Source organism: Rhamphochromis sp. 'chilingali' (assembly GCF_963969265.1).
Source record: "Rhamphochromis sp. 'chilingali' genome assembly, chromosome: 16".
Lineage (NCBI taxonomy): Eukaryota > Metazoa > Chordata > Actinopteri > Cichliformes > Cichlidae > Rhamphochromis > Rhamphochromis sp. 'chilingali'.
This window is the reverse complement of record NC_137943.1, coordinates 35,259,297-35,330,565: the sequence shown is the minus strand read 5'-3', so window position 1 is coordinate 35,330,565 and position 71,269 is coordinate 35,259,297. Positions and strand designations below refer to the sequence as shown.

Below are 71,269 nucleotides of genomic sequence, written 5' to 3'. Positions count from 1 at the left end.
GGCTATCTCATCTCATCTCAATGGCTGTATCCCAATTCAGGTTCAGGCCGCATTTTTTTTTTTTTTTTTTTTTTTTTTTTTTTTATTGCTACTGCTGTTCAAAATCCCATAAGGCTGGCTGACATGATAGACGATGGGCAGGGCTGTGAGTACTCAGACTGTGTTTTGATAAGATCTTGGAGAAGAACAACGGGAATTGAGATAATTGGTGACCAGTGACGGACATTAGACCAACTGTAAAAATTGGATGCAGTTGTTCGCACTAAACCCAAACATTCACCATCTTCACTCATGCAGCTATCCCACTGGCGCCAAGGTCGAAGCTGACTGGAACAACAAATTGTTCCCATGATTACAGGATTGTTGTCAGAACTCTTTGTCCCTCCTTCAAGGCCACCTGCGTCCACTGGAGACTGTTGACCTTTGCTTAACCGGGCGTGGTGACACTTTCTCTCAGCTGAACACGGGATACACATGCACACGCACGAAACATGTACACTGATACTGATGCGCCCTCACTATCACCCTCCCTCCCCTGAATCCAACGCCTCCCATCCAATGTGGACGGATCAGCTGGAGGCGCAGGCGAAGATTGTCCCAGATCAGCTGTACACACTGGAATACTCTCCCATGTTGCTTGTCTGTGTTTTATTGTGTTATGGTGTGCTGATATTCCTGTATTATCCTTTTGTGTTACACATTTCACTGTTGTTTTTTTGTTTTTTGTTTTTTTTTTTCCTCACTACCTAGCCTGACCATCCCCAATGTGATATTTGTATTGTATGTACTCTCTCTCTCTCTGTCTCTCTCTGTCTCTCTGTCTGTCTCTCTCTGTCTCTCATAATCTCATTAGTTGTCTTTTTTTTTCCCCTCCAGACGTCCCACAGCAGCCTGTCTGTAAGGAGGAGGAGGTTCTCCTTGAGCTGCAGCTCTGTGACCAGGAGGAACCAGAACCTCCACAGATTAAAGAGGAGCAGGAGGAACTGTGCAGCAGTCAGGAGGGAGAGCAGCTGGGACTGAAGGAGGAGACGGATACCTTCATGGTGACTTCTGCTGAGGAAGGAGAGCACAGTGAACCAGATAATGATCGTCTCATCACTAATAACGCCCCTCTTGCTGAGAGCCAAGATCAGGGAAGAAGCAGGAGTGCAGATCCAGGATCATCGAGAAATCCAAACAGTAAAAATGCAGAAAGCTCTGAAGGACTGAAGGAGGAGACGGATACCTTCATGGTGACTGCTGCTGAGGAAGGAGAGCACAGTGAACCAGATAATGATCGTCTCATCACTAATAACGCCCCTCTTGCTGAGAGCCAAGATCAGGGAAGAAGCAGGAGTGCAGATCCAGGATCATCGAGAAATCCAAACAGTAAAAATGCAGAAAGCTCTCGTTCGTGCAAAAATCTCTGTAAGACTTGTGGTAAAATGTTTTCTAGGCCATCAGTACTTAGAAGGCATACACAGATCCACACAGGTGAGAAGCCATATTCCTGTAAAACATGTGGGAAAAAGTTTCGTCGAACTTGTCATTTGACCGTCCACATGAGATATCACACAGGTGAGAAACCGTACTCTTGTCAAACATGTAGTAAACAGTTTTCTGCGTCATCGTCACTTAAAGAACACGCAAGGCTTCACACAGGTGAGAAGCCGTACTCTTGTCAAACATGCGGTAAATTGTTTTCCAGGTCATCGTCATTTAAAGACCATGTACGGCTGCACACAGGTGAGAAGCCGTACTCTTGTCAAACATGCGGTAAAAGGTTTCCCAGGTCATCGTCACTTAAACAACACGCACGACTTCACTCAGGTGAGAAGCCGTACTCTTGCAAAACATGCGGGAAAGGTTTTTATCACAATAAAAGTTTGTCTTTCCACATAAGAACTCACACAGTTGAGAGGTCACATGTTGGTAACACCTCCAGTAAAAAGTTTTCAAATTCAACATCACTTAAAAAACACACAGAAATTCATTCAGGTAAATAGCTGCATTCCTGCAAAGCGTGGGGAAAGTTGAAATCCTCATTTGACTGGCCACGTAAATGTTGAACATCAGCTGTTTCCTCCTGCTGAGAGCTCACACAGGTGAGAAGCTGTAGTCTTAACATATTTTTAGAAAAGGTCAAATATTTGGAGCTAAGTTTGACACAAATGTACAAATTCATGCTGGTTCAAATGTTTTTGCTTTTGGCTTGAAAACCTATTCAGACAATGATCGTTTGACTGTATTACATGTCGCAATGTGTGAACTAAATCTGATGATACCTATCATGTTGAAGCTTTTTCATTCGTCAGGGAAAATATGATAAATCTTTTTTTTGAAATTGATGGCAGCACCAGGTCTCAAAAAAGGTTTGATAGAGGATTCTAGAGGCTCAGCAGTCCCCCGGCTCTTTGTTGTGTTTTTGATTTTCTGATGCTCCAGAGGTTTCAATTTGTCTTTGATTAGTCAACGATTATTTCAATAAATCTTGTCTCCGCTTCCTGTGGGAAGACTTCCTGTTCTAGGCTTTAGTACCTCACCTGCTCAGGTCTGCCCACCTGTGAGTATCACCCTCTCGTCTCGTCCCACAGAAAATTAAAACAATGACCCAGGAGACATGAATTTGAAAATAATGTATTTTTAACATCAATACTTAAATATTTAGTCCTATTTTACTCAATAAGACTGTCCAAATAAAAATGAAATAAATACAAATATTAAGTAATATGAATTAAATTCTAGTAGTATTTGAACCAAAAATTCAGCTTTAAAGTAAATAAAAAAAGATTTTGTTTTCCAGTCCAAAATAACAAGTTTCCAAAGTTTACAGATGATGCTGTTTTGCTGTTCCACTGCATTCTTCGTCAGTGTTGAGTGCAGTGTTGGCAGACAACATACAGTGGGGCAAAAAAGTATTTAGTCAGCCACCGATTGTGCAAGTTCCCCCACCTAAAATGATGACAGAGGTCAGTAATTTGCACCAGAGGTACACTTCAACTGTGAGAGACAGAATGTGAAAAAAAAAATCCATGAATCCACATGGTAGGATTTGTAAAGAATTTATTCGTAAATCAGGGTGGAAAATAAGTATTTGGTCAATAACAAAAATACAACTCAATACTTTGTAACTAGGGCTGAACGATATATCGCATTTGCGATAATATCGCGACATGATCAAGTGCAATTTTCTAACCGCAAAGGCTGCGATTATACTCTGGACATGTCCAAATTCATGGGCTGCATCCTTCTGAGGCCGCATTTGTAGACCGATTACGTCACAGCGACGCGCCGAAGGCTGTCCAAATTACTACCATATCCCAGAATTCATAGCGCGGCCCAGCCAAACTCCAGTTTCCAACAATGGCGGCCGCTACTAAGTTTTAAAATTACTCATACTAATCTTTCTGGGTCACAAAATAAACTTTTAAAATATTTTCAGGCGAGAAAGTAGTTGTGTAAACATCAAATATCTGCTCGGTTTATCAAGATATCCCATATTTGCAAAAGTGCTTCGACGTTTTCAGAGGCGTCTGCTACCCACCAGCTCGACAGCTAGCCGGGAGCTCGAGGGTTACTGATGCGGCCGAGAACGGCACAACTCCCGGCACATCATTTTCAGATCACCGCGGAGTTTCGCTGCTCGGGTTAAACGTAATATATAAGTCACTTAGAAATAAATAAAAATGTTATTGTTGGGCTTTTTTCAGTGTTTTGTTTGTTCGTGAGTAAATCGGTTTGGCTGAGATTAAAGTTATTAGATTAGATAAAATAAAACTTTATTAATCCCCCGGGTGGGTTCCTCCTTGGTTTTCACACAGCTGACTAAACGTCAAACAGAAAACTTATTAAACAGAAGTATGAGACAGTCGAGAATTTACACCAGTGTCTGGTTATATTTTAGATAGCAAGAAGCAGACGGCCGAGTTTATTAAACTCCACCGAGACAGCGGTGACGCTAATCAGAACTAGACCGTCCAATTTCACCCCTTTAAATTTTAAAGGCGTGTTTGTGTGTGTGTTTATACAATTGCTATTATGTTTGCACTTTATGTGTAATGTTACTGACTGCAGAGATCAGTAAGATGTGTGTATTTTTTATTTATTAGTTTTATTTATTTAATATTATTTTTTAATTGAATGACTGTCTAGTAGTTCACAGATGTCGAAAAACTGAGTGTGGTAAAGCCACTGATTTTGTTTATGTATATTTCTGCAATCTGCACATTGTACTGACTTTCATTTTAATGTTTACACCAGGGTTCCTTGTCAGCACTTTATGCTCAGATGTTTGTAAGCTAAAAATAAACTATTGTGTATGTTCAAATATACTGTTGTGATTGAAGAAGTTAAATAAAAATGTCAGTCATCAATTCATGCATCACCTCATGTCATCATAACAGAGGTCTGTCTTCCAGGAAAGAACAGTTTAAAATTAATGTAATATAGTATTGGCCATACTATATGATGTATTGCTTGTCTTTGTTTAATAATACAGAAGACAAAGACCTTAAAAAATAATCGCATATCGCATCGCAATCGCAATATTGGGGCAAAAAATCGCAATTAGATTATTTTCCATAATCGTTCAGCCCTATTTGTAACATAACCTTTGTTGGCAATAACAGAGGTCAAACGTTTACTATAGGTCTTTACCAGGTTTGCACACACAGTAGCTGGTATTTTGGCCCATTCCTCCATGCAGATCTTCTCGAGAGCAGTGATGTTTTGGGGCTGTCGCCGAGCAACACGGACTTTCAACTCCCGCCACAGATTTTCTATGGGGTTGAGGTCTGGAGACTGGCTAGGCCACTCCAGGGGCCCGTTCTTTGTACGTCGCTCACTACATCCAAGATCAAACCATCGCGCTAACCGTGAGCTCGCTAATCCGGTTCCCCGAACACACCTGCTGTTGACGATTAGTACAGCTGGACGCAGTAATGTGACATCACTGGGTGTCGTAAAAGGGGCTACGCATCGATAGTGGAAACATTGATCGGCAACCCTCTGATTGGTCGGCGAAAATGTCGACGGAGCGCGCTCGGCTCGGTATTTTTCGGCAGCAGAGCAAGAACTCCTGAGTGAGGGATTTCAGGAGTTTCAGAGTTTAATCAGAACGCAAGGGAACACTGCAAAGGCTGCAAAAGCAAGGAGAGAGGGCTGGCAGGAAGTTGCTGACAAATTAAACTCGTAAGTAATTTAATAATAACAATAATAATGGAGTGGATTGATATAGCGCTTTTCAAGGCACCCAAAGCGCTTTACAATGCCACTATTCAGTCACTCTCACATTCACACACTGGTGGAGGCAGCTACGGTTGTAGCCACAGCTGCCCTGGGGCAGACTGACAGAAGCCAGGCTGCCATATCGCGCCATCGGCCCCTCTGGCCAACACCAGTAGGCGGTAGGGTAGATTTATTATATTATATTATATTATATTATGTTATATTATATCCCCTTTCACATTAGAGCCACAACAGGACCCACAAGAACATGGGAACAGGTAAAAGTGAAATATAAGAATATTCTACAGAATGGTAATATTTATCACTTATATTGCTTTTAGTCTCTTGGAAAGAGACCCTGGAATAATCTGTTTGTTTGTTTATAACAGCAACCAAGAAAAGGGCAGAGCAAAAAAAGACAGGTGGTGGTCCTGCACCCCGTCGTCAACAAGTCGGTTAAGTAAATAATACCCTCACGGGAAAATCGATATCTCTCTATGAGCACACTGTCGCGCTGAGCTAAAGGATCCTGTCTATCCCGCAATATACGCTGAATTCTGAGGACTCTCCTTATCAATCTTGCACCTTCCGCAATGGGTGGCTCGCGTATACGGACAGGACATGGCTGCGACAGACTTCCCAAATCCACCTTCGCTTTTATAGCCGTGGTCTCTCATCTTGATTACACAAAGTAATTTGCAATTGCTACTCTGAAATATGAATTACATCTGTAATAATCACATACATGTAATAGAATGTTAATAGTACATTTCCCTTTTTTAGGAAATGACCTGTATGTATCTGTGTGACATCAATAAATGGATCAGGTGCTGCATTATCTTTAGTTACATTGATGTTATTTATTTATGGTGAAACAGTGGTGGAATATCGCTGTTGCTTTCGTATGAATGAAGCGGACATACCTGCGTGGCCGCGATCTAATCCTGTTTACATAAAGTAAGCCTGCTCCCGAGCAGGTTTACGCTTACGGCTCTGTTGCTATGACAGCAAGTCCCGGATGATCTTCGGGGAACCGAACGATCCAAGATCACGCGAAATCGTCAACAATCTAATCCAGCTAACTTACTTAGCGAGGTACGAAGAACGGGCCCCTGGACTTTCAAATGCTTCTTACGGAGCCACTCCTTTGTTGCCCGGGCGGTGTGTTTTGGATCATTGTCATGTTGGAAGACCCAGCCTCGTTTCATCTTCAAAGTTCTCACTGATGGAAGGAGGTTTTGGCTCAAAATCTCACGATACATGGCCCCATTCATTCTGTCCTTAACACGGATCAGTCGTCCTGTCCCCTTGGCAGAAAAACAGCCCCATAGCATGATGTTTCCACCCCCATGCTTCACAGTAGGTATGGTGTTCTTGGGATGCAACTCAGTATTCTTCTTCCTCCAAACACGACGAGTTGAGTTTATACCAAAAAGTTCTACTTTGGTTTCATCTGACCACATGACATTCTCCCAATCCTCTGCTGTATCATCCATGTGCTCTCTGGCAAACTTCAGACGGGCCTGGACATGCACTGGCTTCAGCAGTGGAACACGTCTGGCACTGCGGGATTTGATTCCCTGCCGTTGTAGTGTGTTACTGATGGTGACCTTTGTTACTTTGGTCCCAGCTCTCTGCAGGTCATTCACCAGGTCCCCCCGTGTGGTTCTGGGATCTTTGCTCACCGTTCTCATGATCATTTTGACCCCACGGGATGAGATCTTGCGTGGAGCCCCAGATCGAGGGAGATTATCAGTGGTCTTGTATGTCTTCCATTTTCTGATGATTGCTCCCACAGTTGATTTTTTCACACCAAGCTGCTTGCCTATTGTAGATTCACTCTTCCCAGTCTGGTGCAGGTCTACAATACTTTTCCTGGTGTCCTTCGAAAGCTCTTTGGTCTTGGCCATGGCGGAGTTTGGAGTCTGACTGTTTGAGGCTGTGGACAGGTGTCTTTTATACAGATGATGAGTTCAAACAGGTGCCATTCATACAGGTAACGAGTGGGGGACAGAAAAGCTTCTTACAGAAGACGTTACAGGTCTGTGAGAGCCAGAGATTTTCCTTGTTTGAGGTGACCAAATACTTATTTTCCACCCTGATTTACCAATAAATTCTTTACAAATCCTACCATGTGAATTCATGGATTTTTTTTTCACATTCTGTCTCTCACGGTTGAAGTGTACCTCTGGTGCAAATTACTGACCTCTGTCATCATTTTCAGTGGGGGAACTTGCACAATCGGTGGCTGACTAAATACTTTTTTGCCCCACTGTAGGTGATACTGCCCCCACAGCTTCCTGTAGTGTGTTTTAGTTTAAATAAAAACAAAAAAAACATTTATGTGGTTTTAAGATGTGACAAGAAATTTCTATGTCGTGTGATCGATTATGTCGACGAATCATTGTAGCCCTACAAATGAACCTTACAGTTTTCAAAATGCTCCTCCACCTGTTTTCTTTAGCACCACTTAATTCTCCAGCCTTTGTTGTTCCATCGTGAAACATGTCGCTGCATTAAAGTCAAAACAAGTTCATAGTTTTCTTAAAATTGTAGTTTTTTCCACATTTTGTTTTTTCTGTCCTATTTTGAATAAAACGTGTTTCTGAGATGTGCATTCTGTTTTTATTTCCATTTTACACAAAGTCCCAACTTTTTTGGAATTGGGTTTGTATAACTGCTGAAGGACAACATTCAATTGTTGAGAACATGGTTCGATCCTGGATTGTAGTCCAGGAAAAGACAAACAGTTTCCTCTGTGTCTGCCTTAGTGTCCTGAGATAAAATCATGCAGTGAATTTAGTTTTTCCTTTATATTGCTGTAATAAAAGTTTGTTTACTTATAATTTTGTATTTTTTATGTCTTCGTGTCTGAACGTTCCTGCAGTTGGTTTGTGGTTGATGTGGATTTGCTGCTCATGTGAATCCTCCCACAGTGTTTCATTAGCAGCTGTAACCACAGTGACTCTGATAAAACAGGAATTAGCAGAATCCATCTGATATGAAGCTGTGCTTTGAATACCACTTCCCTCCTCTTTGAAGAGTAGTCAGATATCTGTGTTCAGGTTTTTGTACAGCCTCTTCTACACTTTGTATCACTGTGTTTCTAGAGCACAGTAGTAGAGAGCTGTGTCTGCCAGGGTTAGGGCTGCTATGGTCAGATTAGTTGTTATACGTGATGTTTTTGATTCATATCGATTATCAGGAATATATTCATTGCCACTCCATGATCTTGCTCCTTTCCAGAGTATAAACTGAGGAGCCTGAAGGTCAGAATCATGTCTGTACCAGTGAAGTAGAAGACTGCTTTCACTCGTCTCATAGCTACATGTGAGTTTGACAGATTCTCCTTCTGTTTCAGTGACTTCAGGTTGTTGAGGAGTGATTGAGTCTCCAGCTGTTAGTCCTGGAAAAAGAAAGAAGAAAAGTAGTGAAATGCAGTCTGTATATCTGCTTAATGCAGCAGCTTCAACTAAACTTTAATCCCTGTTCTTAAACTCACCTATAATGTGAGATAGAAGCAAAAAGAGGTGCAGCAACATGTCTTTGGAGTTATTAAAGCCAGACAGACAGCACATGAACAATGTTCTTCCACTGCAGCACAATGACCAACAAATAATGTCATTGGATGAGCTCAACTTCAGTGGGCGGGGCCAGTGTAATAGCTGAGCCAATCAAACAGTTCTGTGCTTCCACAGCAGCTCTGTCTCTGTCTCTGATCTTTACTGCTTCATTTCTCTGTTGTCTTTGTCATCAGTCCAATGACACAAGAATCAGAGGTTTACCAGTGTGTGGCTCCCTCTAGTGGATGTTGTGGAGTATTCTGTTGTCTTTGCTCCAAAGGTTTTTGTACAGAGTTTTGCTGTTTCCTGTCACTGTGGGCTGCAGAGCACAGTAGTACACAGCAGAGTCTGTCACTGCAGCAGAGGAGATCTCCAGATGAAACTCCTGTTTTTCTTTGTCATGTATAAACTTCAGCTTTTCTGTTTGCTTTGAATAGTAGGCGATGAGAAAGTCTGGATGTGAATTAGGTTTCTGTTTGTACCAAAAGAAGTAAGTTTCAGAGCCTGAATAGTTGCAGGAGAGAGTCACAGTGCCTCCTTCCAAACTCATCACTACATCTTTAGATGGTGTCAGTAAATCCTCAGAGGATCCTGAAAACAACAAAGACATATTTCACCATCATGTTTCTGCATCTTTAAACTTAGTTTATAAAAAGTGAATCAATTCAAACAACATCCAGATATTTTCATGTCCATCATCTCCTTTTACATCTCACTCCATCTTTTGATGACTCACCAGTCTGAAAGGAGACTATCATCATCCAAATGAAAAGCAGCAACATGATTTTCTCTTGGACTGAATGAACAATAGAGAGAACACAGCAGCTCTTCAGCTCCTAAATGAAGCCTTTCATGTTCACTGCTGTAGCTCCTCCTCTTGCTGAGCTCTGTTTCCATTCAGGCTGATGAAGCTTTGACAGTGATGCTGCAGTCATCATCATCATCATTATCATCAAGAAGGTCAGACTGAAGGAGGAGCCTGCAGAGCTCCGACTGCATCCTGCACACATGGTCTAACTGAAACATGTTCGAGCAACAAAAAGAAGTTTACAAAGTTAACAGCACAGAGCTTCAATTATAGTTTTAAAATGAGCAACAGGAAAACTTCTGAAACTCCTGACAGTGTTCTTGTTCTAAGACACCAACTGTATTTGGTGAGACAAACTTACTCTTCTCTGCGTTTAATCATTAGTTGTTAATCTCTGGCTCTCTGCCACAGCGTGACTTTGTCCTGGCTTCCTCCTCTCACCTGATGACCGCCCCTCCCTGAGCCTTTTCCTGCTTGAAGTTTATTCCTGTTAAAAGGGAGTTTTTCCTTCCCACTGTTGCCTTTGCTTGCTCATAAGTGTTCATGTTATTGTTGGGGTTTTCTCTCTGTCTCTGTTCTTAATACTCCACTGAATGTCTGTTTGGAAGTTTCTCCTAAGATTTGCAATGATTTTCTGAACTTTTTATTGAAAAGGTTGTCACCACCAGGGCTCTTATCACAGCTCCTGACTGTGAGCCCTCTGTCTCTGTCCCTTGCACTGCTGTTTTCACTCAGTTTGAGCTTGTGACGCTCTCCACTTTAGAGGATGTGGTTCGCCATATTAAGCCCACAGGTTCCCCTCGTGGTCCTTTCCCTCCACGATTCTTTAAAGAAATTTTTCCTGGTATAGGGCAGTCTGTCCTTGACATTATTAACAGCAGTCTGTCTTCTGGTATGGTTCCTCCAAATTTCAAACATACAGTAGTGCAGCCACTGCTTAAGAAACCTGGCCTTGATCACACAGTTTTAGCGAACTATAGGCCTATTTCCAAGCTGCCTTTAGTCTCCAAGGTTTTAGAGAAAATAGTTTTTAGTCATCTGAAAGATTTTCTAGATGGTAATGGCATCTTTGAGGTTTTTCAGTCAGGTTTTAAAACACTTCATAGCACAGAATCTGCATTACTAAGGGTTTTTAATGACATCCTTCTGGCATGTGATTCTGGTAGCCATGTTGTTCTTGTCTTGCTCGACCGAACTGCTGCCTTTGACACCGTAGACCACAATATTCTAACTTCTCGATTAAGTGATGTAGTGGGTATTGGTGGCACTGCACTCAATTGGTTTAGGTCTTATTTGTCAGACAGAACTTTCTCTGTCAGCCTTCTCGGTTACGAATCGTCTTCTGCTCCTCTGTCATGCGGCGTCCCACAGGGCTCAATTTTAGGGCCACTACTCTTTTTACTGTATCTTTAGAAGGCCCGGGATCTCATTTCATTGTTATGCCGATGACTGCCAAATTTGTTTGCCACTGAAGCACAAGGATGGCATCTTCATAAAACCTCTCTTGACATGTCTAGATGACATTAAAGCTTGGTTGGCTCTAAACTTTGTAAATTTTAATGAAAAGAAAACAGAAGTGTTGGTGTTTGGACCCAGTGGTCCCTGTGAGTCCTCCTCTGTTGTTTTAGGATCCCTGGAAGTCTATTTTAAATCTGTTGTTACTGACCTTGGTTTTAAGTTGGACAGTGATTTTAAATTGGACAACCAAATCAGAGCAGTGGTGAAGTCCAGTTTTTATCATTTAAGGCAACTGGCAAGAGTAAAATCTTTTCTTTCGAGGCAGCACCTTGAAACAGTGATCCATGCTTTTATTTCTTCCCGCCTGGACTGTAACTCACTTTATGTGGGGGTCAGTCAGTCGTTGCTCTCACGTCTGCAGCTGGTTCAAAATGCGGCTGCACGACTCCTAACAGGAACTCGAAAAAGAGAGCATATAACCCCCGTGCTGGCCTCTCTGCACTGGCTGCCTGTGTCTTTTAGAGTTCATTTTAAAATTCTCATGTTTGTTTTTAAATGCCTTCAGTCTTGCCCCGCCTTACCTCTCTGAGCTTCTTCATCCCCACACACCCTGTCGGTCTCTCAGGTCAGCTGACCAGCTGCTCCTGGAGGTACCGAGATCCAGGAGGAAGCTCAGAGGGGGCGGGGCCTTCTCTACCGTGGCTCCTAAATTATGGAATAATTTGCCCATGCATGTTAGAGAGGCCCCTTCACTGTCCACTTTTAAATCCCGTCTTAAAACCCACTTTTATTCCTTGGCTTTTAACCTCAGTGAGACTTAGTTTCTCTTTTAATTGAAGTAGTTATTTAATTAATGATTTCACTCTTTTATTTGTTTTTATTTATATCTCATGTAATTTTATTTTACAGTTCCAGTGTACAGCACTTTGTGTCAGCTGTGGTTGTTTTAAAGTGCTTTATAAATAAAGTTGATGATGATGATGATGATGATCTTTACCTTACAGTGTTCAGCCCATTGAGGTGACTGTTTGGTGCTATATAAATAAACCTGAATTGAATACAACCATGTGTTACTCCCTCTACAGCACAGAGTTCCTGTTGCACGCTGAGCAGTGGACATTAGAGATGAGCAGTATTGCAAAAGAGTAATTAGATTACTGTTACTTTCCCGTAGCCATGCTGCATTACTAAACTGTGATTTTGTTTGTGAATGTGTCTCATGACAGTGACGTCCGTGGCAGCAACAGACGTGTGCAGATCAACATGTATAATATGGTGTGATGGAGAGAGTACAAACACGCAGTGTTTAAAGTGTGGAAGTAATCGCATTACTTTGAATTTGAGTCTGTAAAGAGTGACAAAAATATTAGCGTCCACTGTACACTCTGTGTGGGCAGAAAACTTCCATGGGAGGAAGCAATTGAGGAAGCATTTGAGCGTAAGAAGCTGCGCTATGCCAACAACAGCTGAGGCAGAGGAGAGAGGCTGGAAGATCATGGTGGGCCCGGTGGAAGTGGGGTGCAGGGGCTTTGTGGCCAACAGCAAAACTGCTCAGAGAGACTGGGATCAGAGGACAGGCGCAACAGCAGGCTATAAGAGAACTAGCTAACAGTGCTGAGAGGAGCAGTCACTGGCCATGGTTAAAAAGGGCTGACATCACTTGGGGAGCTAAGGCAGTCAGCTAACCATGAGAAAATAAATATTCTGTTCTTCTTCCCTTTTTTGGGAGGCAGTGGGGAGGTAGAGCGTACAGCCCGATCCGGCGGGGAGGTGTGGGAAGCCAGACCGGGCGCCCCCCTTCCGGCTCTTCTCTCTCCTATCTTGTCCCGTTTGTCTTACTTCTCTCGATCACCTTTTCTATCCCTTTGAAGAAGTTAGGCTCCATAAATGCTAAAGAGGTAAGTATTATTTCTCAGTTGCAGTAGATAGAAATAGATAGAAAATAAACTGTAGGAAACTAAACAGAAGAAAGAAGGAGAGAAATAACAATTTAACACAAACCACTGACACTCCGGGGCCTGACCAACCCTGGCAGGGCCTCCTTGGATGAGGGTGTCTGGTGATAATGGCCGAAACACCCGATGAATCCAAGGTCCACAACTGATGATGTGTCCCAAATTTAAAATGATAATCTAGATCAGATCTCTAATCCCTAAACCTAACCAAGGAAGGAAAATGGCAGATTAGCCTGGGTAAAAGACCGAAAGTTGAGGCACAACGATGCGTGCTGCTGACAAAGTTTCTGGGCTTTCCTCATAACAGCCGTCCCTCAAGAGTCTCTCCATCTGAAGCAATGCATTATCAGGGACCGTAACATCGAGTCCTTTTACTGAATCTACAGCAAAAAATTAAACTTCAAATCTGTGCGAGCAGCGAGCACGCTGCCACGGGAATGTGACATTCACAGACAGACACCCGGATGCCCCCACTGACACGACCGCTGTGGGCAAACCTCCACCCGCCCCACTCCTGCTAAACAGGTGACATTAGATTTAAGAGCGACAGGACTCAGTGCTGCTGAATCTTTCATTTTATTTATTTTTGCTGTGTTTTACTTGAATCTATTTGAAAAAGTGTAAACACAAAACTTTATTTTATGCTGGAATATGCAGAAAATAGGTTTAAATGTTAAACACGTTTCTTCAAGTCAAAGACTGTTGCATATAATTTAATTTTTGCTTGATGCATAAAGTTAAAATATTAATACTAATAAAACAAATTTTAGAAAGAGACTTTCATTTGATTCAGTTTCATATGATGGATTATGGGCTAAAGGTCTATTTCTTTATTACGTACTGAGCTTGTGTATCATGTTTTTAAAAAGTAACTAAGTAATAAGTAACTAATTACTTTTGAATATAAGTAATCAGTAAAGTAACAAGATTACTTTCTTTGAGAAGTAACCAGTAATTAGTAACTAATTACTATTTTCATGTAACTGGACCAGCGTCTGAGTCATTATTTGAAAAACAGACTCCTTACAGGTCCTCAGCTGACAGCTTCATGATACCGGATTGCAAAGGGACTAAAATACATTGTTGTATAACCCTTGATGTCCCAAAGCCATTTCTTTGATCAGCAGTTGTGCAAATGTACTGTTTATAAAGTTGAGGAAACCTAGAGTCAGCTGAGACTGAAGAAGTCACCTGGATGAGTGACGAATCGTTTCTCACACTGATGAACAGAATCAACTTTTTGGAACTTGGTGTCCCAGCTTTCAGTCTGTACACAGGCTGTTTGAAAAGTTCTTTCTTCAGGTGTTATTGTGAGAGTAAAACTGAAGCCACAAAAATTGATGCTCAACACGCTCAGTTTGCTAAATGGTTCATATCAGGCCAAGAATAACTCTTTATGAGAAATAATAAATCACCTAGTTTCTGCTATACTTGCTTACTTTAGACTCACAAAACTTACAACAGCACTTAATGATTTACAGTGGACTGAGTCACATGTCACACTAGTGAAGTGGAGTGAAAAGAAGGGATTATATCCAACCAAAGCACTGAGGTTTAACAGTGTGTGGCTCCCTCTAGTGGATGTTGTGGAGTATTCTGTTGTCTTTGCTCCAAAGGTTTTTGTACAGAGTTTTGCTGTTTCCTGTCACTGTGGGCCTCACAGCACAGTAGTACACAGCAGAGTCTGTCACTGCAGCAGAGGAGATCTGAAGGTCCAGACGCTTTTTTCCAGACAGTTTTGTGGAGAATCTTGCAGCTGATTTCAGAAACTCTGACGGTCTTGAATTGTTCGTCCCTGATATGAGGATCAGGAACTCTGGAGGTTTTCCTGGATATTGTCGATACCAGAAGAAATAATCATTAATTATAATATCTCTGGATAATCTGTAGGACAGAGTGAGAGTGTTTCCTTCTACAGTGGACTCTTCATCCTTGACTGCAGTGAGTTGATCACAGCTGACACCTAAAGGAAGAGATAAATGTTGTTAAAGACGACGTTAAACTGTGAGCGCCTGTTCCAGTGATTTCTAGCAAACAGATCCTTTAAAGACATTTCTTCTTCCTGCTTTAACCGACCTGTTAGTGTGATCACAAACAAAGGAAACATGAGCCAGTAATGCAGTGACAGCATCTTCCACACACTATCTGTTCTGTATGCTTCACATATTGAATGTATCTGACAGTGGGAGTCCTTTTCTGCTCTGTGACAGTGTTGCTCCTCCTTCAGCCTCTTCCTCCTCTCATATCTCTGCATGTTCAGTCTTATCTTCATTTAGCTGCAGAAAGTTGCAGCTCATCGGGTCGATTTGGTGAATCTCACATTCAGACAGTTTGTTCATGTTCAAATGTCACCTTCACCTTAATGTCAGCACAATGTCAGAAAAAGGCTTAATAAAGATTATTGTGACCTTTATTTTAGCGCAGTTATGAACTTTATTAATTCATTGATGTGCGGGAGCTCTGGTATATGTTTGTGTATTTTTCATCTTCTATTTGAAGAACAAACTGGGAATTTAAAAGAACATACAGACACGAGAGCGGAATTCAAAGCAACTTTCCTCATCGACAGGAAGCGCTCTGTGTGACAGCAGGCGGAAGTAAACAAGGAAAAGGCGGAAGTGGTTCCGTTTCTTGTGTGTCGCGCGAGCAGCAAGGCTGTTGCGTCTTCAAAGGCTTAATTTAGACTTTATGAGACATTCACACCTGTGCGGACTGAACGTGGAGCAATTTCTGTGTGTGAGCCGCGTGTGTGAGCTGAGTGTGTGAGCTGAGTGTGTGAGCTGAGTGTGTGAGCCGCGTGTGTGAGCCGCGGCAGCAACGATGCCTTCAGTTCAGTATCTGAGAGAGTTCATCAACGAGCGACTAACTGCTGCTGCTGAACAAATATTCTTGGAGTTTGAAAAAACGATCGTCCAGTACGAGGAAGAGATCGACCGTCAGCGCAGACTGCTGGATATCACCTGGAAACCCCAAATCAAGCTGCACAGGACAGGTGAGTGTCCCTCTGAGGGAGGATCCTGATCACAGCTCTGCGGGACGTTTCTGATTGTGAGGACTTTTTGGAGATGTGAGCTAACAAAGAGCAAACAGAGGACAGGACTGCGCTGTGAGGATGAAGTATAAATTTAAGAAAGAGGAAGATGATGAAGTGAAACTGTCTTTGATAGAGCAAATAATGTCAGGTGACCAGATATTCATAATAATAAATGTATTTTAATATTATTTATTTGAAGTGAAGTAGTAGTTATGTAGCAGACATTAGTAAATGTCTCCATGGTTGTCTACACCAGGGGTCTCTAACTCGCGGCCCGGGGGCCACTTGCAGCCCACGTCACCCCTCCTTACTTATATATTGCAATTTGGCCGTTAAAGTGACTTTTTGTGTTAGGGAGGATTTGTTTGTTGTTGAGTGCAATGTTAAAATAAGTTCTTTAAAAGCCAAAAATGATTTGATATGAAGGCAATATGAGCAAAGAGTACAAACATGTTGAGGTGTGAGTTCAGGGAGAGAGTCAAAGACGAATGTGTTCTCTTATGTCTGCATTTTTATTTTGTTAAATACAAACAAAATGATAGAAGTGCTGCCACGTGTCTGAACAGGAAGAGAGGACCGATGGGTTTGTTTGGTAGATCAGTGAAGGCTGCAGTTAGTGAAGAGTGGGACAAAGTAATGTGTGTTCATGTTTGCTGTTTTGTCTTGTTGTAGAACAGGCACGTGAGGGGGGGGGGGCTAGAGGGGCTTGAGCACCCGCCCCTTTCCTGATGGGTGCCCAAAGTGCCCTTTTGATAAGGCAACTTTAAAAAAATATGTATATATATATTTTTTTATGTGTGTGTGCGTGCGGAGTCCTGTCTGTGCCCCTCAGCAATAATATTTAACTATTAATCATAGTTTTGCTAAATAAAAGGATCTGGCTTGCATCAGTCACATGATCACATTTAACCAATGATCACTCTTGACGGCTGAACGCGCTGGTTACGAGCCGGGAACGAGCTCACAAAGAGCACGCGCATTTTTTGCGGTCCGGAGCTGCAGAGAAACACAAGTTAACTCAGAGACACAGACTGATGCGACACAACCAGTAAGTAGGTGTACAGCGCACACTGTAGTGTGTAGCACCCAGGAGTATTAGCTTATTACGTACACGTTGGTAAGCTGTCTTGTTGCAACTGACGAACTGAAACAAACGAGCGTGCTGTGTGTGCAACAGCGCGACACACATTACCTGTCCTTGTATTAACTGCACAGGTAGTGCTGGTCACAGCTGCTGGCTACCTGTGTAAGGCTGTCATGGGTCTGTAGCTCTGTCACCGTTTTAGGGAACATATTTAGTTTTAAAGTAAGTGTCCGGGCTTTTCCTGCCTTTCTGGAGGGATTATATTTCACTGAAAAACGATCTAATATGCATGTCCACATGATTATTATAATTATAATATATTAAAAACACACGCTGTATTTTAAAGAACATACATTAAGAAGCAGATTATATTAGATTTATATTTTAAATAAGACAAAAGTTGGATGTTACAGCAGTAAAATGATTGTATCTCTACAGTTTAAACATGTAATAAGCTTTGCCCCTGCACAGAGTGGATAGTGAAACAAATGGAATCATCATAAATACATTATTTCATATTTATTACTTCCCCCTCCTCATTGCTTTATTATTGTAGCTCTAGTAATAAATAATAATGTAAGGATTCTGGATCAGCACCGTGATGCCCATAGTATATACAGTATTCTGAAGAAGGTCTAAAATGTCACTGTGTGTGTGTGCATGTGTGTGTTTTATTTAGATGGATTTAAAAATATATATATTACTCATGATATAATATTGTGCAGACATGGCTGGTAAGGACATGAGGAGGAAACAGCAGGAGCTGTGTGAGGCTACTAAAGGCAGGGCTATAACATTTTTCTGTCATCATTTTATTATAGATTAAGTGCAGGAGTTGTTAGGTGTGGATAATTAGATTATAGTTTATTGCAAGAGCAAGTTGTGCCTTGTTCTCACATAGACAGCAAGTGCAGAGTGATATATGAAATGATGGAAGGAAGAAGAGAAGCAAAGAGTGATTCACAGGCAGAGCCGAGTTTATGTCACAGTTTTTTGTGTCCTTATGGTTCCAAGCGCTGTCACCAATCTTTGCATTTTGTTATTATCTCATGACACTTGTTTAATCAGCTACCATCTCTCCTGTGGACTTTTTAATGTCTACAGTCTCAGATCAACACAGCCCTGCCCTTCCCATATTAGATTCTTGATGAATGTGTGTTGTTGTTATTCAGCCTGGTTCAATGTGCCCCTTTTTAACTTTGAGCACCCGCCCCTTTAAACCTCTCTGCACGGCCCTGTTGTAGAATATTTGAAATTTTAAAAACAAACATTTTCAGAAATATTTGTGGCTGTTTGTTTGTTTGTTTGTTTGTTTGTTTGTTTTTGTACTACTTGATCACTAAAGTTGCCCTCCAATGAGATGACAGTGCCAGCAGTGGCCCACAGCTCGTTTAAGTTTGAGACCCCTGGTCTACAGTGTGCAGCATTAAACATGACAGAAAATCTGATAAATAAATTAATTTTTTTAATATAAGGAAATATCTTAGTAAGCAGTCTCTGTTGAAGTAAAAAATGGACTTTTTTGCTGTCACCACAGTTTCCAGTGGAAGTAGCTGATATAGTCATGTATCGTGTGCCATGTCCTGATCCAGAATGGCGGCTACATCACTGCATTAGCTATAAACACCTGTGAAGTGCCCCCCCTGGGAGGGTTAGGGTTAGCAGCATCAGTCTCATGAAATCAGCTAATCCAGGTACATGTGTGTGGTTTATCAGGTGTGTTACACAGGAGGAGGACAGGGAGCACACGTGCTTTTCTGTAAACTCAGTTAGTGCAGTAACATTCATCCATCCCTCCACTGTCATGAACTATACTCACTCTACGTTCGTGAATTCATGATTTTGACTAAAAACAATACTAGCTTTACCTCATGCCATTTTCTTTAGGCTACATTTTTCAGTGTTTGCTCCCTTGAATATACCACCAGAGAAAAGTGAAGGTTGATTGTACCACATAATATCGATTATATGCTATCATAGCGAGAAAAACAGTTTTCACCTCCCTTGATTACAGGTACCTGAAAGAGTTTGAGTTTGTGTCACAGTAGGGTAACACCTTGATACAAGTCACCAGAAACTATTTTAAGCCGCTGGCAGGGAGACACGTCTGGCTTCTATCGGCCTACTTTTGAGTAGGCAGGCTAGCTCAGGCTCCTTCCCCATTGTCACCGCAGAGAGGTGACATTCCATGTCCCAATTGCCAGTCTTGGTAGCCAGGGATCGGTCCACCAGGGCTTCCGCTCCGCTCCTAGAGGTTGGGTTCCTTACACCGCCTCCTGCAGGTGGTGGGCCTGCAGGACGATGGGCCTGTGTCCCGTTTTCAGGCTGGGCCCCATGGACTAAGGCCCGGTCACCAGACGCTTGCCCATGAACACCCTTCCCCATGCCTGGCTCCAGGGCAGGGCTCTGGTAACCCTATCCAAGGAAGGGTGAACTGTTCCCTTGATCTTACACTCAAATCAAATCAAATCAAATCACTTTTATTGTCACATCACATGTGCAGGCACACTGGCACAGCACATGCGAGTGAAATTCTTGTGTGCGAGCCCCACAAGCAACAGAGATGTGCAAACACAACAACACAAACGAGCAAAATACAAGAATGGCCAACCTGAAACTAATAAATATATGTACAATATATAATAGTGTATGCATTTCTGGATGTGTATACTAAATATTTTCCTACGTGTGTGTGTGTGTGTGTGTGTGTGTGTGTGTGTGTGTGTGTGTGTGTGTGTGTGTGTGTGTGTGTGTATACACATTTTTACAAATTAAATAGTAAAAAAATAAAATAAAATAAAATAATAATAATAATAATAAAATATATAAAATATACAGAGTTGAATATGTGCAGAACAAGTGGCATTACTGTACAGTGTGGAGTGCATAATGTTGAAGCTCCAGTAGTGAAGCTGAGGTGTCTATGACGTGTTCAGCAGTCTGATGGCCTGATGGAAAAAGCTGTCTCTCAGTCTGCTGGTACGGGACCGGATGCTGCAGAACCTCCTTCCTGATGGAAGCAGTCTGAACAGTTTATGGCTGGGGTGACTGGAGTCCTTGATGATCCTCCCCGCTTTCCTCAGGCAGCGCTTCCTGTAGATGTCTTGGAGGGAGGGAAGCTCACCTCCAATTATCCGTTCAGAGCACCGCACTACTCGCTGGAGAGCTTTGCAGTTGTAGGCGGTGCTGTTGCCATACCAGGTGGTGATGCATCCAGTGAGGATGCTCTCAATGGCACAGTGATAGAAGGTCCTGAGGATGCGGGGGCTCATGCCGAATCTTTTCAGTCTCCTGAGAAAGAAGAGGCGCTGCTGCGCCTTCTTCACTGTTTTGTTTGTGTGTACTGACCACGTAAGATCCTCAGCCAGATGTACACCAAGGAAGCGGAAGCTGCTCACTCTCTCCACAGCAGCGCCGTTGATGGTGATGGGGGTGTGTACTTCTCTGCACCTCCGGAAGTCCACTATCAACTCCTTTGTCTTTGCGACGTTGAGGGTGAGATGGTTGTCTTGACACCAGTGGGTCAGGGCGCTGACCTCCTCCCTGTAAGCTGTCTCATCACCGTTGGTGATAAGACCCACCACTGTAGTGTCGTCCGCAAACTTCACAATGATGTTGGAGCTGTTAGTGGCTGTGCAGTCGTAGGTGTAGAGTGAGTACAGGAGAGGGCTCAGTACACACCCCTGTGGAGCACCAGTGTTCAGTGTGATGGGGGATGAGGTGATGCTGCCCAGTCTGACCACCTGGCGTCTGTCAGACAGGAAGCTAAGGATCCAGCTGCAGAGGGAGCTGCTCAGTCCTAGATCCTGCAGTTTCCTGTCCAGCTTCGAGGGAACGATGGTATTCATAGGGGTCTTCTGAATCTCTCTTTGTCTAGTCCCTTACCCTGGACCAATTTGCCACATGAGACCCTTCCAGGGGGGAAAAGCCCCCAGACAACACAACACACAAACCCCTCCACCACGATAAGGTAGCGATTCGCAGCACTGACAACAAGTGGAAACCTTTTGTGCATTTCAGAGAATCATGTTCAGTTCACTTTTGTTTTTGTTGTCTCCTTTAGTCCCTCCAGACGTCCCGCAGCAGCCTGTCTGTAAGGAGGAGGAGGTTCTCATTGAGCTGCAGCTCTGTGACCAGGAGAGGAGCTCCAGCCTGGGCCAGGAAGAGCCAGAACCTCCACAGATTAAAGAGGAACAGGAGGAACTCTGCAGGAGTGAGGAGGGAGAGGAGCTTGGATTGAAGGAGGAGACTGATACCTTAATGGTGCCTGCTGCTAACGAGGAAAGAGACCACAGTGAATCAGAAGGAGGCTCTGCTGTAGCTGAGAGCCAGGATCAGGAAGAAAGCAGGAGTGCAGATCCAGGATCAACTGGAAATAAAAATGAAAGTCAAGAATTTCCTCCCAGATCAGGGAGTCAGTATAATTTTGACACAGCTAAAAAGTTTTTAAAATGTGACGTTTGTGGAAAATGCTTTAAAGATAATTATGAAATGAAACGACATTACAGAATCCACACAGGTGAGAAACCGTATTCTTGTGAAATGTGTGGGCATCGTTTTAGTCAGAAGAGTACTTTGACTGTCCACATGAGAATCCACACAAGTGAGAAGCCGTATCCATGTCAAACATGTGGAAAAATGTTTACACGCAGTAGTCGTTTGCTGGAGCACGTAAGATCTCACACAGGAGAGAAACCATATCCTTGTAAAATGTGCGGGAAAATGTTCACACGTAGTAGTTACCTGTCGGTGCACATAAGAATGCACACAGGAGAGAAACCACATCATTGTAAAACATGTGGGGAAATGTTCACCTATAGTAGTCAGCTCTTGCGCCACATGAAAACTCACACAGCTGAGAAGTCTTAGAGTATGTTGGAACTAGAGATGCACGCACTAAATTATTTTTTGGCCATTTCAGATTTTTCTCTGGGTGTCCTGCTGGTACTGATTTTTGATAATTGATGTTTAACTTTGACCATATAGAAACACCAATCACCAATGGTTTTCTCTGAACTCTGGATAGATTCGATAGATGAAGCTGATTTGTTAGGTTTGTAGCTACAAATGTTTTATGTGGGTCCAAACTGAGATATTATGGTACATAGTGGGGGATAAATAACTGACAGTTGTTACTTTATTAGTGTCTTATGGTGTGAAATAACATGTATGAGCTGTTTGGTTTTAAATAAATGGCAGATGTTGAAGCTATTATATATTTGTATATTTTTATTGCTCTATTTGTTTCACTGCTGTTTTTCATTTCATTGGGGGGGGTGATTAAAAAGTCAAGATAGAATATGGAAATCTCAGGTTGTATAGATAGGGTAAGCAGGTATAGGACCAGCATGCACTGGTTGTTTGTTTGTTTGTTTGTTTGTTTGTTTGTTTTTTTAAATACCTGCACAGGAGGGGCAGCAAAGAGAAAAAGTCTGCATGAAGGGATGAGGTCACTCAAGACCTCACTCCTGTACCTGCAGAGGTGTTTGGAGACCTCTGCTCTCTGAGCCAAGTAGCCACATGAGGCCACAGCCTGAGGGAAAGATCGTTTTCCTTCTTCGTGGGGACCTCTCAGAGCTGAGGACAGCTGCCTTTGAGCTCATCTGTTATCCAACCAAGCTTCATGAGGCTCACGGTGGTTGTAAGTAGTGCAGGATAAGATAAACTAGGGGTAAATGGAAATAATGGTGGGCTTGGTGATAAAGATGATAAAGACAATTATCGCAAAATAACATATCATGATAAAAATATGACATTGTTAATTTAAATTTTTTAGAAATACTGACAGAAACTGACATGAATGACTCGAATATTCCAGCCCACAGTTATTCAACACCAGTAATTATACCGTACCACCACATAGGAGAAATAACATCAACAAAAATATCACAAATCCTTGTGTCAAAGTCAATTAATGTAAATATTTAAAGAACAAAAGCTTGAGTCCCAGATGTGTTTGGAATAAGAATAGGTCTATATCAATACAAAAGTCAGCGTCTCCAACAAGGGCAAAGGTCAAAGCAGCTCCTCATAGCTCCTTTTGTTCTTGAAGAAGACATCTTTGCGATGAGCCTATCGAGATAATCCTTGTGTTAATGTATAGCCACTATACAAGCCATCTGCTGTCAGGAAGTATGTCTTTCAGTCAGCTATGAGTACCGAGGCACTTAGTCATGATGATAACATCTCCAGGAGCGATGCTTTTTTTGGTTCTCTGACAATTCTGACTGTCCTGAAGTTGAGGCAGATACTTCTGAAACCAGTGCTTCCAGAACAGGTCAGACATGTACTGCTCTTGTTCCCATCAGCACTGACCTCTGTCTTTCTGAAACACCCCTGTGCTACAGAGGTTTAGACGAGGGGTATCAAACTCATTTTACACCACATGACACATACAGCCCACTTTGATGTTAAGTAGGCAAGACTGGTGAATTTTTCTGTCAGTGTAAATAAGGTACATGAAGAACTGTGAGAAATACAACGACAGAAGAAGTTCTGGGAGCTCATTGCCCAAACTGTCCAGTTTTTTTTAACTGTAGTTGTAAAAAATCTAAAACTTCTATAGCAGAAAGTGAAAAAGATCAACTTTTCTGTTTCTCACAAAGTCACAGAGGTTTTGTTAGAGACACAGCTGAGCACTTTGTAGTTTGGCATCATTTGTGAAAGCTGAAATTTCTTCTGTATTGAAAAGCAAAAATGAGGCTTTCTTGTCAGAAGCCATTTTGGGGAATAAACAAAAACAGCGGCCGACAGCAGCATACACAACGGTAGACTGGTGTGTAATAAGCAAGCACATAATGCAGAAAACAGAGATTTTTGATGGTCTCAAAGCAGAAAGAGGGAGAGAGATGTGCAGGAATCATGGTGGAAGCAAAACAGCCAAAGAAAGAGTGAATTCATGAAAATGTTTTTCAAACGTGAGGCGTAGTTTTGGTCTTCTTTCATGCTGGTTCAGTGAATGTTGGTCTAATCATCGGAATCTGCATTTCCAGTGAGATGTCTACTTTCATCACGGGCGGCGTGTTCGTGTTCCTGCTGCCGGGTGAACGATCAGCTCATTATGTTTACATCTCTTTGTTTAATCTGTTTACCTGCTCTTTAATCGTTTGCTGTTTTGGCTGTTTGGTGGTCGTTGAAACTGTTTTAAGAGCTTTTAGCTGAGATTCTAACGTTTCCGTGGATACCACACATGTCTTTGTATAAACAACACATCTGGTGGTACATCCTGTTCAACCACATGTTCTCTCGCTCTGCTCCTGTACTGGGGGCATTAATTGTTTGTTGCTAGATTTCTTTGTCTGGTATGAATGGCCATAAGTTTGTATCAGTAGGAAAAACTGTAACACTTATGAACAGTCCAAAAAATGTCTGCTTGTGCTTGTTTGTGGTGAGCAGGTTAAGAATTCAAACAGGTTAAGAATTATAAGTTATATTTATAAATGGCTTCAAGTGCACAATTAGGACTGTGAGACTCATTTAGACACTCAAACACTGAGCAAGCTGAGCTTTGACACCCCTGATTTAGACATGAGATGTAACGGAGTCACATCTACATCCAGGGTTGTGTTTTAAGCATGAAATTCACACCCTGATGGCAACATATTGCACCAAGCATGAGATGGTCTTCCTGGTTGGACTTTTAGCCTCATGTGAGAGATTTTACCTTAAAGAGATAAACCTCTGTTACTCTGTTTATTTTGCTTCTGCTGCATTTCTGCATGTCCTCATCCACTAAATATAAAATAGTGTAAATGAGCAGCTTTTGATGTTTGACAGTTTTTATTGCGTCTGAACGTTCCTGCAGTTGGTTTGTGGTTGATGTGGATTTGCTGCTCATGTGAATCCTCCCACAGTGTTTCATTAGCAGCTGTAACCACAGTGACTCTGATAAAACAGGAATTAGCAGAATCCATCTGATATGAAGCTGTGCTTTGAATACCACTTCCCTCCTCTTTGAAGAGTAGTCAGATATCTGTGTTCAGGTTTTTGTACAGCCTCTTCTACACTTTGTATCACTGTGTTTGTAGAGCACAGTAGTAGAGAGCTGTGTCTGCCAGGGTTAGGGCTGCTATGGTCAGATTAGTTGATGTAGAAGATGTTTCATGAGTCATATCGTTTATCAGGGATATACTTTAGATGACTGTCTGATCTTGCTCCTTTCCACAATATACACTGAGGAGCCTGAAGGTCAGAATGATGTCTGTACCAGTGAAGTAAAGCACCACCTGCATTTGTCTCATAGTCACATGTGAGTGTGACAGATTCTCCTTCTGTTTCAGTGACTTCAGGTTGTTGAGGAGTGATTGAGTCTCCAGCTGTTAGTCCTGGAAAAAGAAAGAAGAAAAGTAGTGAAATGCAGTCTGTATATCTGCTTAATGCAGCAGCTTCAACTAAACTTTAATCCCTGTTCTTAAACTCACCTATAATGTGAGATAGAAGCAAAAAGAGGTGCAGCAACATGTCTTTGGAGTTATTAAAGCCAGACAGACAGCACATGAACAATGTTCTTCCACTGCAGCACAATGACCAACAAATAATGTCATTGGATGAGCTCAACTTCAGTGGGCGGGGCCAGTTTAATAGCTCAGCCAATCAAATAGTTCTGTGCTTCCACAGCAGCTCTGTCTCTGTCTCTGATCTTTACTGCTTCATTTCTCTGTTGTCTTTGTCATCAGTCCAATGACACAAGAATCAGAGGTTTAACAGTGTGTGGCTCCCTCTAGTGGATGTTGTGGAGTATTCTGTTGTCTTTGCTCCAAAGGTTTTTGTACAGAGTTTTGCTGTTTCCTGTCACTGTGGGCTGCAGAGCACAGTAGTACACAGCAGAGTCAGACAGCTGAAGCTTCTGGATCTTCAGAGGAGCTGACTTTTGCTTCTCATTGATTTTTGCATCAAATCTGTTGTTGTTGAATTCTTCAGCTTTAACTGTTGTTTCTGAGACACATTTGAGCATATACTTTGGGTAACTATTTACTTCTTGCTTGTACCAGATCAGTGTAGCTGCATAACTGGTCTCATATCTACAGTCAAGTGTAACTGTGTCTCCTTCAGCAGCAATGACATCTCCTTGTTCCTGGATCACTTTGTCTTCTCCTTTACACTCTGAGGAAGAACAGAACATGCAGAGGAAGAGATGGATCAATAAACATGATTAAAAACTCACCATTAATCAGACTCACACATTTATTTAAGCAGAGGAAACATGTTGATGTTTGTATCTCACCAAAGAAAAGAGCAGCAAGAATAATCCACAGCCAATGTTCCATCTGTACAACAAGGTTTAAATCAACAGGAGAAACTAGCTGATGTTCAACATTCAGTCTGAGAATTGTTCTCTTCACAGCAGCACTTATTATTGACACAATGGTTGAACACAGTGCAGAAGGAGAGCCCCGCCTACTGGATGATGTCGCCCTCTGTCTCCTCTTTGAGTCTCACTTCTCTCACTTCCTCTTCCTCCTGGTTCACAGACTGCTAGCAGCATTTGAATCACTGTGAGGAGGGAGGATGGAGCACTTTGCACTGTGTGCAAGGACAACGACCCGCAGTGTCATGGTTCACACAAGGATGAGACATGTCATCTGACACAATTTGTCAGATGACACGTAATATTTCAATCAAGAGAATTACTAAAATTGAAGAGAATAACGTTAACACTAATGAGCGATATTTATCTGTATGACAGAATGGAGCACCAGATATTCAGATTTAATATACAAGATGCAAAATATTTCAAATTTAAATATCACAAAAATAAATTTGCAAATTTCAATACTAATGATTAACAAATACTTTAACGAATAATTTATTCTTATTAAGACTTGTGGTAAAATGTTTTCTAGCCAATCAGTACTTAGAAAGCATACAAAGATCCACACAGGTGAGAAGCCATATTCCTGTAAATCATGTGGGAAAAACTTTCGTCGAAACTATCATTTGACCATCCACATGAGAACTCACACAGGTTAGAAACCGTATCAATGTCAAACATGTAGTGAAAAGTTTTGTGCATCTTCTTCACTTAAAGATCACGCACGGCTCCACTCAGGTGAGAAGCCGTACTCTTGCAAAACATGCGGGAAAAGTTTTTGTTGCCGTAATCATTTGGTTCTCCACATGTGTGAAGCGACATCTTTGTAACACTTGTGGGGAAAGTTTTCATCACAGGAGTATTCTGATGGAGCACATGAAAATCCACATGGGTGAGATGTCACACGTCTGTAACATCTGCGGGAAAAGATTTTTAAATATAACAGGACTTAAAAAACACAAAAATCCACCCAGGTAAACAGCTGTATTCCTGCAAAACATACGGGAAAAGCTTTAATCAAAATTCTGATTTGACTAGCCACATGAGAATTCACACAGGTGAAAAGGTGTAACCGAAAAATATCTTTAGAAAAAGCAACACCTTTGAAGCCAAGTTTAACGCAAACATTAATTCATGATGGTTCAAAAGTAGAGGCTTGGCTTGAAATCATCTTCTGACCTCTCCAATGATTGTTTGACTCTTACATGTAAGGCTTTTATATTATTCAGTGAAAATATGATTAATCTTATTTTGGATTTGATGGCAGCAGCACGTCTCAAAAGCTGGGTCAGGTCTCCACTGTGCAGCGTCCGTGACCTGAAAAGAGGAGTGTTGTCCCATTCTGGTCTGATAGAGGGTTCTAGCTGCTCAGCAGTCCTGGGTCTTCTTTGGTGTATTTTTGTTTCATGATGATCCAGATGTTTCAGCTGGTGAAAGGTCTGGGTCAGTTCAACACCCAGATGTTTCTGCTATGAAGCTGTGCTGTTAGAATAGATGCAGTGTGCAGTTTAGCGTCGTCCTGCTAAAATATGAAGACCTCTGAAAAAGTCGTCTGGGTAGAGAATATGTCACCTGTAAGCACCTTTCAGTGTTGATGGTGCCTTTCCAGATGTGCCAGCTGCCAGATCCACAGGCACTGATTTATACCCAGTCTTGTTCCTGACTGGTGGCCAATTAACCTCATTAGTTGCCAAATGTTCCTCCAACTGTTTCTTTCAGTACAACGTACTCTTCCAGCTTTTTGCTGCCCAATCCTGAGATGTGTCGCTACCATTCAATTCAAAATAAGTTCAATTCAAAATTTGGAAAAATATTTTTTCAGAAAAAAAAACTGACTTTAAAAATGTTTTTCTGTTTTGTTGTGAATAAAATACGGACTTATGAGATTTGCATGTTGTTTTTGTTGAAATTTTACACAAAGTCTGAGCCTTTTTGGAGTTTGGATAACGTACAACCCAGCTTTGGTTTGTAGTTCTGCTAAAGAACGGCATTGAATTGTTGAGTTGATGGTGTGATCCTAGTTTTCTATTCTGGAAAAATAAAAGTTAATACCTTTATTGTCATGGTAAGACTTTCTTTTTGGCTTCGACAGCAGCTCTGTCTCTGTCTCTGATCTTTACTGCTTCATTTCTCTGTTGTCTTTGTCATCAGTCACACAAGAATCAGAGGTTTAACAGTGTGTGGCTCCCTCTAGTGGATGTTGTGGAGTATTCTGTTGTCTTTGCTCCAAAGGTTTTTGTACAGAGTTTTGCTGTTTCCTGTCACTGTGGGCCTCACAGCACAGTAGTACACAGCAGAGTCAGACACTGCAGCAGAGGAGATCTGAAGAGTCATCAGTGTTTTATCTCCACTCACATTAAAAGTGATTCCAGGGACTGGATCTGATATTTTCCTTCCTGTTCCTGTGTGAGAGATCAGGAACTCTGGTGGTTTTCCTGGATGTTGCTGATACCAGTAGAAATAATCACTTCCAGTTGCTTCCTTGGAGTATTTGTAGGACAGAGTAACAGTGCTGCGTTCTACACTGAACTCTTCTTTGTTGGTTGGAGTGAGATCTTGACAGCAAACAGCTAAAATGAGAGAAATATGCTTTATACGAATTATAAATATTGAAATATATTTATGAATCACTGGAATGAAAAGCATTTTTAAATGTACAGATATTAGCGTACCTGTTAGAATCATTATAATCAGCAGAGGATGTGTGGAGCAGCTGAACGACAGCATGTTGAATAAAGAGGGTTTGTGTGGTCTGTATGATGAACTCTGTGTACTGTGGAGTTTTTCTGTTCTGTACTTCACCTCAGCTCCTCCCACAGTCTGTGTCTCCTCTTGGTCTTTATTTCAGGTTCCTGTTACGCTTCCTCAGAATGAAATTCAAAGATCCTGACAGCATGTTAGATAGGTGGCTGCTCAGAACAAGGTGCAGCATGTGAAAGGAAACTTCTGCCTTTGGCATTTTTACAGCGATTTGGAGTTCAGCTTGTGTGGGAATGTTTCTGATTCTTCTCTGAAAGTCTGAAGTTCATGTTCATCAGGTTGAACTGCCAGCGTGCTTCTGTCATCAGATTGCAATAACGTGTACTCTTGGTATCCAACACTTGTCTTTTCTACAGGACGATGCTTACATCACAGCATATGGATGTGACAGTTTAACCGTAAAGAGATAAACCTCTGTCACTCTGTTTATTTTGCTTCAGGTGCATTTTTGCACCTTCTAACTAATGAAATCTATAAATAATGTTCGTTGTTATAAGTTGTCAGTACATTAAAATTCAGCAGGTGTTGCAACAGTTACTCGCCTTGAGGTGACTTTTGTTGTGATTTGGCGCTATATAAATAAAATTGAATTGAATTGAACTTTGTTTCTTCATGTCTGAACGTTCCTGCAGTTGGTTTGTGGTTGATGTGGATTTGCTGCTCATGTGAATCCTCCCACAGTGTTTCATTAGCAGCTGTAACCACAGTGACTCTGATAAAACAGGAATTAGCAGAATCCATCTGATATGAAGCTGTGCTTTGAATACCACTTCCCTCCTCTTTGAAGAGTAGTCAGATATCTGTGTTCAGGTTTTTGTACAGCCTCTTCTACACTTTGTATCACTGTGTTTGTAGAGCACAGTAGTAGAGAGCTGTGTCTGCCAGGGTTAGGGCTGCTATGGTCAGATTAGTTGATGTTGGTGAAGCTTCTGAGTCATATCGATTATCAGGAATATACTGAGTTGTGTCCCCCTTTGCCCCTTTCCAGAGTATGAACTGAGGAGCCTGAAGGTCAGAATGATGTCTGTACCAGAAAAGCCAAGGAGTATCATCACTCGTCTCATAGCTACATGTGAGTTTGACAGATTCTCCTTCTGTTTCAGTGACTTCAGGTTGTTGAGGAGTGATTGAGTCTCCAGCTGTTAGTCCTGGAAAAAGAAAGAAGAAAAGTAGTGAAATGCAGTCTGTATATCTGCTTAATGCAGCAGCTTCAACTAAACTTTAATCCCTGTTCTTAAACTCACCTATAATGTGAGATAGAAGCAAAAAGAGGTGCAGCAACATGTCTTTGGAGTTATTAAAGCCAGACAGACAGCACATGAACAATGTTCTTCCACTGCAGCACAATGACCAACAAATAATGTCATTGGATGAGCTCAACTTCAGTGGGCGGGGCCAGTTTAATAGCTCAGCCAATCAAACAGTTCTGTGCTTCCACAGCAGCTCTGTCTCTGTCTCTGATCTTTACTGCTTCATTTCTCTGTTGTCTTTGTCATCAGTCACACAAGAATCAGAGGTTTAACAGTGTGTGGCTCCCTCTAGTGGATGTTGTGGAGTATTCTGTTGTCTTTGCTCCAAAGGTTTTTGTACAGAGTTTTGCTGTTTCCTGTCACTGTGGGCTGCAGAGCACAGTAGTACACAGCAGAGTCAGACACTGCAGCAGAGGAGATCTGAAGGTCCAGACGGTTTTTTCCAGACAGTTTTGTGGAGAATCTTGCAGCTGATTTCAGAAACTCTGACGGTCTTGAATTGTTCGTCCCTGATATGAGGATCAGGAACTCTGGCGGTTTCCCTGGATATTGTCGATACCAGAAGAAATAATCATTAATTATAATATCTCTGGATAATCTGTAGGACAGAGTGAGAGTGTTTCCTTCTACAGTGGACTCTTCATCCTTGACTGCAGTGAGTTGATCACAGCTGACACCTAAAGGAAGAGATAAATGTTGTTAAAGACGATGTTAAACTGTGAGCGCCTGTTCCAGTGATTTCTAGCAAACAGATCCTTTAAAGACATTTCTTCTTCCTGCTTTAACCGACCTGTTAGTGTGATCACAAACAAAGGAAACATGAGCCAGTAATGCAGTGACAGCATCTTCCACACACTATCTGTTCTGTATGCTTCACATATTGAATGTATCTGACAGTGGGAGTCCTTTTCTGCTCTGTGACAGTGTTGCTCCTCCTTCAGCCTCTTCCTCCTCTCATATCTCTGCATGTTCAGTCTTATCTTCATTTAGCTGCAGAAAGTTGTTGCTCATTGAGTTGTGTTGTGACTTGTGCACTGAGACAGAGAGGGCAGCATTTAAAGCATTCAACAGAAAACCCTTCACCAAACTTTCAATCTTGCATTTTTTAAACATTTGTCCTGAAGCTCTCAGTGTGGCTGTTGTTCTTAAAATGTCCTTCAGCTTTAATACATTAAAACATTTTATTTAGAGACATCCTGAAAATAAGAACATTACAAACATTTCCTAAACTTTGTCTGAACCCGTCGGAAGGCTGACAGTCAGTACTGATTTTCAACCTTGTCTTTTGTACAGAGCATTTTTCAGAATCTTTTACTAACATGAGGTGAAACATTTCGAGCTTTATAGCGTCAGTTTTGATGAGAATCCACAGTCTCGATTTAACAGAATACCACCTACACTAGACTGATCAATGTGTGGTCGTAAGTAAAGCCTCGGTTGTGAAGTCCATCATCTCAGTCCGCTGTATGAGTCCAGAAAAATCTTCAGCTTTGACAGAAACTGTTGTACACTTTGAAGCATGTGTGTGGGAATGTATGTGAATGTTTTACTGTTATATCTTATTAGTATTTTAAGTATTCTATCTATTTTATTTATTGAATTTTATTGTTTTATTTATATTTTGATATTGCTAGGGATGATGCAATGATCGGGGACCATTCTTAATTTCGTTGTTCTCATGACAATGACAATAAAGTTTCTGATTCTGATTATCGAGCTGCTCTCCAGGCTGATGCGTTCAGTTAGTCTGACTGATGAACTTTATAACCTGTGGATTTAAAAGCGACGCAGACATTGCGGGTTGTACAGGGCGGAACAAAAAGCAACTGTCCTCTGCAGGAAGCTTTATGTGTGACAGCAGGCGGAAGTAAGGAAAGAAAAGCCGGAAGTGTTTGTTTCCTGCGTGAGGAGTGAGCAGGGAGGCTTTTCTGTTGGAAAAGGCTTAATTTAGAGTTCTGCGTTGAATATTTTAAAAATCTGCGACACCGTCTGTGGAAGCTCACACCTGTGCGGCTGAAAGCGGAGTAATATCTCCGAGAAAGAGCGCAATTTAGCGCGGAAGCATACATCGATCGTGAGCTGAGTGTGTGAGCTGAGTGTGTGAGCTGAGTGTGTGAGCTGAGTGTGTGAGCTGAGTGTGTGAGCCGCGGCAGCAACGATGCCTTCAGTTCAGTATCTGAGAGAGTTCATCAACGAGCGACTAACTGCTGCTGCTGAACAAATATTCTTGGAGTTTGAAAAAACGATCGTCCAGTACGAGGAAGAGATCGACCGTCAGCGCAGACTGCTGGATATCACCTGGAAACCCCAAATCAAGCTGCACAGGACAGGTGAGTGTCCCTCTGAGGGAGGATCCTGATCACAGCTCTGCGGGACGTTTCTGATTGTGAGGACTTTTTGGAGATGTGAGCTAACAAAGAGCAAACAGAGGACAGGACTGCGCTGCGCTTTAAAGCTTTGAAGTCAGAATATTTTCCTCTTGAGGATTTTTTAGCTGAGGAATCAGATTTGTATATAAGACCAAGCTAAGAGAGGTCTGAGGATGGATAGTGTGAGAGGCTGCACTCGTGTCACATGTAAAGATGATAGTTTCTTTAAAGTGTAGTTGACTTTATTCACCATACAAGCTTATGATTGTCTCAGGTGTCCCACAGCAGCAGGTCTGTGAGGAGGAGGAGGAGGTTCTCCCTGAGCAGCAGCTCTGGAACCAGGAGAGGAGCTCCAGTGTGGAGCAGGAGGAGCCAGAAGCTCCACAGATTAAAGAGGAACAGGAGGAACTGTGCAGCAGTCAGGAGGGAGAGCAGCTGGGACTGAAGGAGGAGACGGACACCTTCATGGTGACTGCTGCTGCTGAGGAAAGTGGGTACAGTGAACTTGAACCGATGTGGGAGCAGCTCCTCTCTCACAGCTCTGCTGGAGCTGAGAGTCAGCATCAGGAAGGAAGCGGGAGCGCCGACTCAGGATCCACTAGAAATCGAAACATTAGTCACAGCAACAATGCAGATCGCCCTCCTGTGTCATACAGTCAGTGTAACAACAAAACTGGTGAAAAGTCTATAAAATGTGATGTTTGTGGAAAATCTTTTAAGTATACTTCCAGAATGAAGCGACATTATTCGATGCACACAGGTGAGAAGCCGTATTCTTGTGACATATGTGGAAAAGGTTTTTCTCAGATGGATAATTTGACTGTGCACATGAGAATCCACACGGGTGAAAAGCCGTATCCTTGTGTTGCATGTGGGAAGAACTTTACTGTAAGGAGTAATTTGTTGATCCACATGAGAATCCACACAGGCGAGAAGCCGTCTTCCTGTAAAACATGCGGGAAAATGTTCAGGTGTCACAGTCATTTGTGGCGCCACAATAAAATTCACACGTGGCAAAAGTCTTAGAGAAAAACTGTCTGTGAAGCCGAGGCTGATAAATATCCATCCGAGGATTCACAGAATCTCAGAGCAGAGCTTCCAGGTTTACAAACCTTCACACTGCTCCATCACTTTATTACATGTCACACGGTGTGAGATCAGTCTAACAACAGATGTGTCAGCCTGCAGAGTCTCGTGGAGGCTTTTAAATGCTCAAGTGAAAACACGGTGAAGGTCTTTTATTTAAATTGTACTTTGGAAAAAGTCAAATTTAAAGGTCTTTTGAATGAAATATTAAGTTTGCTTTTTCTGTGTATGTTTGTACTGTCAGGCAGATTAGATCCCTGAGCTCGGCTCCATCCAGAAGTGAAGTTAAAGGCCGAAAATCCAGCCTTCATGGGTGTCATGTAACACAGAGCTTTAACAGAGTCTTCTGTATGTATAAAGTCCAAAACCTTTGTGCCTGCTTCACTTTTATCAGATGTTTGCTCTTCTCTCTCACTCAGACACACACACACACACACACTCAGACACACACACACACACACACACACACACACTCACACTCACACTCAGACACACACACACTCACACTCAGACACACACACACACACACACACACACACACAGAATCCAGGTTGAAAGGTTTAAATATTATTATTATTTCATTGCAGCAATTCTTTTTCAGTTTTATTGATTCAGAACTGGAAACTGCATGTGAACTATGTAGAGTACGAGAGGGGGAACTGTGTTTCTAATCGAGATGATAAGAAGTCCGGTTAAAATTATACAAACTGAATTATGTTGAATAAATGTAACTAATAAAGAAACGTTTGCTGCAGAGGGAAGTAGAGAGAGAACACCAGGGTGCGGCTCGTCATCAAATGATTGGATATAATTGGATGATGACATGAGGGAAAAGTGGAGAGGACTATCAAACTCTTTCTGGTTAATGATTGGTCATTATTTCATCTGGATTTTGTTGCAGTGTACTGACTGAAAGATCCAGGATCACACATGTAGGAGCCTAAATGCATGCGCTTCAACATATAAAGAAACATTCCTGAGCTAGAAGCCAATGACATTTAGATGAGGAAGCTCCTGACCATGCACAGAGGGTTTCACCCAAAGCCCAGCACCCTGTGACTGTATGCTACGGTGTTACAGCCCTAGCAGGGCCTCCTCCTGAAGGTGCCTGTGTGGGCGTGTCCCACCACCTCTTCTGCCTGAGGTGCCACCTTTCCCTTTTGTGCAGCTGACTCTCGTCAGTAGTTAAGGAGATTTAAGCCCAGGGAAAGGTGAGCTCTGGGCCAGAGTGCCCTTAGTGTGTTTGCAGCTTGTGAGCTGCACTCTTTTTGACTTACTTTGTGCTTTATTGACTAACATTTGAGTTTCGTTTGTTTTCTTAAATGGTGATAGCGGCTTGTCTGTCTCTTTTAGTTGAGCTATTTTAATAAAACTCTTTAATTTAACCCTGTTGCCTCCTTGGCTCCTTTTTCTGACCTGGACACTTATTGTTACTTCCCCCTCACCGCCTGGACCCTTTTAGGGGAACGTAACATACGGGAAGAAAGCAGAAACCCAAGAAAAAGGAGCAAGAGGACAAACCATCATGGAAGGACAGGCCCCTGCACGGTATGTACCACCGGCAGATAGAGGAGGTGGCTGATACCCAGAAATCCTACCAGTGGCTGGACTGAAAGACAGCACAGAGGCACTAATCATGGCAGCACAGGAACAAGCTCTGAGCACAAGAGGCTGGGGTCTGTCACAGCAGGAGAGACCCCAGGTGCAGGCTGTGTAAAGATGCTTTCTTTTGTCCTCGCTAAATTGCTTTTATAAATGATCCTGTCTGCATTTAAAGTTAAGCTGGTGTACATTACCTTTGATATCATTCAATTAGACTTATCTTCTCATATAAAACAGTGTACAGAATGACAAATGGTTTGTCTCTTTTTTACTGTAAAAGCTGAGTTTTAAAGGTTTTCATATAGGAAATCTTTACAATTTGTACAATACAGAATTTATCATCAACTAGCGACGATGTTTCCTCCTGACTGTTGATGCTGATATAAAGTGTTGGTTTGTGGTTGATGTGGATTTGCTGCTCATGTGAATCCTCCCACAGTGTTTCATTAGCAGCTGTAACCACAGTGACTCTGATAAAACAGGAATTAGCAGAATCCATCTGATATGAAGCTGTGCTTTGAATACCACTTCCCTCCTCTTTGAAGAGTAGTCAGATATCTGTGTTCAGGTTTTTGTACAGCCTCTTCTACACTTTGTATCACTGTGTTTCTAGAGCACAGTAGTAGAGAGCTGTGTCTGCCAGGGTTAGGGCTGCTATGCTCAGATTAGTTGATTTATCTGTTGTTGTGGACTGATATCGATTATCAGGAATATATTGAGTTGTTTCTCGTTTCCCTCCTTTCCAGAGTATAAACTGAGGAGCCTGAAGGTCAGAATCATGTCTGTACCAGTGAAGGCGTGGGTAACTTGCATCTGTCTCATAGCTACATGTGAGTGTGACAGATTCTCCTTCTGTTTCAGTGACTTCAGGTTGTTGAGGAGTGATTGAGTCTCCAGCTGTTAGTCCTGGAAAAAGAAAGAAGAAAAGTAGTGAAATGCAGTCTGTATATCTGCTTAATGCAGCAGCTTCAACTAAACTTTAATCCCTGTTCTTAAACTCACCTATAATGTGAGATAGAAGCAAAAAGAGGTGCAGCAACATGTCTTTGGAGTTATTAAAGCCAGACAGACAGCACATGAACAATGTTCTTCCACTGCAGCACAATGACCAACAAATAATGTCATTGGATGAGCTCAACTTCATTGGGCGGGGCCAGTTTAATAGCTCAGCCAATCAAACAGTTCTGTGCTTCCACAGCAGCTCTGTCTCTGTCTCTGATCTTTACTGCTTCATTTCTCTGTTGTCTTTGTCATCAGTCCAATGACACAAGAATCAGAGGTTTAACAGTGTGTGGCTCCCTCTAGTGGATGTTGTGGAGTATTCTGTTGTCTTTGCTCCAAAGGTTTTTGTACAGAGTTTTGCTGTTTCCTGTCACTGTGGGCTGCAGAGCACAGTAGTACACAGCAGAGTCAGACACTGCAGCAGAGGAGATCGTTATTTGTCTTTGATCATCAACGACTTTAAAAGACACTGGAGAATTCTCGCTTCAATAAATCTCCATTTCCCAAATGAGAGATCAGGAACTCTGGTGGGTTTCCAGGATATTGTCGATACCAGAAGAAATAATCGTCACTTCTTGCTTCTCTGGATAAACTGTAGGACAGAGTGAGAGTGTTTCCTTCTACAGTGGACTCTTCATCCTTGACTGCAGTGAGTTGATCACAGCTGACACCTAAAGGAAGAGATAAATGTTGTTAAAGACGATGTTAAACTGTGAGCGCCTGTTCCAGTGATTTCTAGCAAACAGATCCTTTAAAGACATTTCTTCTTCCTGCTTTAACCGACCTGTTAGTGTGATCACAAACAAAGGAAACATGAGCCAGTAATGCAGTGACAGCATCTTCCACACACTATCTGTTCTGTATGCTTCACATATTGAATGTATCTGACAGTGGGAGTCCTTTTCTGCTCTGTGACAGTGTTGCTCCTCCTTCAGCCTCTTCCTCCTCTCATATCACTATATTAGTTTTTTTTTCTTATAAAACTTGATCTAAACCCATCTACTTAACAAAGATGGCAGCCTCGTCGCGAGCTCCCCCAAGCAACGGCTTTCTTCTGTGTTTAATTTTACTTTTCCTTTATTTTTTCACGAGCAGCACTTGTCTCCTTGTGTACGACCGACAAACCTTACTGGACATAAAAGACGGTCTTTCTTATAACTTTCCGGAGTTCAAGTTTTGCAACACGGACGCTCCGTTTGCAGACCCCCCATTCATCTCACCTGAGACGCCTTTGTTCTCTGGCCCTGGAGGCCGCAAACGCCGACGCAGAGGGAGAAGATCTGGCGTTCTGGTTCGACTGAGACGGCGCACTTACAGACCACCGTTACCCAGTTTATTACTGGCTAATATGCAGTCTCTGGAGAACAAGCTGTGCGAGCTTCGGGCACGGATCTCATTCCAGCGAGAGATGCGGGACTGCTGCGTGATCTGCCTCACAGAAACCTGGCTATCGGACAAAGTACCGGACTCCGCAATACAACTGCCGGGGTTCTCTGTGCACCGCGCGGACAGGTCACAGGATCTTACTGGGAAAAGCAGAGGCGGTGGTGTATGTTTCATGATCAACAACAGCTGGTGTGATTATGCGAACGTGCACCCGGTCAAATCCTTCTGCTCACCGGACCTGGAGTACCTGATGATTAAGTGCCGGCCATTCTGGCTACCGAGGGAATTTACAGCAGTGATTATTACGGCTGTTTACATTCCCCCACAAGCCGACACTGACCGAGCACTCAGGGAACTGTACAGCGCGATCAGCAGCGAGGAAACCGCACACCCAGAGGCAGCGTTTATCACAGCCGGAGACTTTAATAAGGGAAACCTGAAGAAAGTCTCACCAAAACTCCATCAACACATCCTTTTCAACACACGTGGAAACCGGCAACTCGACCACTGTTACACCTCTTTCCGGGATGCGTACAAAGCCCTCCCCCGCGCCCCATTCGGCCAATCAGATCACTGCTCCATCCTGCTCCTGCCCGCCTACAGGCAGAAGCTGAAAGTAGGAAGCTCCAACCCGGAGGGCGGTGCACTGTTGGACGGACCAATCGGAGTCTGCGCTGCGGGACTGTTTTGATCACGCGGACTGGGAAATGTTTCACGTGGCCGCCAGAGACATTGATGAATACACAGACTCAGTCTGTGGATTTATCAGGAAATGCGTGGAAGATGTCGTCCCATCCAGAACAGTTAAATCCTTCCCAAATCAAAAACCCTGGATTAACGGAGATGTTCGCGCGGCACGGAGCACCGCCTTTGCCTCCGCGAACACATCGGACTACAAACACGCACATTACCAACTCCGGAAGACGATCAAAGCAGCCAAACGTGAGTACAGGGACAGGGTGGAACAACAGTTTGACAACCCTCGGAGTATGTGGCAGGGACTAAACACGATCACAGACTTTAGAGGGAAAACCAGCACACCGCAGACCACGGCCTCTCTGTGTGAGGATCTAAACGTATTCTACGCTAGATTCGACACAGCGAACACCATGAGACCGGACAGTGTGCGCACCGCGGATGACGTCAGTGCGCACACTGTGTCTGAGGAGGATGTGCGGAAGTGCTTCAGGAAGGTGAACGCACGCAAAGCTACTGGTCCGGACGGGATTCCCGGCCGCGTCCTCAAGTCATGCACGGCTCAGCTGGCTGGAGTGTTCACGCACATCTTCAACCTTTCCCTCTCTCTGTCTGTAGTCCCAGCCTGCTTCAAAATGGCCACCGTCGTCCCTGTACCCAAATCCTCCACCATCTCCTCACTGAACGACTGGCGACCTGTAGCCCTGACCCCCATCGTGAGCAAATGCTTCGAGAAGCTGGTCAGGGACTTCATCTGCTCTGCACTACCCGACTCACTGGACCCTCTACAGTTTGCATACCGCCACAACAGGTCCACTGATGATGCCATAGCCCTGACACTACACACTGCCCTGTCACACCTGGAGAAGAGAGACACGTATGTGAGGATGCTGTTTGTAGATTACAGCTCAGCATTCAATACCATCGTTCCCTCGAAGCTGGACAGGAAACTGCAGGATCTAGGACTGAGCAGCTCCCTCTGCAGCTGGATCCTTAGCTTCCTGTCTGACAGACGCCAAGTGGTCAGACTGGGCAGCATCACCTCATCCCCCATCACACTGAACACTGGTGCTCCACAGGGGTGTGTACTGAGCCCTCTCCTGTACTCACTCTACACCTACGACTGCACAGCCACTAACAGCTCCAACATCATTGTGAAGTTTGCGGACGACACTACAGTGGTGGGTCTTATCACCAACGGTGATGAGACGGCTTACTTGGTAGGTCAGATCATAACCTGATTCACCTCACCCCCCGCTATGTGCCAATTGTGAGGAGGGAACCTGTGACCACCAGGACTGTTAGGAGGTGGTCAGAGGAGGCAATAGCGGAACTACAGGGCTGTTTCGAGGTGACCGACTGGGAAACACTCTGTGAGCCTCACGCCGAGGACATCAATGGGCTTACTGAGTGTATCACAGACTACATAACTTTCTGCACCGACTCCATTGTTCCAGCTCAGACTGTTCATTGTTACCCAAATAACAAGCCGTGGGTGACTAAGGACATCAAAGCCCTCCTCAACAACAAGAAGAGGGCTTTCAGAGGGGGCAACAAAGAGGAGGTGAGGAAGGTCCAGGTGTTACTAAAGGACAAGATCAGAGAGGCTAAGGACAATTACAGGAGGAAGCTGGAGTGGAAACTCCAGCAGAACAGCATGAGAGAGGTGTGGAGGGGCATGAAGACCATCACTGGATTCAGGCCAACCAACAGCAGGGGAGCTGAGGGAGGTGAGAATAGAGCCGACGAGTTGAATCTGTTTTTCAATAGATTCGACACCACAGTGTCTGCTCCCACCCCCACAACCTCACCTGCAGTCAGCCTGGAATCCAGAGCCACACCACTGTGCCAGCCTCTCTCTTCACATGTTGCCTCCTGTGAGATTCCTGACACCCCTCCCCCACCCATCACCTTCACTCAATACCAGGTTGAGATGCAAATGAGGAGACTTCACTCAGGCAAGTCTGCTGGACCAGACGGAGTGAGTCCCCTTGTCCTCAAGGCCTGTGCCCCCCAGCTGTGTGGAGTTTTTCATAAACTGTTTATGCTGAGTCTGAGTCTGCAGAGGGTCCCGGTGATGTGGAAGACATCATGCCTCGTCCCTGTACCAAAGACGCCTCGTCCCAGTGGCCCCCAGGATTACAGGCCCGTGGCACTGACCTCCCACATCATGAAGACCCTGGAAAGGCTCATCCTGGACCAGCTGCGACCCATAGTAAGACCACATCTGGATCCCCTTCAGTTCGCTTATCAGCCTCGTCTCGGAACAGAGGACGCCATCATCTACCTGCTCAATCGTGTCTACACCCATCTGGACCAGCCGGCGAGCACTGTGAGGGTCATGTTTTTTGACTTTTCCAGTGCTTTCAACACCATCAGGCCGACCCTCCTGGGTGATAAGTTAGCAGCGATGCAGGTGGATGCTTCTCTGGTGTCCTGGATTGTTGATTACCTGACAGGAAGACCACAATATGTACGTCTCCCACAGTGTGTGTCTGACAAGGTGATTAGCAACACAGGGGCACCACAGGGGACTGTCCTCTCCCCCTTCCTCTTCACCCTCTACACCACAGACTTCAGCCACTGCACAGAGACCTGCCATCTTCAGAAGTTTTCTGATGACTCTGCGGTGGTTGGATGCATCAGCAGGGATGATGAGACAGAGTACCGGGCTGTGGTCGACTCCTTTGTCACGTGGTGTGAGCAGAATCATCTGCAGCTCAACGTGGCAAAGACCAAGGAACTGATCGTGGACTTCAGGAAGACCAGGAAACACTTGACCCCTGTTTCAATCCAGGGGGTCAGTGTTGACATTGTGGAGGACTATAAATACCTTGGAGTACACATTGACAATAAACTGGACTGGGCTAAAAACACCACAGCACTTTACAGGAAGGGCCAGAGTCGTCTCTATTTTTTGAGGCGACTGAGGTCCTTCAACATCTGCCAGAAAATGCTGAGGATTTTCTATGAGTCTGTGGTGGCCAGTGCGATCCTCTATGCTGTTGCATGCTGGGGGAGCAGGCTGAGGGTCGCAGATGCCAACAGACTTAATAAACTGATCCGTAAGGCCAGCAATGTTGTGGGGATGGAGCTGGACTCCCTCAAGGTGGTGTCGGAGAGGCGGATGCTGTCCAAGATAAAGACAATGTTGGATAACACCTCCCACCCACTCCATGACATGTTGGTCAGTCACAGGAGCTCGTTCAGTGAGAGACTGAGATTACCGAAAAGCACCACTGAACGACACAGGAAATCATTCCTGCCTGTGGCCATCTCCCTGTACAACGCATCCACTTAACACACTGTTTGCTGCTACAACTACACATGTTTCTTTTCCAACTATTTATTTATAAGTGACTTATGTATGTATGTATGTATGTATGTGTATATATGTATATATTGTACTATTCTTAGTTAGCGTATTGTCTGTCTTGTCTTAATGTTGGTTTAAAATGGAGCACTGTAACAAAAAATAATTTCCCCCAGGGATCAATAAAGTATTCTGATTCTGATTCTGATTCTGATACAGGGAGGAGGTCAGCGCCCTGACCCACTGGTGTCAAGACAACCATCTCACCCTCAACGTCGCAAAGACAAAGGAGTTGATAGTGGACTTCCGGAGGTGCAGAGAAGTACACACCCCCATCACCATCAACGGCGCTGCTGTGGAGAGAGTGAGCAGCTTCCGGTTCCTTGGCGTACACCTGGCTGAGGATCTTACGTGGTCAGTACACACAAACAAAACAGTGAAGAAGGCCCAGCAGCGCCTCTTCTTTCTCAGGAGACTGAAAAGATTCGGCATGAGCCCCCGCATCCTCAGGACCTTCTATCACTGTGCCATTGAGAGCATCCTCACTGGATGCATCACCACCTGGTATGGCAACAGCACCGCCTACAACTGCAAAGCTCTCCAGCGAGTAGTGCGGTGCTCTGAACGGATAATTGGAGGTGAGCTTCCCTCCCTCCAAGACATCTACAGGAAGCGGTGCCTGAGGAAAGCGGGGAGGATCATCAAGGACTCCAGTCACCCCAGCCATAAACTGTTCAGACTACTTCCATCAGGAAGGAGGTTCTGCAGCATCCGGTCCCGTACCAGCAGACTGAGAGACAGCTTTTTCCATCAGGCCATCAGACTGCTGAGCACTTCATAGACACCTCAGCTTCACTACTGGAACTTCAACATTATGCACTCCACACTGTATATAAATGCCACTTGTTTTGCACATATTCAACTCTGTATATTTTATATATTTTATTATTATTATTTTATTTTATTTTTTTACTATTTAATTTGTAAAAATGTGCATACACACACACACACACACACACACACACACACACACACGTAGGAAAATATTTAGTATACACATCCAGAAATGCATACACTATTATATATTGTACATATATTTATTAGTTTCAGGTTGGCCATTCTTGTATTTTGCTCGTTTGTGTTGTTGTGTTTGCACATCTCTGTTGCTTGTGGGGCTCGCACACAAGAATTTCACTCGCATGTGCTGTGCCAGTGTGCCTGCACATGTGATGTGACAATAAAAAGTGATTTGATTTGATTTGATTTGAAGGCCTGAAGGTCACTAACAGTCAACATTGATTTCTAGCCTCATCTTTTGTGTGCATTTTTGCATTTTTCCTAACATAAAGTGAAATGTTTTGGAAATGCCTTTTAGCTTTAGTTTTTAAGATCATGGGATAAACCTAAAACACAATCTCCAAAAGAATACTGCCTACAACAGACTGCTCAATGTGTGGTTGTAAATAAAGTTCTCACTTGTAGAACTCAGCATCTCAGTCTGTTGTACGAGTCAATAAACATCTTTAGCTTTGACATAACCGGTTATAGTTGATGTTATTCTGTCAGTCTGGTAAAGTTTCGTGCAGGCTACACTGGTTAGTTTTCAGTGAAATTTACAGTGATGCTCGATGTTTGACTGCTGCAGAGCAGCTGCGGTGTTCATGGTCAATGGTAAATTACACTGAGAGCAGCAGACATCAATTTACATTAAAGATGTTAATGCTGTTTAAATTCACTTTGAATTTAGCTGTTTATAACAGGTTGATAGTGTCCAGGGGTCGCAAATCAGCGACAGCTTGTGTAACATCTGTTTCTGCTCCTGGACCTGGGGGAGGATGGATGATTGTAGCTGCTCGATACTCGAGTATTCTTTATGGTTTCTTTTGCTTTATGAGGCTCCAGATGTTCTCAGCTAGTAAAACGTCTGGACTGCAGGCTGGCCAGTTCAGCACATGGACTCTACAAGTACGCTGCTGGTTCCACTGAGGCACCACCATTATCTGAGATGCAGGTGTTTGAACTCTGCGCTGATAATGAGCGGGTTGCCCCCCCCCTTTAGTCTAATAACACATCCACAGTTGCCAAAAAAAAGTTCAAATTTGAAACAATGGTCCAGAGAAGATTGCTTTGCATGATGGAGCTTTAACCTGCATTTGGACACACAATCTGTAACTGTGAACAGTTTTTAATTTGTTAAAATCTAAAACCAGTCTGTCCTATATCCCGTCTCTGCTGGGATTCTGTTCTGCCGTCACTGGTAAGTGTGAGTATCATCATCTAGAAACTGAATGTCTTCTTATGGCAACTTGCGCTGATACTGAATAAGGCCCCACAGTTCACCCTGCATACCAGGCCAAACATCAAGCTATGAATATAAAAGCTTGTTAAGCACATGACTTTTCATAAAGCTGAACATCTTGGCAAACTCAAAACATCCTTGAGATGTTTGTATGAGACATTTTAAGATGAGCCTCTACCTTAAAAGTCAAATCAGAGAAATAAATGTACAAAAGTCAGAACCAACATAAGCTTTACTGTAGACTTCAAATGAAAGTTACAAGAAATATGAGGCAGAAGAAATAAAACTGCACAGAGTGTTAATGATCTGAGGTCTGAGTGTCTCTGGTATGCTTGATTATTGCCATGGTAATGGGCTTGGAGACAAGTTGGTTGCCAAGGACAGCAGCAGGGTGAGTATCCAGCTGCTCGGACATAACGGGAACCTGGCTGAAGTGGCGTCGAGCTTGTGCGTGTTTGCGTTCGATCTCGTGGATTAACGTTGTGTCGTATGTCTGAACACACAAACACACACAGGCTTAGAGAATTCATCAAGGGTCCCTGCTGCACAAAGTGCTTAACAATGTAAAATGCCACCAAAACAAATAAAATGTAAAACAATCAAATGTACATCGGAAAGTATTAGAAAATGCGCAGAGTGCCTTCAATTACAGTGTAAATATGTAAGCTTTGTACAAAGCTAAGAACAACATTGGAGCCAGAAACATGAGCAGGTGCTGCGCCAAAAACCATCCGTAACGGAACGAGTCAACAGCTCTGGTCTGATGGCTTCAGGCTCTGGATACATGTCAAACCGCAAAACGTGTAATAGGCACGCCGTCCATCGTGTCCATTTCACACTTTACCTCTCCAAAACATGAAATGGACACGTATGCAGAAGTTGCATTACCAGCAGGGCGAGATAATATATAATATATTTAAAGCCAAGAAGTCGGTAATGAGCAAAAAGTGCCAATAAGTACATTCCAAGGTCCTAAATCGTCAGAATCGATTAAGCTAGGGACTAATATGTATTTACATGTAAATGTGTTGCTGTCTGTTTAAATTTTCATGTTGGCTGGAAATAAAATATCTCCCTCTGTTGCTGTTACTGCAACTTGCTGTAACTTCTGCATGCGTGAACACTTCACGTTTTGGACGGGCAAAGCGTGAAATGTAGGCGGTGGACTGGACGTGGTATGCAGGTACCTGTTCACAGAGATTAGCATTAAGGAGGTCGATTCAGAAGTGAAACAGAGTCAGAGTTCCTTCTAGTGGAAGCTGAGAGGGGCTGTCCTAATACGGACTTTCTCTCAACAAAAGATAAATTGATATTGTTCAGACATGTACAGACCGTGTGGACGTCCTCCACCTCTAAGTGAGCTGAGGTCTCTTCTTTGGACAGCAGAATGCAGTTCCAGGGGCTCCAGTCCTTCTGACGATCCCACCGAACAAACGCCAGGTTGTAGAGATCGATGTTGGCGCTGAGGGCCGACCGGGACGCCCACACTGCTTCCACCAAGTACTGCATGTCTTGCACCTGAAACGATGAAGATGGCAGACTTCTGTAGACAAAAGAGTGAAATCAGTGGAGCTGTTCATTATACACAATGAAAGCAGTTCACCTTCAGCAGGAAGGGGATCTTAGCTTCTGCGTTGAGCCTCTGCTCGTCGGCTCTCAGCCTCATCAGGATGCTTTTGTAAAAGGTGAAGTCATGGCGAGATCTGGCTATGTTGTTGAGTCTGGCGCACTGGCGGCACTGGCGGTTCGGACTGCCGCTGGCCGACATAATGAAGTCCGTGAGGCGCAGGTAACGATGACAGTATTGGCAGAGTATCATGTCATTCTTCAGCTGGGAAGGATTCTGGGGAACCTGGGGCAGATTTTTAATTTTACATATGAAATCATATTTGAGATTGTGCCAAACACGTGAGATGAGGAGGGATGGTCGCTCACCTTCAGCAGCTTGGCCACCTCAGGGTTGAAAGCTGGAGTTTTGATGTACTGAAGTAACAGAGTACAGATCCTCTTCCTCAGGCCCTCCAACTTGGCTGATTTGACCCCTCGAGTCATCAGGTCTACCTCCCTGTCAACCAAATCCACGATGTCCCGGGTCAGCGCACACTCCTGCTCCTGTCCAATGAGCATGGAAGAAAGAAAATTTCAGCGCAACCGCACTGCTCATGTAAAACAGATATTTACAGTATTTTGATGTACGTACGTATCTCCAGGTCAGTAAAGTTGATGTGTCAAATTATGAACAAGGCAACACAAAGCACAGACTTTTATTCTGAAGGGCACTACTTGTCTGAGCTTCATATCGTGAGCTTCATATATTTGGCATTTTAATAATAATAATGGATTGGATTTATATAGGGCTTTTCAAGGCACCCAAAAGCACTTTACAACGCCACTCTCGCATTCACACACTGGTGGAGGCAGCTACAGTTGTAGCCACAGCTGCCCTGGGGCAGACTGACAGAAGCGAGGCTGCCATATCGCACCATCACCAGTAGGCGGTAGGGGAAAGTGTCTTACCCAAGGACACAGCGACCAGGACAGAGAGCCCGGGGATCGAACTGGCGACCTTCCGGTTACAGATACGCTTCCCAACCCCCTGAGCCACGGTCGCCCCGGGATTTTGGTGACAGTAAATAGTTTTCTGTTGAATGTGTACACTTCTGTAATAGTCAATGTTTTGGTTATGAAAAGGTTGTTTTATTCTAAAAATAACACTTTTGACCAAGAAGTGAAACTCATGAGATTCAGAGTGACACAGTGAAACATTCAAAGGGGAAAAAACTGAAGCTCCCAGAGGAATGAACCCAGTAACCTCTCACCGTGCAGGCAGTGGTCCTAACCACTGAGCCTCAGGACTCATTTATGCTATGAACCGTGCGCGATTCACTTCCACTTATCTTTGATAAAAACGTAACAGCATGAGCAGCTGACCAACTGCTACAAGGCTGAAATGTTGTGTCTCAGTCTGACCTGTTTGTGCTCAGCGAGTCCCTGCTTTCCTGTCCCCTCCCCATGACTACGTTACTGAATAAGGCAAAAGGCCCCAAAATAATATAAATAATAACAGGACGACATCAGAGTACTGTTAGCTGTGAAAGAACTGTGTGTGTTTTACCTTGACAGTGTGTTTCAGTGTCATGAGGAAGTGGAGCCTCTGCTCCTGGCTGACGGTGGTCAGGCTGATGCTGTTGTACAGATCTCGCAGCTCTCGGGCTCTGATGGTGTTCTGAGTTTCAATCTCAATCAGACGACCGTCCGCTGCTCGCCTTTGATGAGGAGACGCAGACTGGAGCAGATACAGCACAGTGTCAGTACCTGTGAGACCGAACGCTCCTCTGAAGTTTGCTCTGAGCATCCCACAGTCACCCCAGCGTTTACGGAGAAACCAGAGACTGTATATAAAAGATGGCTGTAGCCACCAAGGTCTCACCCAAGTCCTGTTTTAAAGTTGAGTGTTTCTGTGATCACCGTGTGGGTGGGGATCTGACTCGAAACTAAGGGACCCTCTATTTTCACAAACCATCCTACTTTGGCAAAACGTCCTACCGTAAGTAGTTTATGCACATTTCTGCTGTCACAGAGTAATTCCAGCAAATTTACGCAGGTATGACGGTTTGCCACTTCACGTTGCCCATCAGAGTATGCTGTAGCCCATAATCATAAAGCCAGGACGCTTTGCCACTTCATTTTACCCGTTAAAGTATGTTTCTAGCTCATATTCACAAGGGTAGGGCAGTTCGCCACTTAATTTCGTGTTGTGCGCATGTGTAGAAACAACGGGTAGGATGGTTTGTCGGGTAGGATGGTTTGTCGGGTAGGATGGATTCCCAGAACACCCTCCACTCTTGGACAGTCACTAAGGAAAGAGTGCAAGGTCTCTCCGATTCCAACGAGGATACGTTAAATAAAGACTGATCAGGAAAGTCTTTCCTAATCAAGTGAGCCAAACGAGTCATTTCTTTAAACTCCTGCAGAACTAAACTGGTTTTTTTTACAAGCAGAGGAGTCGCCCTCTGCTGGCCATCGGAAAGAATGCAAGATCAGGTTTTCAAACTTAGAAGCTATGCCTCATAACACATGTCAGTACAGCATAAAATATTAGATCTGTGGCCAAAAATTTGCTTTACATTATGTAACGAAAGCTGAGATTCTTCCGGCACACTTTTAGATTCTGGTTGCGATTGATGATTCACAACGAACAACAAGCTTATTGTCACATTTGGTGTGAAACACCATAAGAAACCCAAACATTACTGACAGCATTAGAATCTCTTTGGAACATCGTGCTACGAAAGCATGTGATGAGAGTGCTTGTAAGTGTAGCAAGCAGCCTTGCACTGACTGAAGTGCCGTGAATAAGAATGAAACAGGCTCCACCTTGTATTAAACATCTTCTAACGAGCACCGCAACAAACTGAAGGTGCGTAAAATCCAAATCAAATTAAGATGATGTGACTACACACTTAACCATGGTTCTCTTTTTGTGTTTAATGATGACTTTCATTTGCATATAAAAGATAAATTATGAAATTGGGTTGAGAGCTGGAGTAGAGTAGGTGGAGCGACCTCTGACCTTGTCCAGGAAGTTCCTGACAGCTTTGTCGTAGTTGTCGCTGTGAACGGCGATGTGATGGCGTCCGATAGCAGCAATGAGATCCATCTCCTGGTCCAGCAGCGCGCAGAGAGCTGCTTTCCTCTCAGCTCCTCGCAGGGACGAGCTGATCCTCTGCTCCTCCTCGTTCCTCCACTCTGAGACACACAAAGTTAAATACGTAACTGCTCTGCTGCATTCACAGACATAAAGCGGGGAACTCCTCCTGCCCCTAAAGCCTACTCTCCAGAGCTTGGTACAGCAGGTTGAAGTCCTCCTGCCTCTTCGGATTCAGCCAGCGGTTTCGGCGGTCTCTCAGCTGCTCCTCTTTCTCCTCGTTCCTCCTCCTTTCCTGCATCTCCAGCCAGGCCAACCGCCGGGCTCGCTCCTTCCGCAGGTGGTCCACCGCCTGCTGGGCCAACCAGCGCCGAGCAAACGTCTGCAGACGGATCACCTGGGTGTGTGACGGGTCATATACTTAGTCCCACTAAATGTATTTTTTATATTTAGTGGGACTGAATTGACTGCGTATATGATAACTACACACACAAACTGCTCTTCATCTTCTGTGATGCAGAACGAGACTGAAGACATCGAAACCATTTCAAACACCAAAAATCTGAAAGTTCAAACACCGTGAATCCCCGAGATGAAGAAGCAGAGCAAGACTTCACTGTAACACAGAGGGCCAGCAGCCTGAAGCCTCAGAAATCTGAGCATGTGTTCCCACCATAAAGCATGCTGAGCTCTAACAGCGCAGCATTGCTGGTCACATTTCTATTCAGAAGCCAAGGCAACACTGAATCATCACTCGCACTATGAAGCTCAAATGTGTTATTTCCTAGTTTTGATATCTTCAGTTTTGTTCTACAGAGCTGGAAACAGCATGAAAGAGCAGGTGTGTCCAAACACTTGGTACAGCAGGTACTCAGAAACACTGCATTGCAACCACACACGCTCAGTGTACACTCACAGCTCTCAGCCTCCGGTCGTGGTGCTCATCAGCAGTGGTGTATGTCCCTGGAGTCACCAACCTGTCGTTCATGCAGGAGACGTAGCAGCCGATGCCAGTCATCTGGGTGGAGGCACTGACTGGACACTGCTGAGCCTGAGACTTCAGCTCTACTGTCTGAAACAGAGAAAACAAACTAAATCAGGGGCTGACTGGCTTTAAGAGCAACATCTTTAAACATGTAGACAAAGTTAATACCAAAAAATGTGAAAGTTGTGTGAGGAGCTTCCGGCCTGCAGACAGACCTCGTGACTTTGTTTTGTTTGACTCGGCTGGGTTTTGTTTCAGTGTGGTTAATGGAAGGTTTTTAATAAATAATAAGATTACTGTAATGTTAATCTCATTGACATTGGGTGTAATAGTACTCGAGTAGTAACTAAAACTGAATTCAAACTGAAATTAAGTAAGTATTGACTGTGATGGGATAAATGAAAGGAATAAGAAAAGATCCCCTGTGAGGTAAAACTGACAGAAAGCTGCAGCACTGACCATATAAAACCTCGAGTGTGGAGAGTTTAAGAGATTTTAACCAAAAAAAGTAGATGAATGTTTAAATGAGCACATCAGCTGAGCGCTGTAATCCTCAGAGGTGTTTGTCTCTGTTGGTCCAGGGAGCTCATTACACTCGCTGCTTATCTCTAGAATTACATTGTTTAATTTGAACATGAAGTCTGGGCGTCCTGTGCCGATCTTTTTCATTATTTATGTAAAGACTTATTTAGTCCCAGTTTTGACTCTGATATAAACTGTGGTGCTTTTGAAGCTGTTTTCTGTACCTGTGTGTCGCGGCTGAAGACCGCCACTCCTCTATCGGGTCTCCTCTTGGGCAGCGTCTGGACTGCGGCGTGATGGTACTCCAGCCCCGTCAGCCGATGCCTGTAGCCACCGAGGAAGGCTTTCTGATGGCGTGGGCGCTCAATCTCCACCACCACCTCCTGAAGCACCCCCCCATCTGAGAGACAATGACTGAAGGTTTTTCAAAGACGGCATATCTTTGTATGGAAATCTTTAGCTTGGCACCAGGATTAAACCAGGTCTGGCAAACTTGTTTAGCTAAAAGTCGGTTCAAATGAATGCACGTCACATTATGAGGATTCTCTCTTATCCTTATCTTTACAGTGTTATTTCCTATGGAGTCTTGTAGTTTTATATAAATCAGATGTAACTCGTGATTTCTTAGTGCTTTCATGTCTAATGGAAGCACTTTGTGTATACGGACAGGTAGCAGCTTGTGTATTCGTACCTGCTTCAACTTGGACGGTGATAACATCGGGCATGCTGTCGTGCTCTAGGGGGCGAACAGGGCGGAGTGGGTGGAAGCTTGGGTCAGTGGAGCTCATTTCCATCCGGGTGGAGCTGTGAGGCCTGACACCGAGCTCCATCAGACTCTTGTGTTCCTCCACCGCTCTGCCTAAAAACACACTGACCCGTTAATCTGTATCCACACAGGCAGCAGCTCGCAGCGACTTGGTGACCAAACATCATAGGAAATGAAAAAAACACTCCTCTCAACTTGAAGGCAAATAACTGAAGCAACTACCAGTCAGGATACTAGTGACTGTTATATGGCAGGACAGTAAAGACTTTGTAGGGTTATCTAGACAACTGACACCTATGTCCACTAGTCGTCATCTTCAAAGTGCGACTCTGTAGAAAAACTTGTGGAAGTAAGGCAAGTTTATTTATAGAGCACAATTCAACAACAAGGTGATTCAAAGTGCTTCACAGAGACATTAAAAACAAAAACAAATAAAAAGTGTGATTTAAGATTGATTAAAACAAGCAAAAGATAAAATCAGTAGTTAAATGTAAGTTTTGAAGTTTAATCTTAAAAGTGTGGATTTGGTGCTTTATTCAAATGCAGCTGAGAACAGGTGAGTCTTCAACCTGGATTTAAATAAACTGAGTGTTTCAGCTGATCTGAGGCTTTCTGGGAGTTTGTTCCAGATATAAGGAGCATAAAAGCTGAATGCAGCTGCTCCGTGTCTGGTTCTGACTCTGGGAACTGATAAAAGACCGGATCCAGATGACCTGAGGGATCTGGAAGGTTCATACTGGGTCAGGAGAAAGAAACGAACCGTCCAGAGAGATCTGAAGCACGTCTGCTGGGACTCGGAGCTCTGAGGCGAGGTGACGCTTCAGCTCGTGAATGCTGAGCTCGATAGCAAACGCCACCGTCATCACGTGGCCCTCCGGCACCAGCACCACCTTGACTGCAACCACACACAGAGACACAGAGGTGCTATCGAGTCTGGCCGTGCTCAGTCACAATCCAGACAAACAGCATTTCAGTATTTCTCCCCTCCAGTGTAATAAAACCTTTGATGTGAGTTGCGCCACACGAGTCTCTGCTGCTGTGAAAAAGGTCACATTCTCTTTATTCCTGAGTATTTATCCGAACACTGTCAGGAGCTCCAGCCCACCTGGACTCACCTGAAGCCGAGCTGCCGGACCTCACCTCCTCTCCTCCCGGCTCCCCGCCGTCCTCCTCCGCGGTGTCTCCGCCTGGCTCTGTGTTTGTTTCTTTCTGCTCTTGGTTTCCTCTTTGCGCCGACATGACAGATTTCAGTGACTGAACTAAACTACAGCTCCTGTTATGATTGAAAATGATACAAAAGCCTTTCAAACGTCAGGTTTGAAGACCGGGCGCGTTGCGCTTTTCTGTATTTAACGACATTATGTGTCAACCTGGAGCGAACTGCATTAACTGGTTTCCACGCAAAAGCAGTGTTTACATGTTGCTATAGCAACGACTAGCAGTCACTTCCTGTTGGAAGCAGAGTCAGAGGATTTTGTCCCTCTCATTGGCGCGTGTTTGGGTCAGATAAAAAAAGAGTACACCACAAACTTCACTGAAATGAAACCTCATTAAAATAAAAATCTGAAACTATTGTCTAAGAAAATGATCATTCACATCAATCACAATGACTCCTGGTTGTCAATCACAGACCACTAAAACGAATAGAATAGAATAATCTTTTAATTGTTTGGTTGTAACAGCAGGAGAACCCCCCCCCCCCCCCCGAACCAAACACATTTACAAACAAACAGCACACAGAACAGAAACAAACACAATGTATTATTTACATCATGGACAAGAGTTACCCAAAACAGAGTACTGTACAGAATCAGAATCAGAATCGTGTTTATTGGCCAAGTATATGTGCAGACACATACAGGGAATTTGGTTCCGGTAGATGGTGGCTCTCAAGCACAGCACACACACACACACACACACACACACACACACACACACACACACACACACACACACACACACACACACACACACACACACACACACACACACGTGTCTATATACACATTACACATACATACACAAAGCTGTGTAAACCAACTATAAATAACGAATCTAAACTTATATACATAAAATACAGAAATGAATGAGGTGGAATGAATACTACAAAATGTACATAAGGTGCAGTTGCAGTCTGGCAGTGGGAGCAGTGTGACAGGTCAACTGTTAAGAAGGGAGATGGTGAGGGGAAAGAAACTGTTCCTGTGTCGGGTGGTCCTGGTCTGCAGGCTTCTGTACCGTCTGCCAGAGGGCAGCAGATCAAAAAGTCTGTGTGCAGGGTGTGAGGGGTCTGCGATGATTTTCCCTGCCCGTTTCCTGGTTCTTGAGAGGTACAGATCCTGGATGGAGGGCAGGGGGGCGCCGATGATCCTTTCTGCTGCCCGTACAGTCCGCTGCAGTCTGCTCCTGTCCTGTTTAGTGGCTGCTCCATACCAGACTGTGATGGAGGAGCACAGGACAGACTCAATGACCGCAGTGTAGAACTGGATCAGCAGCTCCTGTGGAAGACTGTACTTCCCCAGTTGTCTCAGGAAGTACATCCTCTGCTGGGTCTTTTTGAGGATGGAGTTGATGTTGGTCTCCCACTTCAGGTCCTGGGAGATGGTTGTACCCAGGAACTTGAAGGTCTTCACAGTTGACACAGGGCTGTCTGATATGGTGAGGGGGAGCAGAGTTGAGGGATGTCTCCTGAAGTCCACTGTCATCTCTACAGTCTTAAATGTGTTCAGCTCCAGATTGTGCTGACTGCACCAGAGTACCAGCCGCTCAACTTCCTGCCGGTATGCAGACTCATCACCATCTTGAATGAGGCCAATGACAGTGGTGTCATCTGCAAACTTTAGGAGTTTGACAGCTGAGTTATTGGAGGTGCAGTCGTTAGTGTAGAGGGAGAACAGTAGTGGTGAGAGGACACATCCTTGAGGGGCACCAATACTGAGGGACTGGGTTTCAGAGGTGATCTCCCCCAGCCTCACTTGTTGCTTTCTGTCTGTCAGGAAGCTGGTGATCCACTGACAGGTATCTGGTGACACGCTGAGCTGGGAGAGTTTGGGGGAAAGAAGTTCAGGCACAATGGTGTTAAAAGCCGAACTAAAGTCCACAAACAGGACCCTGGCATAAGTTCCCGGGCGGTCAAGGTGTTGCAGGATGTAATGCAGCCCCATGTTCACTGCATCATCCACCGACCTGTTTGCCCGGTAGGCAAACTGCAGAGGGTCCAGCTGGTGGCCTGTAATGTCTTTCAGATATTACAGTACAGTTATTAAAGTTACATAAAATTAAATACAGATAAGAGGCGAACACAGGTTGCAGTGTGAATCAGTTGAAGCGCTGATGTAAACCTCTCTGTTGGGAACAGTTCTGATTGTGCAGTCTGGCAGCTGCAGGGAGGAAGGACCTGCTGAATCACTTCTTCATCCATTGAGGACGCAGCAGTTTGTCACTGAAGGAGCTCTGTAGTTCAGCAACATTTACATGCATGGGGTGGGAGACTCTGTCCATCAGAGATGTTATTTTGGCCAGAGTCCTTCTGTCTCCCACCACCTGCACTGGGTCCATTCGGTGTGTAACACTGCCAAAACAATGCACCACTATGTAGTTTTCAAAACTGGCAGATAAACTGATGTCTGTCTGAACGGTGTTGAAACACCTTTGTAGATATTAGGGAAGTTTTCTGGCGAAAACCTGATTTTGTGAGGGCAGAAGGCATCCAGGTGAGATCTTACACACCTATAATGTGAGTCCTGGAAAAAGAAAGAATTAAATTATTTATTATTTATTTATTATTAAGTTATTAAAGCCAGACAGACAGCACATGAACAATGTTCTTCCACTGCAGCACAATGACCAACAAATAATGTCATTGGATGAGCTCAGGTTCAGTGGGCGGGGCCATTGTAATAGCTCAGCCAATCAAACAGTTCTGTGCTTCCACAGCAGCTCTGTCTCTGTCTCTGATCTTTACTGCTTCATTTCTCTGTTGTCTTTGTCATCAGTCCAATGACACAAGAATCAGAGGTTTAACAGTGTGTGGCTCCCTCTAGTGGATGTTGTGGAGTATTCTGTTGTCTTTGCTCCAAAGGTTTTTGTACAGAGTTTTGCTGTTTCCTGTCACTGTGGGCTGCAGAGCACAGTAGTACACAGCAGAGTCAGACAGCTGAAGCTTCTGGATCTTCAGAGGAACTGATGTCTTGTTGAGTTCAGCATCAAATCTGTCCTTCGGGAACTCTTGAGCGTTTTCAGTTCCAGAAGCATCTCGCCGTAAAACATATTTCGGATAGTCGTTCACGTCCTGTTTGTACCAGAACAAATATGGAAATGCAGAAGTTGTTTCGTATTTGCAGTCAAGTGTAACTGTGTCTCCTTCAGCAGCAATGACATCTCCTTGTTCCTGGATCACTTTGTCTTCTCCTTTACACTCTGAGGAAGAACAGAACATGCAGAGGAAGAGATGGATCAATAAACATGATTAAAAACTCACCATTAATCAGACTCACACATTTATTTAAGCAGAGGAAACATGTTGATGTTTGTATCTCACCAAAGAAAAGAGCAGCAAGAATAATCCACAGCCAATGTTCCATCTGTACAACAAGGTTTAAATCAACAGGAGAAACTAGCTGATGTTCAACATTCAGTCTGAGAATTGTTCTCTTCACAGCAGCACTTATTATTGACACAATGGTTGAACACAGTGCAGAAGGAGAGCCCCGCCTACTGGATGATGTCGCCCTCTGTCTCCTCTTTGAGTCTCACTTCTCTCACTTCCTCTTCCTCCTGGTTCACAGACTGTTAGCAGCAGTTGAATCACTGTGAGGAGGGAGGATGGAGCACTTTGCACTGTGTGCAAGGACAACGAGCCAAATGTTCTCCATCACTGAGCTGATTAATGCTTCTTGTGTTCTCTTATGTTTGTTTTAGTATAAGATCTTTAAGTTTGACATAAACAGCAGAAAGGATTTATCGTGGTTCGTACTAGAATGAGACATGAGTCACACAGGGACTGATAAACAACACTATAAGGTAAAATAGCATTTAATGTTTGACAAAACATTAAAAACTGAAAAGAAAGAAGTTGTCAGGAAGTGAAATCATTGGTTTTTATCAAGAAATGTGGCCCCTGGAATTCAAATGCATTAAACCAGATGTTAAATATTTAAGATTTGAATAAACCTGAAATGTAAATTTGTTATCAGCCAAACAACAGATCAAAAATAAATTGCTCGAATACTGTTAGCTTTCCTCCTGTGTGACAGTACGGAGAGTGTGTTGTGTTGTTGTTGTGTGAGCTGAGTGTGTGAGCTGTGGCAGCAACGATGCCTTCACACTCAGAAAAATAAAGGTGCCAACTGGAACCAAAAGTGGTTCTTTAGACTGATGCCATAGAAGAACCTTTTTTGGTGCCACAAAGAACCTTTCAAACAATGGTTCTTTGAAGAACCATTTCTTTCAGTGGTTCATTGAAGAACCTTTAAAGGTGCCCCAAAGAACCATCAAGAAATGGTTCTTTGGGGCACCTTTAATGGTTTTTCAAAGAACCTTTTTAAAAAGGTCCTTCAAATGGTTCTTTAAAAGAACCATTTTAAAGAACCTTTTTTGAGTGGTTCTTTAAAAAAACATTTTAAATCTTTCAAAATAAAATGCATCATAAATTGAATTTGAGTAGGGTAAAATAAATACGAGCACAGCATAGACATATATTAATGGTTTATTGTCATTTTGTAGTTACCAAAAGACAAAAAGGCATTTTAACCCTCAGCACAACATCACTACTAATACATGTCACATATTAGTGTTTTAAACAGTAATAATTAAATATATTTGCTATACTATAAATAAATATATATATAAATACTATAGCTACAGATAACACAACAATACATGTATTGTTTAATTAATAAAACATCAGAAAGTGATAAAACACATTAGAAATAGCAATAGCTTCATAACAGACCAATAAATCAACACATTTTCATCAGCAGATGTTTGCATGTTCAGTAAAAATATTTCAACAACAAGTTTATGATTAAAATGATCAATGAACTTTAGCATTACGCTATGTAATGTACGTTTCATGTTGTACTCATGGTCCTTTGTTAGTCCAGTTTAGGATAATGTCTCTGACGTATGTTTCATATCAAATACAGGGAGTGCAGAATTATTAGGCAAATGAGTATTTTGTCCACATCATCCTCTTCATGCATGTTGTCTTACTCCAAGCTGTATAGGCTCGAGAGCCTACTACCAATTAAGCATATTAGGTGATGTGCATCTCTGTAATGAGAAGGGGTGTGGTCTAATGACATCAACACTCTATATCTGGTGTGCATAATTATTAGGCAACGTCCTTTCCTTTGGCAAAATGGGTCAAAAGAAGGACTTGACAGGCTCAGAAAAGTCAAAAATAGTGAGATATCTTGCAGAGGGATGCAGCAGTCTCAAAATTGCAAAGCTTCTGAAGCGTGATCATCGAACAATCAAGCATTTCATTCAAAATAGTCAACAGGGTCGCAAGAAGCGTGTGGAAAAACCAAGGCGCAAAATAACTGCCCATGAACTGAGAAAAGTCAAGCGTGCAGCTGCCAAGATGCCACTTGCCACCAGTTTGGCCATATTTCAGAGCTGCAACATCACTGGAGTGCCCAAAAGCACAAGGTGTGCAATACTCAGAGACATGGCCAAGGTAAGAAAGGCTGAAAGACGACCACCACTGAACAAGACACACAAGCTGAAACGTCAAGACTGGGCCGAGAAATATCTCAAGACTGGTTTTTCTAAGGTTTTATGGACTGATGAAATGAGAGTGAGTCTTGATGGGCCAGATGGATGGGCCCGTGGCTGGATTGGTAAAGGGCAGAGAGCTCCAGTCCGACTCAGACGCCAGCAAGGTGGAGGTGGAGTACTGGTTTGGGCTGGTATCATCAAAGATGAGCTTGTGGGGCCTTTTCGGGTTGAGGATGGAGTCAAGCTCAACTCCCAGTCCTACTGCCAGTTTCTGGAAGACACCTTCTTCAAGCAGTGGTACAGGAAGAAGTCTGCATCCTTCAAGAAAAACATGATTTTCATGCAGGACAATGCTCCATCACACGCGTCCAAGTACTCCACAGCGTGGCTGGCAAGAAAGGGTATAAAAGAAGAAAAACTAATGACATGGCCTCCTTGTTCACCTGATCTGAACCCCATTGAGAACCTGTGGTCCATCATCAAATGTGAGATTTACAAGGAGGGAAAACAGTACACCTCTCTGAACAGTGTCTGGGAGGCTGTGGTTGCTGCTGCACGCAATGTTGATGGTGAACAGATCAAAACACTGACAGAATCCATGGATGGCAGGCTTTTGAGTGTCCTTGCAAAGAAAGGTGGCTATATTGGTCGCTGATTTGTTTTTGTTTTTGAATGTCAGAAATGTATATTTGTGAATGTGGAGATGTTATATTGGTGTCACTGGTAAAAATAAATAATTGAAATGGGTATATATTTGTTTTTTGTTAAGTTGCCTAATAATTCTGCACAGTAATAGTCACCTGCACACACAGATATCCCCCTAAAATAGCTAAAACTAAAAACAAACTAAAACTACTTCCAAAAACATTCAGCTTTGATATTAATGAGTTTTTTGGGTTCGTTGAGAACATGGTTGTTGTTCAATAATAACATTATTCCTCAGAAATACAACTTGCCTAATAATTCTGCACTCCCTGTATATGTCACATCAAAACAAGCCCACACCTGCAGTTGTTTCAGTTTTTCCACTGGTGTTTCCTGTCAGCTGGTCAACCTCACATCCATATCAGCCAACCAAATGACAAGTTCCTCCCTTTGTGCTTCAAATCCCTCCCACTCTGAGACAAGGAGCTGAAAGAGAGAGAAAAGAGTCAATTATAAAGAAGAGAAAAGTGAAACCCTCCTCAGAAGGTCTGACTCGCATACCTGCAGTTGACCTGTGATGGACTCCAGTTTGGCGTTCACGTCATCCCTCGCCGATGCCAGCAGCCGAGTCTGCAGGGTGCCCTGGAAGAGCTCAGTTAATGTTCGACTCCTCCTGGTCAGGCTCTCCAGCTGGATGAGCCGAGGTCTCCCCTCTCGCCGCTGCCTCTGAACACAGAAACACAAATTGCATCTGAAGCAGGAGGTGCAGATTTTTTTGCTATTCTTTTCTAAATCCAGGCTAGATCACGTGGAGGTATTTGGAAAACTTTTTTGGCCAGTGGACGACTGTTGTCTTGCAGAAAGTCAAATCAAACATATGCGATACACAATCAATTCACAAGAACACATAAAAAAATAAGTCCAGTTCTTGCCTGATTTCAAGTGAATTCTGCATCAAAACAGGGTGACAGAAGTAAAACGAGAGCACAAAGCCTCACTTTTTACAAGCCTGCTATTACAGTTCTCCTCTATGCAGACGACTTTCCTGTTTTCAAGGCACAACTTGGATCTGCTGTACGAATCTTATGGATACACACTAAATGAAACAATAGTGTGCATGACTCCAGATTCTGATCCCTCATCCTAATATGGTCCCAACATAGCAACAGCAAGAAAGCAAATGTTGAGGCTTCAAAATACAAAGTCCATAAACCAATGGCTGACATGGGTTTTATCATAAGGGTGATAAATATACAAATTTCAGTCTGTCTTAGAGATTTGATGTTCATTTACCTGCAGATGCACTATACATACCTGCTCCATGGTTTTTCACAACATTTTGCACATCACTATTTAATACAGGAAGTACGTGAACTAAAACAAGTCATCGTTCTTTGTGAGAGGACCATATTAATGAAACAAACCTAAATGACATCATAGGGATCCCTAAAGATGCTCCTGCTGCTTCTCTTCCTCCTCATCCTAAGCTTCCTTCTCCTTGTCCTCGCCTTCCATCCAATTGTAATTCAACCTAATTGTGTTTCTCCCCCTCCTCTTCCTCATTTTGTTGGAGCTGTGAACACAATTAATGTGAATCTGGATTAATTTGTGCAAACAAGAAAAATCTACAGCTTTTTGGTCAGAGGTGCTCTTGTGATTTAAGCCGGGTAGAGTAGATTTATGTGTTGATGCTACCTGCTTCAGCTCTGGCTGCTGAGTGATATTTACACCCTGGCTGGATTACAAACTTTAACCATGTGCTGAACTTTGGCCCAGCGTTGATACCTCTTGTTAGTATAACGACCTCTTCTTAGCTTGTATGTATGATGTATGATGGTGGATAAATGAAATATACAAAAAAATTAACTATATTACAAAAGAACATCTACCTTGGAAACATCAAATGACCGGAGCATAACTTGTCAACTAGTCCGAAACTAAGTTATGCAGGAACAGTCAAAGACACACCTTCTCATGTCACATTTATATTCATTTCTATATAATTCGATTAGACAATAAAGAGTTATCTAATCTAATTATTCATTCAAAACTCTTATGCATAGCTGTATTTTATACAGCTCATACAGAATTCAAAGTACAGGTTCATGTGAGTATTTAATGTACGGCTCAGATCTACAGACTTTCAGAGTTTCTAGAGCAGACACAGAGCTCACGTCACAACAGGCTTCAGGCGCCATTTTAGTGACTTTAACAATATATTACATTTTAATTTCGGTCTAGCTGACATTAGGTTATGTACGCAGCACGCAATTGAACCACATATTTTAGAAGCCAAAGGTTCAAATTAGCTGGGAGCAGCTTCACTTCATTATAACAGTGGTTTTGTTAGGAAAACAGTTGGATACTAAATTGCGTTGACCTCAACGGCTAACGTATCTAGCTAATCGCTACTGTTAGCACAACATTAACAGCAAGCTACAATGACGAGTAACAAAAACAAAACAGTAATAAGGTTTCAATGAAAATGTTTTACCTTTTCTAACAATCCCAGAATCCACAGCTTCAAAGTCCAGCAGGTACTGAAGACTGTTATCCGTTTCGCTGTCACCGTCCGTGAGTTTTTTTTCCCGAAGGTCAAGGCCCGCCGCTCGCACACTCTGTCTGCGCATGCGCATCCCAACGACTGACCCCCTCCGTCTGCTCCCGGGAGGTTACAGTATGACGTGTTCTGACGTCACTCTCTCTCTCCCTGTCATTTATTTGGCTCGAAACACATATTAACAAATTGCTCAGTGATGAACAACTACTCAGATCATTTACCTAAGCAGTGCGCTTTGTCAAAACGAAGTCTGTGTCCATTACACTGACATTCTGTTCTGCAATTGTTATTTACTTGTATTTTATAATTTGACTTTACATACTGCTGGGTGGTTTGTAAAGTTTACAATAACTAGTATTATCATTATGCTATATTTTCAAAAATATATAATAATCTCAAAAGTAATGCCTTGGAGTAGAAAATAGTAATGCTTTATTAAAATTTAAAACTAAAGTACAGTACTTGAATGTGTGTATTGTGTCTATTGTTTGCAAATATTTCTAACTTTTATTTGAATATTCAGTTTCCTACCATCTTCTCTTAAAGGGTAATTGCCAGGTATCCCGCCCTTCCCCTTCGCACACACATGCACACAAAGAAAACACACAGTATAATTCACAGCCTCATTATAGTGAATAAATATTTATGCCATTTACACCATCAAACTTAGATTGCTAAGGATGAAGAACCTTTTGTTCTTTAAAGAACCATTTGTAATAGCTGAAGAACCATCCACAAAATAAAAAGGTTCTTTGACGTATGATGGTTCTTTAAAGAACCATGAAGACATCTGAAGAACCACTTAAGAACCATAATTTTTCTGAGTGCAGTTCAGTATCTGAGAGAGTTCATCAACGAGCGACTAACTGCTGCTGCTGAACAAATATTCTTGGAGTTTGAAAAAACGATCGTCCAGTACGAGGAAGAGATCGACCGTCAGCGCAGACTGCTGGATATCACCTGGAAACCCCAAATCAAGCTGCACAGGACAGGTGAGTGTCCCTCTGAGGGAGGATCCTGATCACAGCTCTGCGGGACGTTTCTGATTGTGAGGACTTTTTGGAGATGTGAGCTAACAAAGAGCAAACAGAGGACAGGACTGCGCTGCGCTCCATGCAAACAGCAGGCGCTGAAATCAGCCTGGATTTTAGTGTTCTTTATGTAACAGCAAAAAGTTAGAACTGTGAAGATATTACATTAAAAGTAAATCTATCGTTGAAAATGTAAAGTGTAAATAATCCGGTATGTGTGCGTTAAGATGCTGAAGTACAGAGGCAGACGTCTCCCTTATATTCTGATTAATCATACAGTAAAATGGACTGTGTGACTTCAGGTGCAGCTAATGATCGTTTTAATGACAGATATGATCATTTTCTATTATAACAGATATTCTGCTGATTGTGTTCTCAGTAGCTTGGTTTGTTCTGACGGTCTCGGAGCGGCCTTAGCTTTGCACTGCAGTGCAACATTCAGGTGGTTTCTTCGTTACAGGCATCATGACGTCGCAGCCCTCATCATGCATCAGTCTCCAGGCAGGTCCACGTGTCACCGTCGGGTGTTTCATCCACGGGAACAACATCAGCACTGGCAGCACTCATACATCTATTTTTAAAAGACAACCTCTGGATGTGACGCTGAGCACGTGCACTCAACTTCTTTGGTCGACCATGGCGACGCTTGTTCTGAACCTGTCCTGTTAAACTGCTGTATGGTCTTGGCCACTGTGCTGCAGCTCAGTTTCAGGCTGTTGGCGATATTCTTAAAGCCTAGGACATTTTTATGTACAGTAGAGTAACGATTTTTTTTTTATATATCCTCAGAGAATTTCTTTGCCATGATGTGCGATTTTAGACTTCCAGTGACCAGTATGAGAGAGAGCAATAACACCAAATTCAACTGTCATATCTTCAATGTTGTCCCATGAAAAGATGTAACAAAATATTTACAAACATGTGAGGAGTGTACTCAGTTTTTTGTGTTATAATAAATGATGTTTGTCACCAGTCTGCCTCTGGGTGAAGTCGGAGGCTCCTCAAGGATTTTCTTGTGCGCCAGAGGAACACAAACTTCTTATTTTCTGTCTGACCTCCATCATTTACAAACTGTCATCAGTGTCACAAAAACTTGTAGTTTGGTTGTCACAGCAGCTCTGTCTCTGTCTCTGATCTTTACTGCTTCATTTCTCTGTTGTCTTTGTCATCAGTCCAATGACACAAGAATCAGAGGTTTAACAGTGTGTGGCTCCCTCTAGTGGATGTTGTGGAGTATTCTGTTGTCTTTGCTCCAAAGGTTTTTGTACAGAGTTTTGCTGTTTCCTGTCACTGTGGGCCTCACAGCACAGTAGTACACAGCAGAGTCAGACACTGCAGCAGAGGAGATCTGAAGAGTCATCAGTGTTTTATCTCCACTCACATTAAAAGTGATTCCAGGGACTGGATCTGATATTTTCCTTCCTGTTCCTGTGTGAGAGATCAGGAACTCTGGTGGTTTTCCTGGATGTTGCTGATACCAGTAGAAATAATCACTTCCAGTTGCTTCCTTGGAGTATTTGTAGGACAGAGTAACAGTGCTGCGTTCTACACTGAACTCTTCTTTGTTGGTTGGAGTGAGATCTTGACAGCAAACAGCTAAAATGAGAGAAATATGCTTTATACGAATTATAAATATTGAAATATATTTATGAATCACTGGAATGAAAAGCATTTTTAAATGTACAGATATTAGCGTACCTGTTAGAATCATTATAATCAGCAGAGGATGTGTGGAGCAGCTGAACGACAGCATGTTGAATAAAGAGGGTTTGTGTGGTCTGTATGATGAACTCTGTGTACTGTGGAGTTTTTCTGTTCTGTACTTCACCTCAGCTCCTCCCACAGTCTGTGTCTCCTCTTGGTCTTTATTTCAGGTTCCTGTTACGCTTCCTCAGAATGAAATTCAAAGATCCTGACAGCATGTTAGATAGGTGGCTGCTCAGAACAAGGTGCAGCATGTGAAAGGAAACTTCTGCCTTTGGCATTTTTACAGAGATTTGGAGTTCAGCTTGTGTGGGAATGTTTCTGATTCTTCTCTGAAAGTCTGAAGTTCATGTTCATCAGGTTGAACTGCCAGCGTGCTTCTGTCATCAGATTGCAATAACGTGTACTCTTGGTATCCAACACTTGTCTTTTCTACAGGACGATGCTTACATCACAGCATATGGATGTGACAGTTTAACCGTAAAGAGATAAACCTCTGTCACTCTGTTTATTTTGCTTCAGGTGCATTTTTGCACCTTCTAACTAATGCAGTGGTCCCCAACCCCAGGGCCACGGAGTCGTTTGGTACCGGGCCGCAAGAGTTGAGCCTCGGGTGGTTTTCAGGGTTTTTTATCGGTTTTTAGCGTTATTTTGTTACGTTTTTATCGTTAACTCGGTTTTCCTGGGTCTTTTCAAGTGTGTAATGAATAAATCTTTTTTTCCATATCAGTACTGGTTTTATTTTGTTGTATTTATCCGCGACGCCTTAAAGGCTGGTCCATGGCGCAAAAAAGGTTGGAGACCGCTGGTCTAATGAAATCTATAAATAAATAATAAATAATAAAGTGCTATACAAATACAGGCCATTTAGCATTTAATGTTCTTTTATAAGTTGTCAGTACATTAAAATTCAGCAGGTGTTGCTTTCCAGTTGCAACAGTTACTTTGTTTCTTCATGTCTGAACGTTCCTGCAGTTGGTTTGTGGTTGGTGTGGATTTGCTGCTCATGTGAATCCTCCCACAGTGTTTCATTAGCAGCTGTAACCACAGTGACTCTGATAAAACAGGAATTAGCAGAATCCATCTGATATGAAGCTGTGCTTTGAATACCACTTCCCTCCTCTTTGAAGAGTAGTCAGATATCTGTGTTCAGGTTTTTGTACAGCCTCTTCTACACTTTGTATCACTGTGTTTGTAGAGCACAGTAGTAGAGAGCTGTGTCTGCCAGGGTTAGGGCTGCTATGGTCAGATTAGTTGATGTAGAAGATGTTTCTGAGTCATATCGATCATCAGGGATATATTCATCACCACTGTTGTCTTTTGCTCCTTTCCAGAGTATAAACTGAGGAGCCTGAAGGTCAGAATCATGTCTGTACCAATAAAGCCAAACATCACTTGCATCTGTCTCATAGCTACATGTGAGTGTGACAGATTCTCCTTCTGTTTTAGTGACTTCAGGTTGTTGAGGAGTGATTGAGTCTCCAGCTGTTAGTCCTGGAAAAAGAAAGAAGAAAAGTAGTGAAATGCAGTCTGTATATCTGCTTAATGCAGCAGCTTCAACTAAACTTTAATCCCTGTTCTTAAACTCACCTATAATGTGAGATAGAAGCAAAAAGAGGTGCAGCAACATGTCTTTGGAGTTATTAAAGCCAGACAGACAGCACATGAACAATGTTCTTCCACTGCAGCACAATGACCAACAAATAATGTCATTGGATGAGCTCAACTTCAGTGGGCGGGGTCAGTTTAATAGCTCAGCCAATCAAACAGTTCTGTGCTTCCACAGCAGCTCTGTCTCTGTCTCTGATCTTTACTGCTTCATTTCTCTGTTGTCTTTGTCATCAGTCCAATGACACAAGAATCAGAGGTTTAACAGTGTGTGGCTCCCTCTAGTGGATGTTGTGGAGTATTCTGTTGTCTTTGCTCCAAAGGTTTTTGTGCAGAGTTTTGCTGTTTCCTGTCACTGTGGGCCGCAGAGCACAGTAGTACACAGCAGAGTCAGACAGCTGAAGCTTCTGGATCTTCAGAGGAACTGATTTTTCTTTCTTGTCGACTTCGGCATCAAATCTGTCCTTTGCTTCAGAATTATCTGCTGATAAGAAAAATCGTTGAACTAAAAGTTTTGGCGAGCAGTTATTTTTCTGTTTGTACCAGAACAAAGTCGGGCCTGGGTCACTGGTTTCAAATCTACATCCAAGTGTAACTGTGTCTCCTTCAGCAGCAATGACATCTCCTTGTTCCTGGATCACTTTGTCTTCTCCTTTACACTCTGAGGAAGAACAGAACATGCAGAGGAAGAGATGGATCAATAAACATGATTGAAGTTATTGAAAAGTTCCACAGTGTAAAATGATTAAATCTCCTCTTTCTGTCCTTGTTGTGAGTCGTGTGCAGAGGAAACATGTTGATGTTTGTATCTCACCAAAGAAAAGAGCAGCAAGAATAATCCACAGCCAATGTTCCATCTGTACAACAAGGTTTAAATCAACAGGAGAAACTAGCTGATGTTCAACATTCAGTCTGAGAATTGTTCTCTTCACAGCAGCACTTATTATTGACACAATGGTTGAACACAGTGCAGAAGGAGAGCCCCGCCTACTGGATGATGTCGCCCTCTAGTGGAGCATCTCTGTGGGTTTGCTGTCACTGTGGGCCTCACAGCAGAGTCTGTCACTGCAGCAGAGCAGATCTGAAGATCCATTCATCTTTGACCATCAACAACTTTAACAGACAGTCTGGAATTTTCTCTGTTTTGTGTTCCCAGTGAAACACAACGATCTCTGTTGGTGTTCCAGGATATTGTTGATATTAGAGGATAATTTACACTAATTAAAGTTTTTTTCGGGGGTATTCATAAAATTGTTCACTTTGCCCCTTCATGTGGCAGCCCCGATATCAATCAATCAAATCAAAATTATTTATATAGCAAATTTAAAAACAACAAGACAAGACAAGACAAACTTAGAAGCCAACCAAATGATAGTCAAACTATCTTAAGTCAGAGCCAGAGTAAAAAGATGGGTCTTTAAGCAAGAAAAGACTGAATAGACTCAGAAGAGCGAATGGCATTAGGGAGAATGTTCCACAGTTCAGGAGCTGCAATAGCAAAGACACGATCACCTCTGGTTTTCAGCCTGGACTTAGGTTGCATTAAGAGCATCTGGTTTGAAGAGCTTAGTGCTTTTTTAGGATTATACAAATGGAGAAGTTCTGTTAAATAGCCAGGGGCAACGTTATTTAAGAGTTTATAAGTGAGTAAAAGAATTTTAAAATCAATGCGAAATTTCACAGGAAGCCAGTGTAAGTTAGCTAAAACTGGAGTAATATGATCATGCATTCTGGCACCTGATAAAAGGCGTGCAGCAGCGTTCTGTACTAGGCCTAAATAGAGGGAGTTACAACAGTCCAGTCTAGAGATAATGAATACATGAATAAGCTTTTCAAGGTCCTTGGGGGAGAGAAAAGGCTTGGCTTTAGAAATTTGACGTAGCTGATAGAAGCTGGATTTAACCACAGTAGATACTTGTTTCTCTAATTTGAAGGAGCTATCCAAGAGTATCCCAAGGTCTCTTACAATGTGGGAGAGGTAGCTAGCAAGTGGGCCAAGGGTAATGGTTAGTTGGTTCAGAGGGATATGGCTGTCAAAGACACTAACTTCAGTTTTACTGTCATTCAAGGTAAGAGAGTTTTGAGATAGCCAGGTTCTCACATCATGAAGACAGTTAAACAATGTATGCAATGGATCTGCGACATTCAAACTCACAGGAAAATAAATTTGAATGTCATCGGCATAACAATGGAAAGAAATATTATATCTTTGGAAAATAGATCCCAAGGGCAAATGTACAGAGAGCATAACATAGGGCCCAAAACAGACCCCTGGGGCACACCACAGAGAAAGGGAGCAGAGGAGGAAGAGTATTGCCCCATAGCGATAGAGAATGACCTCTCTGAAAGATAAGATTTAAACCATAATAAGGCTGTGCCCTTAAGACCAACTACTTGATCTAATCTTGATAATAGAATGTTGTGATCTACTGTGTCAAAAGCAGAAGTCAGATCCAGTAAGACTAGAACCACAGAGCAACCTGAATCAGTGGTTAAAAGGAGATCATTAAAAACTGTTAACAAAGCTGTCTCAGTACTATGTCGAGGCTTGAAGCCCGACTGGAATTTTTCAGTAATACCACTGGTGTCTAAGAAGGTCTGAAGTTGTTTACAGACCACTTTTTTCAGGATCTTTGACCAAAAGGGAAGCTTAGAAATCAATTAATTTGAACAACAATTATTGAAAGAACAACAATAATTTGAAAGAACACTGGAGTCAAGATTAGTCGTCTTAATAGCGGGTTGAACAACAGCATGCTTGGAGGCAGATGGTACACAGCCTGAGGACAGTGATGCATTCAATATTAATAAAATACAAGGCCCAATAGTATTCAGCGCTTCCTTAAAAATACGGGCAGGATGAACATCATAGAAAATGGGATAGCAAACAGTAGACAAAGCTCGAGGAGACGGCTCGCCGAAAACACTGGCACCATCTTGGAACCAAATCTCAGGACTTTTCCCCTGATATCACACCATCATCTTCACACAGGAAATATTCATATTAATTTCTCTCCACTACGATTAATACATGATTTAAATCCCTGGAGCAACCTCTCAGTGTCATGATTACAGGAATGCATCGACTCTAACGCAGCCCACATGAGGCTAAAGCTTTACATGCTTTTATTTTGAGAAGGTTCAAAGACAGGGGGGCAGGTAAGTAGGTTTCCTGCAGAGGGACAGAGCAGGGAGACACCAGAGAACTGCCCGAGAGAACGACTGCTGAGTATCAGTGCAGTCAGAATTGCTTATATAGTATTTATTAGAGTCCTTTCTTGTGTTTCACTTTTGGAGTTTCTGTGTCAGGGAGGTAAGTGAAGGCTTCAGAAGGCTGAGTGGGTGGAGAGTGGATGGGCAGGTGAGTTTTCCAGCTCTGTTACAAGTCAGTCCTTTCCAAACAGCAGACAATGAGAGAATCCTTCAGGTTTCAGGTAACTCAAGTCCACAGAGCTATGAGCAGACACAAGAGAACATGGTGAGGTAACAGAAGCTACAAGCACAAACTCATAAGTCATAAATTAAAGCTGAATTACCACCAGAATGAAGACAACAATCTGACAAAGAGTGGATGTTTCAGCTGGACCTTTCATTCCCCAAAACACGAGGAGTTAATGAGATCTGGTTAGGAGGTTAGCAACACTACAAGCACCAACCAGCTTGCAGCCAAAGCTCTGCACAGCCCCATCAGCAATGAGTCCCCAGCCTCACTCAGACTGCTGCCAAAGCTCTGCTGGAGGTGGGAGTTGAAGATCACCTGAACCACTTTGATACGCCAGGCCTGTCCAGCATTCTCCCCCACCACCTGACTCAACTCACCCCCAGATGGTGATCAGATGACAGCTCAGCTCCTCTCTTCACCAGAGTGTCCAGAACACACTGCTGCAGACCTGATGATGCAATTACAGAGTCAAGCATAACCTATACTGTGGTTAGCACACAAGTCCAGTAAAACAGAAACCACCATTGTGTCACTCGGACACATAAAGTCCTCAGAAGCACAATAGAGTTACCAGATGATGCAGCGTCCAGGATCCTGCTCAGAGACCTCAAGAAGGCCAGGCACTCTGAAATGTTGTTCAGAGCATAAGCACAGAGGAGAGTCTGGACCTGCCAGAGGGGAACATCACAAAGTACCCAAAACTAGTTTCAGCAACCAGGAATCAGACCTTCATCTGCCATTGTTGCCACCTGACCCAAACTGCTTCATTTCTCTGTTGTCTTTGTCATCAGTCCAATGACACAAGAATCAGAGGTTTAACAGTGTGTGGCTCCCTCTAGTGGATGTTGTGGAGTATTCTGTTGTCTTTGCTCCAAAGGTTTTTGTACAGAGTTTTGCTGTTTCCTGTCACTGTGGGCCTCACAGCACAGTAGTACACAGCAGAGTCTGTCGCTGCAGCAGAGGAGATCTGAAGATCCATTTGTCTGTTATTATCAACTGCTTTTACATTTAATCCTGTGACTGGATTTAATATTTTCTCCCCTGTCCCTGAGTGAGAGATCAGGAACTCTGGTAGTTTTCCAGGATATTGTCGATACCAGAAGAAATAATCATCATAAACTGCAGCTTTGGAGTATCTATAGGACAGAGTAGCAGTGCTGCCTTCTACACTGAACACTTCTTTGTTGGTTGGAGTGAGATCTTCACAGCTGACACCTAAAGGAACAGAAACATGTTTTATTCTTTTATAAATCATCACAATTCAAATGTGTTTCTTTAAACACACAGATTGTAACGTACCTGTTAGAATGGTGAGAATCAGTAAAGAAAGTGCAAAATAGTCCAAAGACAACATGTTGAATGAAGGTAAAGTTTATGGTTTGTGTTGAACTCTGTTGAATGTGGAGGTTTCTCTCTCTTCTAGTTCAGTAACAGCTCAGCTCCTCCCTGAATCTCTGCTCCTCCTCTCTGATCTGGATTTGAACTTCTCTCACTTCCTCCTGCTTTACACACTAGTAGCAGCATCTTCACTTTCAGGTGGGAGCTCATATTTCAGCTCTGTGCTGCTTCAGTCCAAAAATAAGAGAGTCTGCATTGCTGGCAGACTGCAGAGGGCCCGGTGGCGCCAGTGTCCCGCAGCCTCGCCTCTGTCAGTGCGCCCCAGGGCTGCTGTGGCTACAATGTAGTTCGACATCACCAGTGTGTGAATGAATGACTGATTGTAGTGTAAAGCACTTTGGGGTCCTTAGGGACTAAGTAAAGCGCTATACAAATACAGGCCATTTACCATTACATTCACAACTGTCCCTCCCAGCCAAACGGCCACGTCCCTTAGCAGTCACAAGGATTCTGGCAGATTTTCCCTGCCCAGAGTCATGCTATTCGCTAAGATTTCACTAAACACCAACACTCACTCCGTACATCCATTAGTTGATTCAAGGTCACTCCCTGGTTACTCAGCTCAACATTCCCCAGGAACTCCTTCTGGCGCCATTACAGGTTTCCGCGCTAAATCACTAACCAAGCCACTCTCTGGTTCTGTCAGGAAACCATTTGGTTCATCGAGGCTCCTGGTACCCTGTTAGTTCTGGGTCATGCTTCGTTAAAGGTCCATAATCCTAACATTGATTGGGAATGCAATACAATCACCGGTTGGAGTTAGGGGTGGGTTTTGATTATCGATTTATCGATTAAAATCGATTCTGGCTTGGATAACATGATATCGAATCATTAAAATTCTGAATCGATTTTTTTAATCTAAATTTATTTTGCCCGAAACACCAGAATCTCAAGTTAAACCTCACAAAATTTCAACAATCACTAAACAGCTACAACAGTAAATGGCAGCAGGAACACGGATTCTGCACAGAGACGTAAACACAAAGCGCCGACCCGCCGACGCATCAGAATCAATGAGATGTGAGATCTCTCTCTCTCTCTCTGCAGTTCAAGATCA

At 43.1% G+C, this 71,269-nt stretch overlaps 3 protein-coding genes and 1 long non-coding RNA gene across 11 annotated transcripts in view; 2 read left to right on the top strand and 2 right to left on the bottom strand.

The window, feature by feature from the left end:
- Positions 1–6,615, top strand: part of LOC308413030 (uncharacterized protein) — a 14,900-nt gene extending 8,285 nt beyond the window's left edge. The window contains exons 2-3 of one of the 2 annotated variants that reach the window (XM_080907814.1): positions 877–1,557; positions 1,688–6,615. In XM_080907814.1, coding sequence (XP_080763940.1) covers positions 877–1,557; positions 1,688–1,881 — 875 coding nt within the window. In that variant the 3' untranslated portion in view covers positions 1,882–6,615. Of the gene's footprint in view, positions 1–876 lie in introns of both variants that reach the window. The other variant, XM_080907813.1, reaches the window with a different exon arrangement.
- Positions 6,616–15,600: 8,985 nt separating this feature from the next.
- Positions 15,601–43,444, top strand: LOC308413031 (uncharacterized protein). Of its 6 annotated transcripts, XR_013974651.1 has the most exons (5): positions 15,601–15,981; positions 30,166–30,249; positions 33,071–34,230; positions 35,345–35,430; positions 42,101–43,444. XR_013974651.1 is itself a non-coding variant. In XM_080907815.1 (3 exons), the coding sequence occupies exons 1-3, from the start codon at positions 15,810–15,812 to the stop codon at positions 33,820–33,822; spliced, it is 1,008 nt and encodes a 335-aa protein (XP_080763941.1). In that variant the 5' UTR covers positions 15,601–15,809; the 3' UTR covers positions 33,823–34,338. The 6 variants fall into 6 exon arrangements, 4 of the variants coding, with proteins under 4 accessions (XP_080763941.1, XP_080763942.1, XP_080763944.1 ...); XR_013974652.1 differs by lacking the exon at positions 42,101–43,444 and having other exon boundaries at positions 35,345–36,192; XM_080907815.1 differs by lacking the exons at positions 35,345–35,430; positions 42,101–43,444 and having other exon boundaries at positions 33,071–34,338.
- Positions 43,445–44,396: 952 nt separating this feature from the next.
- Positions 44,397–52,518, bottom strand: iqub (IQ motif and ubiquitin domain containing). 2 transcript variants are annotated; one of them, XM_080861616.1, is made up of 12 exons: positions 52,207–52,338; positions 51,862–51,996; positions 51,027–51,194; positions 50,560–50,735; positions 49,745–49,900; positions 49,015–49,225; positions 48,754–48,929; positions 47,296–47,466; positions 46,116–46,292; positions 45,784–46,032; positions 45,513–45,698; positions 44,397–44,673 (listed from the first exon to the last, which is right to left on the bottom strand). In XM_080861616.1, exons 2-12 carry the CDS (start codon positions 51,962–51,964, stop codon positions 44,479–44,481), a joined length of 1,968 nt encoding a protein of 655 aa, XP_080717742.1. In that variant the 5' UTR covers positions 51,965–51,996; positions 52,207–52,338; the 3' UTR covers positions 44,397–44,478. The 2 variants fall into 2 exon arrangements, with proteins under 2 accessions (XP_080717742.1, XP_080717741.1); XM_080861615.1 differs by having other exon boundaries at positions 44,398–44,673; positions 52,217–52,518.
- Positions 52,519–58,367: 5,849 nt separating this feature from the next.
- Positions 58,368–60,334, bottom strand: LOC308383730. Its single transcript, XR_013969211.1, has 3 exons — positions 59,894–60,334; positions 59,031–59,195; positions 58,368–58,955 (listed from the first exon to the last, which is right to left on the bottom strand). It is a non-coding gene; the product is annotated as an uncharacterized lncRNA (long non-coding RNA).
- Between the last annotated feature and the right edge of the window lie 10,935 nt (positions 60,335–71,269).

Coding starts and splice junctions, on each gene's coding strand:
- LOC308413031 (XM_080907815.1), top strand. CDS start 15,810: ATGCCTTCAGTTCAGTATCTGAGAGAGTTCATCAACGAGCGACTAACT. Junction 15,982..30,165: donor AATCAAGCTGCACAGGACAG/GTGAGTGTCCCT, acceptor GCCCCTTTCCAG/AGTATGAACTGAGGAGCCTG. Junction 30,250..33,070: donor CACTCGTCTCATAGCTACAT/GTGAGTTTGACA, acceptor TGATTGTCTCAG/GTGTCCCACAGCAGCAGGTC.
- iqub (XM_080861615.1), bottom strand. CDS start 52,340: ATGTCGGCGCAAAGAGGAAACCAAGAGCAGAAAGAAACAAACACAGAG. Junction 49,901..50,559: donor TCTTCAGCCGCGACACACAG/GTACAGAAAACA, acceptor TCTCTGTTTCAG/ACAGTAGAGCTGAAGTCTCA. Junction 46,293..47,295: donor CACTGAAACACACTGTCAAG/GTAAAACACACA, acceptor CTCATTGGACAG/GAGCAGGAGTGTGCGCTGAC.